This window comes from Acomys russatus, chromosome 18 (genome assembly GCF_903995435.1).
Source record: "Acomys russatus chromosome 18, mAcoRus1.1, whole genome shotgun sequence".
Taxonomy (NCBI): Eukaryota; Metazoa; Chordata; class Mammalia; order Rodentia; family Muridae; genus Acomys; species Acomys russatus.
In genome coordinates this window covers 40,487,552-40,548,499 of record NC_067154.1, presented here as the reverse complement: position 1 = coordinate 40,548,499, position 60,948 = coordinate 40,487,552, and the positions used below count along the sequence as shown (strand labels likewise).

The following is a 60,948-nucleotide window of genomic DNA, read 5'->3' as shown; positions in this document are numbered from 1 at the left end:
AGTCATAAGACACCTCTTATGAAGAAGGTAATAATTTATAGAAGCTTCTAAAAGCAACTTGGATATGAAAAGAGCTACTTGTTTTCAAACTCAGCCAAGTCTTTTCATTAATTAGAAGAGTTGCCTTCATAATGTGTTCAACACACTCTATTTTCCTTAGCTAATAAGAAAAAAACAAGTGTCACACTCTAAAATAGCGATGAAGTTCATGAAATTTAGAAAAGGTAATCTTCCTACAAATTAGGCAAGCTATGTTTTAGGATGCTGTTCTATCTGGACGTTTCTGTTCCTGTGGTCAAGAGTGGACAGAAGCTCTCTCTGTCATCCTCTTTGTGTGTTTCAGTCTCCAGCATACTATAGGCATGTCAGGGCAAGGGGGCACCACTCCAGGGGTCCAACCCTAACTGAATCACAACTAATCCCAGAACCTCTCTAGGAGTCAGGGAAAGCCCTGGGTAAAGGCCCAGAGATCCCCCAAATGACCATCAACCAACTCCTCCTGATAGCTTAGGCCAAACAATGTCCCACACCGACAAGAACTCAGTGACCTTGATGATGCTTCTGCCTCTGTTAAAGCTGATGTGGCTAACAGGGGGAGTGAGTATTCTTGTGTGATAAGCAGGATTCACATGAGCCTTAGCAGATGGTCTGATGCCTTTGTCTCCAAGAAAACCATAAAATACTAAGGAAATATCTGTTCTTATTCTAGACATTTCTTTTTCTTTTCTGTTTTTCCTTTTTTTTTTTCTTACTTTCTTTCTTTCTTTCTTTTTTTTAAGGTACAAGGAAGAGTTCCAATATTAGAGACAAAAATAGACAATGAAAACAATTCTCAACATGAAGGATGAAAACAATTAGCAGTGTGACACACACCTGTCATTCCAAGACTGGGAGGCAGAAGCATCCTGTCTTAAAAACAAAATAAAGGGCTGTAGGTAAGAGCACTTGCTCTGTAGACATGAAAATCTGAGTTTGAACCCAGCACCGATGTAAAACACCAGACATGACTGCATGTGCCTGTAACTCCAGCACTGGGTCAGATAGAAACAGGAATCTCACTGGAGCTTGGTGACTGCTGATGACCAACCTAGTTCTAGGCTGAGTGAGAAACTGTCCCAAGCGCATAAGGCAAGAAAGGGTAGTGCTGGGTGTCTGATATGTCCCTGTAGTCTATTGACAGACACAGGTATACCCACTAACACAAACATGTATGATTCCACCTTTTACACATACAACACACACACACACACACACACACACACACACACACACACATGCCTTACAGCCACACAAAAAAGTTTAACTGATAACTTTTGAGTAAGCAAACAGTCTTGATTTAACAAAGTATTTTTCAAAAATAGGACTTGAAGTAATAAAAAGATGAAAATAATAGAATGAAAATTAGCACAACTTGCCCATTAGGTTTTTATCTTGTTTCTGAAATTGTTCTATTTATTAAAATAATGTGTATGTTTCCAGTATCTGTAAAATTATTCCAGGGAGGAGCCTACAGGAAGAAGGAAACAGTGAAAAGCATACATACATATCTGTAGGACAGTGAAACTTTTATATATGATTTTAACAGTAAGCATAGGACAAACCTTTGTCAAACCCCACAGAAGCAGGCAACTTGGCGAGACATGATGTAAACACCAGACTCTAGTTAATAAGCTACCATTGTGCAACTGTACCAAACTATAAAACAATGTGAATTTAATGGGAGGAATTGTTGGACATGCTTATTTTTTATACTAAATAAAAAATGAGTTAATTAAAAATAAAATCATTATCTAGTCAAAAAAAAGGAAGAAATTTTTTCATGCTACTTACACACACATCCAATTTATGTGAAAGGAAGCTAAGGAGAGGATGTATTTTTAAAAGAAAATATACGTACTTCCCTTTACCACAGAAACAAAGTTAAAAATCAGGCCTGATTGTAACTACTTCTTTGCATACTAAAAAGCAAAAATCTCTTTGGTTTAGGCTAAACCACAAAAGAAATTATTGTTTTAAAGAAATATCAGAGATGGTCACCATTAAATTTCTATCTCTATGCCTCAACCCCAAGTACAGTGTAAAATATTTTCTGTCATACAAGACATCTATATTTTGGCCATTTATATAGTTATGAGGTTAGCTGGCATTTGGTAAGAGCCAATACCAGCTACAAACTAGAAATTGTGTCCACACGTTGACTGTGAGAGTCACAAACCTGAAAAGCTTGGACTGACTGTGTTCATTTGGAAAGAGTCACTTTCAAGGTCTTTTTCTAGGTGGAACTGGGTTGGGAGCTTGTGGCGTGACATTGCTGAGTCTCTCAAGTGTGATTAAGCCGCCAAAAAAATGAAACCATATCCTAAACAAAACTGACATCATGTCCAAAGATGACTTCCTTTTCCTCTGATAGTAGGGTCTGTTACCTCCTACCCTGACACTTCTTCCTGTGCCTCAGGCATATCTGCTCCATGCCCCATCTCTTGGCCGTGATTTGGACATCAAGTACCATTCATGCTGGTCTCTACACTCTACCCTTGACTTTTTTTTTTTTTTTTTTTTTTTTTCAGTTCCATCAATGATACCAGGGACCTACCCATTTTTTTTTTCTCATAAATAAAATTAAATGTTGTTTAATATAACCTCCAAAAGAACACATTTTGGAAAACGTTGTATAAACTGTCCATTTCATTTAGTCCTTATGCCCATTGACAACTAAGTTTCACAGTCCCTGTTCTCATTGTATAAAGCGGGTAAAACAGTGAATCAGAGTCAGGAACTGAGCTGATTAATCCTGCTAGGCTGCTGTGTCTAAAAAGCTTGCTCTATGTTGCTCTATAATGGTTTCCCACCGATACCCCACTTACCCTTGGTGTGACCTGCACTGAATCCAGTCATTGTTTATTCACTCCCTTTGTTCTTATCCTCACTCCCTCACTCCTTCAACAACAGAGTCAGCAAATAAATGTTGGACTTAATAATGTAAACTAGATTCCTAGCAAGGCTCTGAGATGATGCAAATAATAAAATGAGATGTGGTCCCTGGTCTCATGAGATTCACAGCTTATCCAGAAAAGCTACCAAATGCCAATTACAGGAATGACTGCCTGATTAAAACTGCCTAAGTATTACAAAGGAAAGCATAAGTGTTTGAGAAGGGATGAAATCACCTGATAATGCCACAATGCAAGGTGACCAACAGAAGTTCAAGTCTCTTATCTATCTATCTATCTATCTATCTATCTATCTATCTATCTATCTACGTATTTTAAGTGGGTGTAGTCTCTCGTCAGACAGCTGAAACCTGCCAGTCTTACATGTTGCCTCATGAGGACAATACTCCCTATTCTTTTTTGAAGATGCAGTAAGCTAAGCTAGGAAATTCATTGTAGTACTGATCTGCTACAAGCCAAGCATATCTGGTTACCTTCTGAAGACCTTCTGCTCGTGTCAAAGAAGACACCAAGCCCCCCAGCATCTGCACACCTTTGGCCCTTGCTGAGGAATTGTGAGGTGCCGTGATGTAGGAAAGCCCATGGACCAGTATTTCATGCCTCAGTCAGCTGCCTCCTTTATCTTTATTAGGGTCATTCCCCACTGTGATCTCTGTCTATGTTGCCAACACAAAGATGTGACATTATGGTACATTCCAGACTTTCCAACTAGCCCATACCTAGAAGAAAGTCCCAGAGGAAAATCACAGTGACTCACCTTAGTAGTGGTGACCTGAGGCTACTACCTTTTGCAAGAATTTCATGGAAGATCTTCAAAGTTATCTCTTGGCCTTGGGCCACCTAATGAGATAGTCTCCATTGAAGCCATAAAAGACAGATGTAACCAGAACGATATTGATCAACCAGCAAGCAAGGTGACCCCAGGCACACGTGGGAGGTAGCAGCAGTTTAATTCTAGTGTCCCTCCTTGGAGGCTCCATAATTATACCCATTTCACAGGAGTTACCTATGGGATACCTCTAAGTCGGTACTGTAACATTTCTGTAGTCACAACAATATCCTTGCTTCCTAATCAAAACTCACGTAGCCTTTGTAACCATCGGTCTAAAATGTATAACCATAGTCAAGTTAGATGTCACATCAACTAAAAAGTTCTGCAGTTCAAGTGTATTCAATGACTGGCACAGATGGATGCAGATATTCTCATATAAAATGCCCAGACTTATCTTCCAGTTTTTTTTCTGTACCTTGTTTGTCCTATGACTAACATGAAACACATGTTGACATACATGAATTGCCTTAGTTCCTATAATATGTTAATATAAATGGCTTGTAAAGGTTTAATCAAAGATTGTGACTCCCAACGGTGTGTTTCTCCCTCCAACTCCTCCCAAGGCAAGCAAGTCGGTGAGGTGTTTTATAAACATTTTTCCTTCGCCAACTCTCCATTTCCTTCCTGTACCCTTCCTCTTCACTCTCCTACTTTTCCCTCTATCCTTCGTTTGCACTAAAACATGCCTTTGTTGCTAGAACCTCCACCTCTTCTGTAGGTTACACAAACACGTCTCATACATATCAAAAATGTACATATTCTGTTAGTTTGACTGGAAGGAAGTTCTGATATACGTTGTTCACCGGGTTTTTATATTTTCTTTAATTAGGAAATAATTCAAGCACACATAAGCAATATGGAATAATATCTCCAGCATTCACTTGCCAATAGCTCAGACTTACCATGTGCTACCATGTCTTTCCATTTTCCACAAACCTCTTTTAAAGAGGAGACCTTTACAGACCCTGTTAAACACCCTACTTTTATCCTATCTTCTTCCCTAGGGAGAAAGAATTTCTCCCATTCACATTCTTTGGACGGCTTTAGTTTTGCTCTTAAGATTGTGTACATGTGTGTTTGATGGTGGGGCATATGCATGTGAGTGCAGGTGACCAAGGATGCTAGAACCACCTGATTCCCTGGCGTCAGGGAGTCATGGAGTAAGAGATAGTTGTGCTGGGTACTGAACTCTGATCCTCTCCTGAGCAGTACACAGTCATAACTGCTTGGTATACCCTTCAGCCCCTGTATCTTTCACTTCTATCTCATATGTACTTACTCATAAACATAAATTAAAATTTGATGACATCAAGTGCTGCGTGTTTTATTTTATCTATGCTTCTACCCAACTCTCTAATTTCTGGCACCAACTCTGTAGAGAACACGTAGAACCAGTTAGTTCATGTATGCCCTTATTTCCATTATGTGAACACACCATAATTTACTGACTCATTTAGGATTAGGCAAACTTGAGTAGACAATCATACATTTATGCACTTCCAATTGTGTACTCTTACAAACAGTACTCCCAAGAAATATCCTCTCAAATACTTCCTTGCACATCAGAGTTTCCCTCAAGGATGACTGCCTATGCATACACTGGGTTGGCTAAAAAGTTTAAGGGAAATTTACAAGTCCTATAAATGACTAAGAGTTAATATACACAACGTGTAAGCTATTCCTAAGCATGTAAGAGAGAAGCAGGTGATCCAATAAAATTTATAAAGATTGTAGTCATCTGAATAAAGGTAAATGTCAAAGGGCTGTTAAATATTAAAGTTTTGTTCAGCCCAGTAGTCATCTAAAGGAATTGAAATGATAACAAGCAAGTCCCTAAAGCAGACCAGTGTATCATACATATCAATGTGGCCAAACTTAAAAATCCCAAGGGCACAGGTTGTAGGGCAAGGGTTATGGAACTCTTCTACGGAAGGATGACGAAGTGACTTTTCCTGAACCTTGGTAACCTCACACATTAAATAAAGGTGATCTGTGAGAATCCTTCAAGTCTCTATATTTCCATGATCTCTTCCTATTTGACCAGACATGGTTTTGCCAGAACTACGTGTTGAGATATGGAAAGAAAAAAAGACGGATTATTTATCTCATTTACTGAATCAGGCTCTCCTAGGATGGGTATAACCTCTTTTGATGTCCGTGTGTGCGTGTTTCTTTCTCCTCAAATATTTATATATGACGAAGTAACTATCAAGTCACTGTCATCGAAGAATTTATGACTTATGGGAGAATGCTAATAAATACTCCTGAAGAGACAATCACTTCCACAGAAGTAAATGCTGCAGTATGGAAATGTAAGTGGGGGGGGGGAGGGTTGTAAGGCATGGTCACTGGCTTGACAAACAAAGGCTTCCTAAAGAAGCAGCCCCATCTAAAGGAGACTTGGGGGCACCTGCCAGGTATAAATATTAGCAATGATAAGCAGGTGAAAGCAACAAGGAGAGTTTGAAAGACCTAAAAGATGCTCAGCAGCTGAAACAGAAATGGAGAGAAGAAGAAACAGAGGGTAGAAGTAAAGAATCCAAGAACATACAGGCTTTGTAAGCAATCCTCAAGAGTTTAGATGTTATCCTGAGAACAAGGAGAAACCATAAATGGCTTGGAGGAGAATGGAGAGTTGAATCACAGCCCAGAACATTCACTCTCCAAGACTGAAAGCATCAGGCAGGAGATTGAGCTGACTTGTGTGCCCGGCATCCAAAGCAGGTGCAGTGAAAGCAGCAGATCCAGAGACATGGGAGAGAGACACGATAGCCCTGCTTTGACTAGATGCCTAAGGGAAAAGTCGAAATCAGGCATGCTTGTAGCTATACGGCTTAAACAATGTGGTAAAATGATGCACCTCACACAGCTGGTCACAGGTCACCGAGCAGAGAGAAGTGTGAATCTCATGACTCTGCTGTGCAGCTTGAGTGCGAGGTACCTGAGAGGCGGATGAGCGCAGATGCAGTTGGATAAAGGACACTGAAACCCCAAGAGCAATATTGCCTCAAGATTTCGACTTGAGAATAACCACGGTAGAGCAGGGAGTTGAAACTGCAGGAGTAAACAAGTTTATCTAGCTAGAACATCTAGAGTGAAACTGAAGGGAAGAGGAAACTGAGAAGTTATCAGAGCGGGAGGAGAAAACAGAGTGCAGTTGTATGCACTCACACACATGCACACACATGCACACCCGCATTGGGGGAGGGGCTACATGTATGTATAAGCATAAACGCAGTAAGCATGAAGTTTCTTCCCCTCAATACAGTTGCCTGTTTTTCTTTAAGTTTGATCTTAACACTGACAGCTTTTCAGGGAAGCCTCATGATGGCTTATGAAATTAGCTTCTCCTAGTATAGGATGGATATGTGGGTATATGATTATATGTGGGCACTGTGCTGGCCTCTGGAAAAAATCTGCCCATAATTTTGGCACTTATGAAACAGAAAGGTCACTTGTGGGTTCATCGTGCCTGTTCCTCACATCTGTAGCATCTTACCGCAGAGGGAGGCACCAACCAACCCACTGTGTACTACCAAGCAAAACCAGGCAAACGATGCCTTGTGAGAGTGGAAGAAAGCTGCCTTCTTAGCATCCTTGGAAACTCTGAAGATGCAGAATGCAACAGCACACATAGGGATTTAGCCAAACATAGGACCATCCCCCCAGTTGTAGAAGAAGAAAAAATAGTCAAGCAATTAGAAATTGTGTTGGGATCTGGCACAAGATCTGTCAGGTTCTATTGCCTTGTGCAGTGCACTCTTTCAAAGACTGTGTGACTGTGCACTGTTAGCGCTGAACTCCTCCAAAGAAAAGGGGGCCTGACAGAACTATTGCCTGCTTCCACCTCCTCCCTAACTCTCATGTACTCTCAAACTGGTAGTGTTTATACGCCAATAGTTTAATCATCTGCTTACTAACCAAGTCCATATGTCATTGCTCAATTAAAAATTAAGTATAAAAACAAAACAAAAATCTCCTGGTGTCCCATGTCACCTTGCAAGCACAGGTTGCACAGATTTCAGAAATGGTGACTAGGGACAACCCTCTAGTAAGGGCGACCTGGTGAGGTCAACAGAAAGAGAACAAGAGCAAAGCAAGTAGGGTTGGTGGTGAAAATAGAGTTCCCAGGGACAAGGGAATATATATATAGTCCTCTGTCTCTTGTGACTATTTCAGAGAGTAAGAGGAAAAGGGGACGAGAACAGCACGTATGTCAAAACATTAGCACTTGAAAGCTGTGCTTTAAAAGATTCAGAGGAAGAAACTTGCAAGCACTGTATGCAGAAAACTTCAGCCATGTTTTCAAATCACCCCGAGATGAGGTGCTGAAAGGTCCAGAGGCCGGGGATTTGTGCATAATCGGATCATTCACAAACACAGAAATGGCTGCCAGAGCAAAGTACAATGCTCACTTTTGAAATCACAGAAAAAGCTTTGTTTCCAGTAGGTTGGGCTGACTAACACCGAGTTTCAGCGGAGCATGGGTTTTGCTTTGGGTGTCATTATTTAGTTTGGCATCTACCGCCAAGGCAACCTTTTTCTTACTTCAGCTGTTGTTTTTCTTGTGCTGCTAACAACTCTGAAAGTCGAGGCAAGATCCTGATGCTGCGACTTCGAATGAGAGCTGGGCCCCTTGTTTGCCTTTGATTCTGATAAAGCCAGTGAGGGAGCATGGGGTCTGCATTACTTGCCAGGACTTGAAAAGCTGATAGTTGTCGGTCTTGTCTCTTCAGCAATCTGGAAAATCAAGTTTGGCTGGTTTGATCAAAGACCTTGGGAGTGAGTTGAGAACACTTGCATGCAATAACTATAGATACTGTATACATCTCGGCCAGCCAAAGGCCAAGAAGCTAATAGCTCTGGGAGAGAGAAAGGATTATGTATGTTGTGCTTGTGGAGTTAGCCATTTTAATATGACAGCTAAAGTTTGCACTGATTAGACAGTCAGACAAACAGATTACTTCAGATCTTAGAGACTTAAACCATGACAATGATTAAAAACAACAAAAACAAAAAAACATGCTTCTATCTGTCTGCCCACTGGAATCCAGCGTGGAGCCAATGAATAAACACCACTCTTCTATTGATGGTTAGCACAGAGAGGGAATAGTTTTAGAAAGTCATAGAGTAATGTTGCTTCTCTCTCTCTCTTTTTTTTTTCCTGGCATCTTTTTTTCATCCAAAATGTCTTGCTACAACACCTGTACAGACAAGATGATTTTCGTTGAGATTGATGTGGTAGGCCTGGCACACATTCTTTCTCAGACGTCCTCCTTTTGGGCAAGTCAGTCATGCAAGAAAAACTAGACTCTTTTGCCAAGACGAGATTCTCTTGGTCAGAACACTGTTCGTTTCAACATGAGGAATTAGAAAAACCAAACCTGAGAAAGATCGATCAGGTCATTTGTATTTGATCTTATGAAATAACCATCTAACTGGGTCTCACAAGCTAATTTGAAGTCCTGTGACTTTATTGTTTTTTTTTTTTTTTTTTAATTGATCTTGCTCAAAAGGCAGATGACTTTTATCTTGGAGTGGGGCAGTTAACCCAGTTGATAAACTGCTTGATATGCAAGCCTGAGGACCTGAGTTCAGATTCTTAGCATCCAGGTTAAAAACAAAACAAAACAAAAAAATGCTTATGGCAGCACCTGTCATCCCAGCAATAGGGAGGCAGAGAGAGGATGAGTTCCAGGTTCAGAGAGAGACTGCCTCAGAACAAGGTACAGCTGTAGAGGAAGACGAGAGACGACGGCGACTTCCGGCCTCCACGCGCATGCGTATCCACTTGCCCACGCATTAGCTTAGATGCGTGCATACAGCGCACAGAGAGAACCCAGTCTTCCTTAACACAGCTGCCCGCTGTGTTTTAGAACACAATATTAAATCACACCCTAGAAGGTGAACCATTTCTTGCCTGAATGTGTAAAAAAAAATATTGTGTCTAACTGCAAGGAAGATTGTGAAGTCTTAAAATGGACACTCGTTTGAATGACTACTTAAAACCCCTGTGAAACAAATTATAAGAGGAACTTTACACACAAACACACATACACACACACACACACACACACACACACACACACACACACATACACACATGAGACAGAAAGGGGGAGGGGGCGTCACAGTGACCTGGCATTAAGTTAAATTACAGGTACTGTGGCGACATCTGTAAATGAAGCTGCCAGTACATGTCACCGAATGCTGTGTGTGGTGCCCGATAACGGGCAACACGTTATTCAAGTTTTGTACTAATTAAAAACTACGTCGTTGCTAAGAATCAGTGTATTAAAAACATACGTTCTTATTAAGTACGCTCCTGAGAGAGTTAGAAAGAGGAGAGGCGGCTTCGGGTTTCAGGGGACTATTATTAGGTTCTCTAAGGATTTTCTTAATCACTTGCGTTTTTTAAGGGACGCTTAGAGTAAACAAGGTCAGGTTGTGTTCTCAAAGGCCGTCGTGGGTCTTTCTTCTTTCCGTGTTGGTTTTTTCTCCCCACTCTACCAAATGTCACTTCTCGGAATCGGGACCTGAACCAAAGTTAAACATCATAAAGAAATTGGCTCAATATAAACGAACTTTTATGGACTGAAAAGCTTTTTTTTTTTTTTTTTTTTTTTTTTTTTACAGTGTAATCTACATTTTTGTAAGGCCTTGTGGAAAATCCCCGATGATTGAATGGCACTTAAAGACTTAAGGTCATGCATTTGCCACCAAGCTTCAAAACTCCTAGGGGACAAAGGGGAAGGAAAGTGCGCGTTTCCCCCCCTTGCTGTCCCTAGAACAAAAGATTGCTTTTAGGGACCTTGTGATCCTGGGCCTCACTTACTGTTTTGGCTTCTCTGTTCATACCACCCAGTAACGAACAGTGACAGACCCCACGAGCCGGCTCTCTCAGACTCTGTCCTTGCCATTACATCCAATGTCTTGCCACGTCTCCAGTTTTCTAAATCCTCACTGAGTTTTGCCCCATGACCCAGATTTTTCTTTCCTTTTTCTTAAGATTTCTTTTCTTAATGTGTCTGTAGAGGACGAGTACATACAGGGATGCAGTTTTCAGAGGGTTCCAGAAGAGGGCGTCAGAGTTCGCAAAGTTGGGGTTTCAGGCAGTCTTGAGCCCGCTGTGTAGGGTCCTGGCAAGCAACTCAAGGCCCCCTGCAAGAAATGGAAGTGCTCTTTGCTAAAACGCCATCTCTCAAGCCCAGGTTTTTCTTTTAGCACATCATGTTTACTCCTTTGGTTTTGGTTGGTTAGTTGGTTGATTTTCTGTTGGTGGTGGTGTTGTTGGTGGTGGTGGTGGTTTGGTTTGGTTTGTTTGGGTTTTTGTTTTTGTTTGTTTTGTTTTGTTTTTGTTTCGGGGGTGGGGCGGGGAACTGTAGCCTCAGTTGTCCTGGACAAGCTAGCTTTGTAGACCAGGCTGTCCTCAAACTCAACAGCGATCCACCTGCCTCTGCCTCCCTGAGTACTGGGCATGCGCCACTCTGCCCGGCTTTATTTTCATTTCTCGAGCCTCATTTTTCTGAACAGTATCTTTATCGAACATTCTGAGGCCATTTTCCTTCCCTCGGCCTGAAATAGCTGAGACACAAAAAGGCCCTTGTCAGTGTCCCAACAGTGTATGGTCCTGACCCTCAACCTCAGAGCAATGCCTTCCCTGTTTCTAGCGCAAGAATTATGGGACCGAAAGAGCACTCGGTGCCAAGCTTTGTCGTTAGCATCTCGGTGACTTTTTCTGAGTGACTGAAAGTTATAGTTGACTTGCTACAATTTCAAGTTAGGACGTTGGAAAATTCTTGTTCATGTGCAGAGGGTGGGGATTTGAGAGCCCTAGGTGAGATCTGTTTTTCTGACCCTCTCTTCTTACTAATTCTGTCCTACACTGCATTGTCTTGGAGTTGGGGGGGGGGGGCGCTGCCTAACCACCCACCCCACCCTCCCTTCCTTAGCCAGAGGATCGCAACGCTTTCCACCCATCTTCTGTTCTGCAGAACCCAAATTGAAAAAAAAAAAAAAAAAGTCAATCGAACTTCAACTGTCACACTCGAGACAGCAAATGACAGTAGCACCGTTCTAACTTCTTTTTTCCTTTAGCAGAAAAAAAAAAAAATCCTTTTTAAATAGCTTGCTTAGTATAAGTGGCAGCAAATATCTCTCTGCTTTCTCTTAAGATTATAACTAAGTCCTGGGGCTTGACAGTTTTGTTGTTGTCTTTTCAGGGACCAACTGTCGTTTTCTGCTTCATTGTTTACAGATTAATGGATGGCCTATGCTAAGCTACACTAACTGACTCTTCTAACTGGATTTCTTCCCTCATGGATTGGCTTTCAGTTGGAAGCCATTTGTTCATTTTTACATAAGCAACCTCCCTCTATGAACATCTCTAGCCAGGACAACTTTTCACCTAGCACACGTACCAGTTAAACATGTGATTTTCTGACATACTAGGCATGATGGCCCTGGGGGTTGTTTTCAATCTTTCATGCCATATAGATTCATTTCTAATCATCCTGTACTAAGATTCCAAGCTGGCTGCGAATGTACTTCCTGATAGAGGCATGTCCACGTAGCGTGTGGGGGCTCTAGGCTAAATCCCTAGAACTGATGAAAAACTGCCATTGGGTCGGATGGTAAAGTGGTCGCCTTAAAAGCACTATGACCTCAGTTCAATCTTCAGAACCCAAGTTAACAAAATCCTGGGGGTAGAAACATGTGTTTGTGATCTCACCACATGAAGATAGGCAAGTCCATGGGCTCAGCTACCAGCCTGCTTGGCAATAATTAGCCAGTCTCGGGTCCTCTGGCCTCCAGACACACATGTACCACATATGTCAGTGTACACCCAGGCACATATGTGTATGTGCATGTGTATACACACAAACGCATACATGCACATGTACACACACACACACAGAGTATGCTTTACTAAAGTATTGCAATGAGATGTATTCCACCATCTTGTGACTCTACTTAGCCCCTTGTTTGTTCTCTGCCTATGTAAGCTCTACTCATCGCACACTCTGTGAAGCCTTCGTGATTCCTGTCTCAGGCAGACCTGTGCTGGGCTTAAATATCCTTATCCCTCCTCCCCCGTCAGTTCATGGGAACAATATTATTGCTGTGATCTTATGTACTATGGAAAAATTTAATCCATTCAAAATGCTATGACTGATAACTACTTCCAAGAATCAAGTTCTCCATTGCTCAGTAGACTGATTTGAACTGAGTAAGTGGTTACTGAATGAAAAAAAAAAAAAAAAAACTTTTATCTACATAATTATAGCTAAGCTGATACAGGTGGGTACTCTGCAATTCCTACTGTTTCCAAGTCTCAACTTGCTGTTGAATCATTGGTAGCTTTCCTGACAGACTCTTTTATATTACTAGGATTTAATAGTGGAAGAATACAGTCTAGCTACTTCCCTTACTGTCAACGTCATCCCTCACCTTGGTAGTATATTCTACATTGTTCTTCCTTTGCATGTAGAATAATTTCAGCTTTAGGATGAGAAGTTTCCTTTTGCCTCTTGTTGCTTTTAAGTTAAAAAAAAAATCATGGTCTTGTTCTCACACAAGGTAGAAAAAATTGTATTGTAAACGAGTGCATCCACCGTACATTACATTAATTGCCTCACCTAAAATAAAATTCTCATGATCTCTAACTATACACTGAGAAGTACAATACTAATGACTCTATGTACATAAATTTTGAATGGCTTAAACTTTTCTGCAATGCCTAAGAGCATGCCAATTGTAGTGTTGCTGTGAAGACATAGCTGATAGAAAATAAATGAAATAAATATTAAGGAAATTTTACTTATCTTGGCTTATTTCCTCAATGGAAGTGGAAGAAACTGGGCTTTCTCATTTATGTTTGTTGTTGTTGTTGTTGTTGTTTTGTTTTGTTTTGTTTTTAATAAATTGGTGACACTCGAACCAATGGGCCAGTTTCCATCACTAACTCTCTGCATCAGCTCTGGTCTAAATTCCTTGTTGTTCCCAACTCACTTACATAACGCATGATTCTCACAATTAATCCCAACTTCCCTTACATCAGCCCTGTGCCAGCGAGATGCTGATATTCATCTTTACAGGTGATTGTACTGGAGTTGTTTTTTTTTTTTTTTTAAGATGCAATGCAAAACGCATACATGACTAATTCCAAACAGAAATGAAACTTAGAAATTAATAAGCAAGTCTTCCTAAACTGCATTCTGATTAAAATATGGACTTTAGATTGGAAATACTCTCTCTGTTTCAAAAACTTTAAGAGCCTTCATTGAATTATGGTCCACCAAAAAACCTCATTGATTTTCATCTTTTTTTTTTTTTTCTTTTTTTTTTTCTGAAACAAGAGCTTGCTATATATAGCTCAGGCTGGCTTCAGACTTAAGAAGATCCTTTTGCCTTGGCCTCTCAAGAGCCAAGAGTATAGGGGTTGCCATCACATCCAGCATAGTTGACAGGATCCATGATCTAATTTGTTTTTAGATATTTGGTTGTTTGGTTTGTTTTCTTGGTTACTGATATAAGTAAGATTCTCATTAGAAGAAATATTTTGGGATGCTGGTGAGGCAGCTTGGTGGGTAAAGTGCTTGGCTGCCATACAAGTCTGAGTTCAGTGCACAGAACTAATAATGGTAAAAGGACAGAACTGACTCCACAAAGCTGTCCTCTGACCACCATATTTGTGTCGTGGTAACAAGTTGAAATTCTCTGTCTGTCTGTCTGTCTGTCTGTCTGTCCTGTTTGTTGAAGCAGGGTTTCACTGTGTGGCCATGGAAACTCAGAGATCTGCTTGCTTCACATCCCAAGTGCTGAGATTAAAAGTGTGTGCCACAATCATCTGGCTAGGAGTAAAAGTTATTTAAACCGTCTTCTATTGAACACAGGAAAATGTTTCTGTTTTCTGGAGCAATCTATCAAATTTGAAAAGCTCATGGGTTTTGATAATAGGCAAGGTCTCTCATGTCTTAGAAAATGGTTGCTTCAGTCACACTTAATACCCATAATACCTTCCAGTACATCAAGAGCAACTTTTAACAGAAATCTCAAAATGGTGTCTGCTGTTATTATTTTATTGGTGTCACTGCTAGTACATCAGTGTGGGGTTTCATAGCTCTGAATGAGAACAGGTTTGACCTTTGAGGCACTAGGATGCTGTGACCTATTCTACTCATAGCAATATTTATTAACAGAAGCATAAGACAGGCAAAGTCCTTGACCTCTGAGAAATGATTATAATCATATAAAATTAGGATCATTAGCTGAGTTACAGAAAAGGCATTTGCCCATTAGAATGCAAAAATGCACCCACCCACAAAAACTTCCATCCAAAATTTACCCTGCCTACAAGATGTGTTGGGATAAAGAAAGAGTAGAGATTGATAGAATGTCCAACTAATGCCCGGACACACTGTGCTACAGAGCCAACCTCTGACACTATTAACAACACTCTGCTATGTTTACAGATGGGAGCCTAGCATAGCTATCCCCTGAGAGACTCCACCCCAAAATGGATCAAAACAGATGCTGAGACTCACAGCCAAACATTGGGTGAAGCACAGAGAGCCTTCTGGAAGAGTGGGAGGAAGGATAGAGGGACCTAGAGGGAGGAGTTCCACAAGAAAACCAACATAGTCAGCTAACCTGCACCCAGGTGGGCTTGTGGAGACAGAAACACAAACCAAGGACCATGTGTGGACTGGACCTAGGCCCCCTACACATATGTACCAGATGGGCAGCTTGGTCTTCATGTGGGTTCCCTAGTAAGGGGACCAGGGGCTGTCTTTGACAAGGACTAGCTTGCATGCTTTTTGATTACTTCCCTCTGTCAGGGCTGCCCTCCCAGGCCACAGTGGTAGAAAATGCTCAGTTCTGATTCTGCTTGACCTGCTGGGATGGTTAGGGGGCTCCCCTTTTCTGAGGGGTAAGGAGGGATAGATGGAGGGAAGATAGAGGGAGGGTGGGATTGGGAGGAGAAGAGGGAGGGGAGCTACGATTGGGATGTAAAGTGAATAAATACATTAACTTTAAAAAAAAGAATGCAAACTTTTTTATATTGCTCCTTTGTGTTGTACAAACAAACAAAAGGACAACTGGGTAACAGTGGAAAGAACCTCCTGAGGGGCAGTAATGAGAGCACAAATTGAATGTGGGGAATATGAACAGAGCCTGAGAATAGCAGCCTGAGTTGGGGGTTGGGGAGGGGGAGAATGAAGCTGTCTTTGCACATGGTAAAACTAAGTCTGCATCCAATCTCTGTGCTCACCTCTGAGCTTGATGCCAGGGTTTGTTGTAAGAGCCTGGGCACAGAATTTGAAAAAGGAGAGCCTTCCATTGAAGAGATTAACCTTTGTAAACTATAGACTACATTGGAAATGCAAGGTGAAGCCAGGTAAATGTCTGTGATCCCAACACTGGGGAGACAGGAGCAGGAGGATTAGGAGTTCAAGAGTACCTTTGGCTACATAGAGACTTTGAGACCAGCCTACAAATGCAAATTGTTACAATTTTATTAGCAATATTATTAGAAATCATATGAAAGCTTTCTCCTGTTTAAAACATTGCAGGGAATTCTCCTTGCATTTATAAATAAATGAAATCTAAACTTTTCATGATCTATTCACAGTTTCCAGATCTGTCTTCTGTCTAGCTCCAGGTGCATCTGAAGAAGAGATAAACCTATTTTTGTTATGATCCCAAGTGTGGGATGGGGAATGGCCTTGTGAGAGAACAGGTGATGTTAATCCGCTAGAAGACAAGCCACCTCATGTGGGAGCTTGATTGTTGCCAGCTGAAAAGATCCATGAGGAGGAGGAGATATATAAATGAACTCAAAACTGGAGGTGGGGCTTTGGAGACTTGGGATAGTTTTGGCTGTTCATCGCCCCACTTCGAGACGCTCCTAGAGAGAACCACTCAAGGAAAGGCTTCAGGACTCCGGGCTCCAGCTGAGGTTCCGGGTTCTGGTTACTCCAGGTTCCAGCAGAAGAAATCCTGCTGACTATGCCAGGAGAATCGTTCCTCAGAACTGATATCCTTATGGTTTTGTTATTGTATTCTTTAGTCCTCTTCTCCTATTGTTTCGGTTAGTTGGGTTATACGTGATGTACGCTCGGTTAATAAGTTCATAATAAAATATATTTGTTAAGAAAATTGAGCCTACATGCATCTGTTGCTCTGGTCCTGGCGAGCACTGGCCTTGCTCCACACATACCTGCAGTCCTACATCTGCTAGGACCACTCCATCATTCCATCACTTCTCTGCCTCACCTTCACCCTCTTCTCTCTTCTCCTCTCTATCTCATTGAAAAGGTTTTTGAATTTCATCTTGAACGTGTCAAAAGGGACTCACTCACCTCACCCTCTCCCCTTTCACAACAGGACCCCACTGTTCCCCAGTCAGAGCATATGGGGTTTCCCTGCCAGCATCTGCCCTCATCTGAAATTATGTTTCTTATTGATTTGTCTCTAGCTCACGGATTGACTCCGGCATCAGTATTTCTCTCAATATCACTCTCATCCCATGGAGCAACAGAACAAGAGCATCTTGACCCTATGTATGGATCTCCAGCAGCTGTTGCCCTTACTGCAAAGGGCTTTGAGACAGTTTCTTTTCCTTCCAGCTCTACCTTCTGATTTACCGTTCTCTTTTGAACTTACTCCACTCAGGTCTGGGTTAGCTTTGTCTCACTGTGAAAACAACACCCAAAGCAAACAACTTAAAAGAAGAAAATAGTTGGTTTTGGTAGATGGTTGCAGAAACTTGGTCCATGATAAGTTGGCCCTACTGTTTTTAGGAAAGCAACACGGCAGAGAAGATCGTGGTCTGATCAAGGGAATAGAAAGAACCAGAAAGAAGACCTGGGTTCCAAGAACACAATCCCAATGACCTAACTTCCTTTCACTACATCTGACCTCCTGAAGTTACACCACCTCCAAACCAGTGGGGAATGCGGTCCTCAGCATATGAGGTTTAGGGGACACTTGAAATCTCTGTCCCTACTTCATGAAACTGCTTTAATCAGTGTCGTCAATGAGCACTTTACCAACTCCAATAGATAACTCTGAGCTGCCATTTGCCTTTGAAGTACCATTTGACAAACCGGACCATCTCACTCTCCTTAGGATGTTTATTATTTCTCTTGGTTCCTCTGGTCCTCTCATAACCTCATAGGCTGATTTCAGCTCCTTGGTTAGGTCATTGCTATTTTAAGATGAAGAGGCCAAGTTCAGTCTATATGTCTCTCCTAATCTGCACTTATCGAGTCACCTTATTTACCCCTATAGCTTTAATATCACCTACGTGCTAATAAACTCTCAGTTATTTTCAGCTCAAAGATAAATCTACTCTACTTGAATGTTTCAAGGCAATTCAAACTGCATAACAAACTACCGAAAATGTAATGGCTTACAATAGCAATTGTCTTATTATAGGCTGCAAATTTGAATAAACTAGATGGTCCACCAAGGGATGCTCACGATAGTTAATTGATGATGTATAGAGCATTTTAGAGAGCCAATATGGCTGCTTTCCTTTAAACATTGAAAGGCATGGTTACATAATAGCATAGCCCACTGGTGGTTAAAAAAAAAAAAAAAAAAAAAAAAAGAAAGAAAGAAAGAAAAATTAAGAAACTTCATGACTATCTAGTTTGGCCTGTAAGGTTGTCTATGGGAGATTGTCTCGATTATGTTAACTGATCTAAAAAGACTCAGCCCACCAAGCTGAAGATCTTGGACTATGTAAGGATAAAGAGTAAGCTGAACAGTAAGAAGTGTGCATTCACCAATTTCTGTTTGCTCTTGACTATATATGTGATGTGACTAGCTGTTTCAACTTCCTATAGCTTTGACTTACCTGCGATGATGGCTTAACTCTGACATTGTGAGCTATAATAAGCCTTTTGTTCTTTACATTGTTGTTGTTGTTGATAGTGTTTTTTTTTGGGGGGGGGGCATGTTTCAGAGTATTTTATCACAGCACCAGAAAGACAGTCAAAAGACTCTTGCTTAATAATCACTAAAAATTTCAAGAACTCAATATGGTGGACATTCTTTATGTAGCTGTATAGCTGTGATTCCTGGGTCATATTCTGTAGAATCATGGAATAGGCAGATTAAAAGACAAACTCTTAATCCCATTCCAGAATGACCAAATCCTGATTTAAGACTTGATGATCTGTTAGTGTCTATTAACACACTAGCTTTTCAGTAAGAGTCCCTAAAATAAACTAGGCGGTAGCCTGAAAACTGCCCAAGGATAATATTTTAAGAAAGAAGGTATGCCATTCTCACACTCATGTATTTGCTTCTTGTGAATCAAACAAATAATGAATACTTTTGATATTTCAAAATGTTACTTGCTGATTTATTTTATTAAAACATATACAGTAAATGCCTGCTATGAATGAAGAATAGAACTGTTTCCCTTTATGATAATAAACTAGGATGCACTGGTTATATAGTCCTAAGGATTTTTGCAGTTTGTTTTTTGTTGTGGTTGGTTGGTTGGTTGGTTGGTTTTGCGAGACAGGGTTTCTCTGTGTAACCTTGGTTGTCCTAGAACTCGCTCCATAGGCCAAGCTGGCCTCAAACTCAAAGATCTGCCTGCCTCTGCCTTCCAAGTGCTGTGACAAAAGCTGTATGCCACCACCACCTGGCTTAGTCCTGAAGATCTTGGGTACAGTAGGTACCAAGTAGGTGAAATTAATTACAAAAATTCTTCCAATTTTATTTACAATTGGACTCAGACATTTTGTAGATTTATATTCTGCATCATATGTATACTTCTAAAATTACGGAATAATATTTGAGTTATTGCATATTGATAGAATGCAGAAGGCTCCTCCCCAAACTTATTTTTTTTCTTTGTATGGTGCTAGTCAATGATTCATAAGAACCTGATAGAGTGTTTTCCAAACAATTTCTAGGCCCTTTCCATTTCAGTAGGTTTCACTCAAAACATTATTCCAACCTTGGAAGCCATATATCATCAATGAAAGAGCGACAACATAGAAGGAGCCTGGGTCCTTGGATGGTCACATGGAGGAAAGAGTATGTCAGTTTCTCTATTAATGAGATGAAACTTCTCTGTGACTATATCACTGTGTATTGTGGTATTTGTTACAACATCAGTCTTTACCTTAATATTATAAATATTTCACTCTTCCTCAAAATCCTTGATAAATCAGTGATTGGCCAAGGAAAATATAGATGTTCCATATAGTCGAGGCTTTGTACATATATACACTCTTTCTGAGAGGTATGTAGGCCACCATTATGCCTCTCTGATATGCATGAAAACACTGGCTGCTTAAGGTATCAACCATTTTCACACACACAACTACAGTGTTAGAGCAGTAATACCCATTGTGACCAAGTTTGGGAAACCATGAGGAAACAGCCTGGCAGCCATCCCAAGAGAGCCAACAACCACCCTTCCCTACAGTGTCCTGCCACTGTAGGCACTAGGTGCTGTGCTACTGTGCTAGATGTCAGATCACTTCTCATGCTTTTTTTTTTTTTTTTTTTTTTTTTTTTTTTTTTTTTTTTTCTAGAAGATAATCCAGGCTCTGTCCCCAACAAGAGTTGTTTGTATATCTGGAGGTTTTGTGTGTGTATGGGGGCGGGGTAGTGATTGCTTATATAGTTAATAGTGTGGTGGCCCGCCCACTCTGAAACATATAATTAAATGTACTAAAGATTTTAGGAGACAGTTGGCTTTTTTTTTTTTTTTACTATTTTATATTATGTTATATAAGAGACATGAGGTACTGAGGCAACAAGTGAGAGACTTGTCCCAAGCCACAGGGCTGCAAGCAGAATTAGCCCTGGAACTCAAGGGTTCCTATAGTAATCTCCTCTCTGATAATGAACAGGGTCTGAGTTTGTACATGCAAATATCTCCCTAAACATCAACTGTCACAGAAATGCAAGCCCAAAAATGACCTCTCCATCTTCTCATCCCAGGAGTTTTGGAAAAGAGAAAGATTCAGTCTGGGTCCTTACTGCCATTTGACGCCACGGGACCCTTCCAAACTGCTAGGTATGGTCTTAGAGCTTCTGGCGAAAGTGAATTAATGGCAAGTTTCCTGAGCTGCAATTTATGCCCCAAACCAATATAAGTTCTGCCTTCCTTTTTGTTGGTCTTTCTTAAACATCCCAGAGTTACTCTTCCTGTTCATTCCTAGTAAGGGTTTCTTTGTCTCCTAGTCTCCTGACGCCTTGTCTTTCTGAAATGTCGCATGTGACAGTATTTATTTTGGCTCGCCAACAGTTTCCTTTCACAGTGACCTGGCCAACATTTTGTTCAGTTGGTCAATTTGCTAACTGGGAATGTTTGAAGATAAAATGTTTACATATTGGACGTATTGCCTGTTTATGTGTTGCCATGTCCTGTTCTCATTGGGTGACTTAATTGGGTGAGTTCTTTAACCCTCCTAAATGTGCTTTCTGGCCAGTCCTGCTGGTTGTTGACTGACACCAAAACGTTCTCTAAGACATTGTGTCCTTCGATCTTTTGTTTCTTCTTAATCTTTTCATTCCACCTGATCAGGGAATACCTGGTTTTTTTTCTGCAGCCTCATGGGATAGTTTATCACTGAAAACAAGCCTTCTCTTTAGCCCCAATTACCTTGAATTTGTCAATGCTCTGTTAATGTGTTTCAAAACCTTGTGGTAGGATGCAATGCTTCTGCCCACTACCACAACATGTGTTCCAGTTGCCATGCCTTTTGTCTACCCCACAGTACTAGACATGAGGCTGGATGCTTTTTGTGATCCTAAAGCTAAAGATTGAGTCTTTCTAGAATTTCCTTCATGTTTCTTTTATTGGTTTTTGTTTTCTCCTTTCCCAACTTGGAGATCACTTCATTTTTTTTTTTATTCCTCCAAAGCCAATGAATGTCACAATTCAAACTAACATGGCTTTATTTATTTATATACTTTGTGTGGATTTGTACACATGCATGTGCTCACTGAACCTAGGCTTGCTGAGTTAGGAAGCTCCAGGGTTCAGCAAAAGATCTGTTTCTAAAAGTAAGGCGATATGCAAGTTCATACAGACCCATGCATACACACAAATCCAATCCAAGTGTGTGCATGTACACACACACACAGAGAGAGAGAGAGAGAGAGAGAGAGAGAGAGAGAGAGAGAGAGAGAGAGAGAGAGGTGAGCAAGAATATAAGACATGGAAATGTTCCTTTCAGCACACAGTGATCTATTAAATCACTTGGAAATTGGCCAAAAGACTAAACTGATCATGTCTTGTAATTATCATTATCAAATTACTACTGGGTCTTCATCTATTTACTCATTCACCCCAGACTGAGCTTAGTCTCTCCCTTGCTACTGTGGTGGCTTTTTAATTCATAATCTCTTTCTTCGCCTTGAGTCTTGCATAAAGCTTCCCTCAATCCCTTTAGACTGCACCCTTCAAATCAAACCTCCACTGAACCCCCATAGATCCCTTTCCAAATTAAATCTCTAAAATTAATCTCTCCCATCTGACCCTCCCCGCCCCCCATGGTTTCCTCATCCTCCAGAATACAGTTTAAGCCCTGGAGGCTGTCCCAGCCAGCCCTTTGACATTGGTCTCTTGCTTTTCTCTCCAGCGTCATTGCTTTGCCCACACATTTGCCTGCTCATGCCCACATTTTTAAAGCTTAGGAGAGTCTCAAGTCATCGCATGCTATTGCCATTTACGATGCCGTCATATGACTTGCAGTCAAAGATGCAAATACAAATGCTGGTCTTTCCGAGTTAGCAAACAAGTCTCCATATGCATTGCTGCTTGTTTCATCTCTCCTTACCTGAGTTTGAAATAATCCAATAACCTTTCCCCCTCTACAAATCATTTCCTTAGAGAACAAAGACCCCCTAGCTCACAGCAAGGTAGTGTTTGTTTGATCACCAAGCTCCTGGGGGATTTGCCCATCTCTGCAGTACCAAGAACGAATCCCTACTGCTTGTCAGATTTCTGTGAACCTACAAAAATGAGCTTCCCAGACATCAAGGCACAAAACTCTGGTGCAGAGACAGAAAAACGTCACAGCACAAAAGGGCATTCAGAGCACTTGGAAACAAGTGTGCTGTGTGAGAGGCAGGCTCACTAGGTACAGAAAGTTCAGCCCTCCTTTCCGAAGAGTGATCCTAGTTTTCACGTGACAAAAACAAATGATTGTTCTTCATTTGCTGGCTGAAAATAAAGTGGCAGGAAACAAAGTGTACCGGAGTCAAAGAATTGGCATCTAGAAGGAGAGCCCGTCCTCCCTTCGCTCGCCGCCCATTGTCCAAGCATACAACAGCACAGCCAGCCTTGGCTTTCTCACTTTCCCAGATCATATATCTTTACCATGAGTTGAGATTCTGACTGAATCACAGAAACCCATCAGTTCACTTAATCTTTGTCTGCTTTAGCTAGCTCACCATGTGCTGCAGGAAAGCCAGGACTCTGCTCTCAGTTCAGCGCCATGCTGAGCCTTTGCCTAGAACCCATGCGCCTCTGTTCTCATGACACAGGAATGCAGACAAGCAGTAAAATGATCCTGGACAGCTCCCCACATCTTTAGCAAAGGAAGTGGGGTGGCAGGGAGGGGGTAAAGAGCTTCCACTTTGCTGAGACTCACAGCCAAACGTTTGGGGTAGAGCACAGGGAGTCTTATGGAAGAATTGGGGAGTAGAAGGACCTGGAGGGGACAGGAGTTCCACAAGGAGAGCAATGGAGACAATAAATCTGAACAGGGAGGGGGGTGGAGTTGGGGGGGAGGTCCACAGAGACTGATGTGCCAACCAAGTGCCGTGCATGGCCAGAACCTACATCCTCCTGCTCAGATGTAGTAAGTAGGCACCTCATTCTCCTTGTGGGTCCCATAATACGGGGAATATGAACTACCTCTGACGTGGACTCTGGTGCCTGCTCTTTGATCACTTCCCCTGGCAAGGATGCCTTAACAGGCCACAGAGGATAGGATCCAGGTGGTCCAGATGAGACTTGATGGGCTAGGGTCAGATGATAGGGGAGGGGGGGGGGGTTCCTGCTTTCTGAGGACTAGGGGATGGGAGGAGAGGGGGATGAAGGAAGGAAGGTGGGACTGGGAGGAGATGAGGGAGGGGGCTACAATCGGGATATAATTACATTTTAAATAAAAAATTTTATAAAGGAGCTTGCACTTTCAGTTACCTTCTATAATCTCTCATACATCAAGAGTTTTAAAAGCAGTTTTGTTTTTGTTTTTTTGTTGTTGTTGTTGTGGTGGTGGTAGCGGTGGTGTTTTTTTGTTGTTGTTGTTGGTGGTGGTGGTTCTTTTTTTGGGGGGGGGTTTGTTTGGGTTTTTTGTTTGTTTGTTTTTTTGTTTTTTGTTGTTTTTTGGTAAACAATGTATTACCGCTGTCAAGGTGCAGCTGTGGACCCTGAATCCAGAAGGGTTTCACTCACGTGACAGAATCAGGATAGAAAATAACATTCAGAGGACAAGCTCTTTTCCTCCCATGTCAGCTGCTTCTCAGAAAAGAGGTATGGGGCTCTTGTGATAATGCCAACTTTCAGGAAACAAGACATCCAAATACGGAAACTGATTGTCTTTGACTCTGACACCCTCTTTGCACAGTACATGGTGAAATAGATTGTTCAGAGAATAGACAGGACTTCTTATAACTTCCATTTCTGTTCCCCGACTGAATATTAGTACAATGGGCATGTCTCTCTATGAGCAAGTTTTTTTGTGTTTGTTTGTTTGTCTTAAGAAAAGGTGTTTTAACTCAATGAACAGCACCAGGGTGAGGAGATACAGTAATAGGTGACAGGAAGATACAGAAGCCACACCATCGCCAAGTTACATAGCTCTGTAACCTCAGATGATGGCCTTTCTTTCGGCATTGCTTTATGATGACAAGTGACGTACAAAACCATCATTACCTTTGTATTATCTCGACCGATATCACATGCCCAGGCAACCCAGTGACATTCAACAGAACTCAACTATTGCAAAAATCTCTATCTCGTGGCACCAGAGATCAGTATTTCACTGGCTTTTTTGTTTTTGCTTAAGTATTTCATCCCAAACAGTCTTTTGCGAACACCTTTCAGCAAGACGTGTACTGTGTAAGCCATAGCGATGGGAAATAGAAAACATAACAGATATACACATTGGGTTATCCCTCCCAAATCAGGCATTCTGATATCTCAACTATCCTTACCATAATAAAAATCAAACACACACACACACACACACACACACACACACACATTTTGGAACATAGTAACAATGTTTTGAATGGTTTGTGGGTCTTTTTTTGAAACTAGAAGTGTAGCCATAGTATGCCTCTGTTTGATGTGTTCCAATGACTACCCATTGCAACCGTGACAATAAATTGCTTTGCTTCACTTTGAATCTTCACGTAAGGGTTTTCCCTGCCATCCAGGTTTGCCTGAAACAATCCCTTCTCAGAGACATTTCTCTGGTGACTTTCTTAGACAAAGACTACAATACTTTCCTCCTATACTTCTTAGCAGTGTTATTAATATGTTAAATATGTTTAAATGTATGTTATTTATCCCCATCACCATTACCAATGCCTTGCTCAGAACAGTGCTCTGTGACCTTGGTGAATGAGCCAAACAGAGGACATTTTGAAATTGTCACATGAAAAGTTAATAAGAACAGAAAGTATCACTCAAGATGGAGTCAGTCAACAGTCAACATTCTAGGATGGAGTGGGAAGAGGTTCACAAATCCCCCATCTCTGAGGAGTTATTGACAGTGACAGCTTCTGGGGAAGGCAGACTAGATTTTCTTTAAGGGTGTGGCCTCTAGTGAGTCAGCCTCACTCCACTGAGTGGCTCCATACCAGGAATATATGGACAGCACAAATCAGAGTCCATGGGTTATTAAGACAAACAAACAAAAAATGGGGGGGGCATGAAGTTGGGTGTCAGGGAGGTAGGCATGAATTGTAGAACTTAATAGGAGGAGTAGGGTGCCAGGACTTTGTATGGCCTCAGTGACGGATCTGATTGGGGTTTCCAGGGAAGGAATACATGGGTCTGAGGCATTAAGGTCCTTGATATGGCCACACACATGTTAAACAACATATTATTCACTCAGGACTTCACACACTGCCTGCAGTGGAGGGTGAATATGATCAAAATACTTTGCATGAAATTCTCAAAGCAATAATAAAACAGTAGAGAAAAAAAAAACTAGAAAGCACCAGCATCATTTATGCCACGACTTTATTTTTACATTCCATGTTTTTATGTCATTTTTTATCCCCTATTTTCATATTGTTACTTTAATAAGAAAAAAAAGTGCAGTTGCTGATACTTAAGTGACAGCCCTGTCACTGGAAACAGAGAGAAAGCTAAGACAATGTTTTCAGTGCATCTAACCAAACATTAACATAATTATTACTATTTGCCCAAACAATTTTTCTTTTAGGATTTCATAGTAGATAGATGTTTCTATATGCTTGCAAAAGAAGCATACAGGAGGAAAGATTTGAATAGCAGAATTGGTTTTTAGAGCTTCAAACTAAAATCCAAGTCTTCTTCAAAGGAGAATGGGTAGAGAAGCAGTGGAGGATTGATACAGCTTGGTGGTAGGTTGCTTATCCAGTGTACATGAGATCTTGGGATTGAGCCCCCAACACCAAAACATAGGAAAGAAGAAAAAAAGAATTATCCATACCATCAATTACAGCAAAGACATTAAAAGGAGCAGCCCAGTTTCAAGATGTATTTCTGCAAAGACAAAAAAGAGTAATAAGAACAAAGAGGCTGGTGGTTCAATTATTCACATAAGATTATTCTGTTTACTAAAAATGAAACAAGTACCTATGTGTGTTTGCATATTTGTTCATATGTATGCAGCAAAAGAGCTAGGAGGTTCCTCATTGAATTGCTAATACTGATTACTTCTGACAGGATGAGATGATAGAAGTGGAGAGGGTAGGAAATGGAACTTTGATATGTTAAATACTGTGATATTGGCTGAATCTGAACTTTGACTATCATAGCTCAGGAATGAATCTGTTTCTAATAATAAAGGACAGTTATCTCACTTGGTTAAAAATTAGCCATGTGACATGTTGAGTTTCTATTAGCATAGTCAGAAAAGTTCCAAAATGCATTTCTATGCAGTAGTTTTTACCTATACAGAAATGAATGTTGAATAGCTGGAGAAGTGGACTATAAAATATATCAAATGTTCTGTGAAGTGCTAGAATTTGAGCTGGACATCAAATTAATGTTAATATGCATGTCAGGTTCAATTCTTTTTTATTAGAGGCACTACATGTGAGACTGGAGAGGTAGCTTAGTGGTTAAGACCACTGGCTGCTCTTCCAGAAGACACGAGTTCAATTCCCAGCACCCACATGACAGCTCATAACTGTCTGTGATTCCTGCTCTAGGGGACCCAACACCCCCAGACAAACATATTTATTCAGGCAAAATACCAATGCACTTGAAATAAAATTTTTTTTAAATAATAATTTTTAAAATGAAAGCACTACATGTGTGCAAGTGTGAGGGAAAGTAACACTGAGGCTTTTCGATATTATATTTATAAAGTTTCATTTTATAGTGAAAGAAATTGTCAATTGAGTCAAGGAGTCAATGATAAAGTTGTTATAAAATGTTGGTATTATCCATGACATTTCTGCTTGAGGGACAATGCCCAAAAGTCACTGATACTTGCACTTGGGAATCATTAAGAGAAACAAAGGTGACTAGAATAGAAGCACTGTCATTGGCTACAATAAGTCTGCTAGTCTTCAAGCTACTGAAAGACAATGGGCAAGCATCACCTACGTAGAGAGAGGGGGATAATTGAACATGCACGTAGGTAGGGCTTAGGGATTCATCTGAAATCTCAGAACAGCACACAATTTACAATGTATGATTTGTATCTCTGGAATTTTCTCTTAATATTTTCGAACTTGGCCTGGTTGCAGGTACCCGAAATCACAGACAGACAGTTAAACCGCAGATAAGGGAGTGTTTGTTGTATTTCTACGTCACCACAATCAATTGCAGAACATTTTTTATCAATGAGAAAGAAACCTTGGTGCCATCTAACATTCATTGTCCTTCTCGCTCCAATGGTAAACTTTGCAAACAAAAGCAAAGTAGTAACTATGGAAAGTAAGATGGGAGGATGAACGACAGACGCTAAAGAAGCGTGAGCAATTGGCAGGAAGAGAAAGGAAAACACAAGCAAATTCCTACGAGCTTGGGGAGAGTATGAATCAGTGACACGCCCACTCTGCATCCCTATTTGAGCAGATCTCCCTGTGAACCAATATAGATGCGCTCCCCGAACTGCGAGAATCACCTCTTACAAGGCAGGAAATGGCGGATATCACTTCAAGAAGAGTATATCCCAACCTATGTAAGCATAACTTGTCAGAAAATTAAAAAGGAAGGAAGGAAGAAAGTAGCCTGCCAGACTACTGCCATGGCTTTGCTGATTAAAGCCAGAGACTGTTTCATTACTTAGGCACTGAGATTTCAGCTTCCAGCTAAGATTCTTTTACTCCATCCCAAAAGGGGTCTCCAGTCCTGAGGTGTTGATCAGATTTCCCCACTATGTTTCACAGCATTGTCAAGAGTAATGCTGCGTGTAGCTCAAGCTTTTAAAGGCAGGAAGATTTCTTATGTTTATACAACTCTCTCCTTCATCTGATCCAGTAACTCAGGAAAGATCAGTCCAGGACAAAGGGTCACAGAAACTGTTCCGGCGTCTTCGCCTTCCAACCTCACAGGCTGAGGGAGCACAGTGAAGTTAATGTCAGCCCTCCCAAGTTGAAAGATAGTACTCAAGCGTTGCCAGCTGCGATCGCGCTTCCTTCATCTAAACGTTTGCACCTTTCAAGGCAACAGAAGTTTAACTGGAGAGATAAGACAAGGAAAAACACTGAGCAGTAACTTTTCCACAGGCCTGATTTTCCCAGAGGCGAAAGCCAAGGTGATGGTTACTTTCTCAGCTTTTGCGATAATTGCTAGTGGATGGAAGGAGGGAGAGAGAGAGAGAGAGAGAGAGAGAGAGAGAGAGAGACAGAGACAGAGACAGAGAGACAGAGACAGAGAGAGACAGAGACAGAGAGAGACAGAGAGACAGAGAGACAGAGACCGAGACAGAGACAGACAGAGAGAGACAGAGACAGAGAGACGTTTGTATAGCTGGAAAAACCTTCACAACATGGTTGAAAGGCATGGAGGTAGCAATTGTTTGGGAGAGTTCCCTTAAGGACTATGTTGCTAGGCGGCTGATAAATACAAATAAACAAGATTGACTATAGGAGAACCGAGTCTGAACATGACTTTTGGGACAAGGAAATCAATAAAATGCCAGTCAGTGAGGTAAGAAGAATAAGCTGAAACATGCGGAGTTTACTTGCGTTCTTTTTTTTTTTTTTTAAGAAGTGATTACACAAAGACAGGTACAGTGAGAACTCACTGGCATAGAAAATGGGAGACCAGGAAGATGAGGGGAAGTTTGTTTTAAAGGTGAGGTTAAAAGAAAAGGGCTGAGCCAGCCTGTGAGCCAACTCACCACGTATTTGTTCCGCTGCAGTTTGTTCTGTGGGATAGCCTTGGGCCTTTGGTTACACAGATCGGCTGTTTGTAGAAAAACTGCACTTTGGGGACTGGATCAGATTCCTCGTGGCTTTGAATAAGACTCCAGGACAATAGTTTTGTGGACAACACTTGCTTGGGTGGCTACATTCTTCCTGCAAGATCCACGGCAGTATCCAATGATGAGGCCTTGGACAGCTCACCAGTGTCTGAGAGAGAGAGAGCAACGCACTTCCTAGGCAGCTTGGTCCTTACGACTTACCTCGGTCATCTCTCAACATCCTCCTACTCAGATGTGAACTAAGTGCTTCATCCTAACCTAGGATAAACTCACCATTACCTACTCCAGTATCAGACAAAACGTATGAAGGAACAACTGCTGTTCTTGCCTGCCTAAAACGATGCCCTTATATTTTTTCTTCTTTCTCAAGGCCCACTCCCTCATGAATCCTCTTTGCTCACATTAGCCCTAAAGGACTCTTTCTGCCCTGATATCTATTCTCTGTGGTTTGAGTGACAGCCTGGCCTTGTATGGTTCATTTTATGGCTATGTGCCTTATCGCTCCAATCTGACTATAAACTCCTTAAGGTCATGGACTGAGACACATTCACTCAAGTTTTTATGTCCCCAGGGCTTAACAAAATGTTCAATAGATGTTTGTTACTAGTTTTATATGGATGAAAAAAGGACAGACACTATATCAAAGAAATGGCAGTTGCTAAAACAAATGTAAAGCAATGGCTGACACTGTTCCAACTTCAACAATCCTCTTTCCTTTACTCAGGTGTTCAGAGGGCCAAGGCAACACAGATATGTGATACTCCACAAGTGGCTTCCAGTATCAAGGTAAGGACTTCCATAGCAGCCAAGTGGAAAGAGAGGGAAAAGCCAAATTCCAGTAGCAGTTATTTTTCCTTCGATATGTGAAGAAATTGTACACATCACTGTTGAGGACATTGTTTTCTCTAAGATCTACCTGCAATGGAATCTGAAAGCTATAGTCAAATAGGCACTCAATCACATCTCAGCTATGACTCTGTTACCAGGGCAAAGGGAAGGAAAGTGGCTTTAGTGGACAAGAGGCATCCTCACCACGGACATTCTTTACCTGCATCACTAGTCAACTCTTCAACTAGTGAGAATGTATGTTCCATGCTGAGCTAGGACCAGCCTTCTTGTATGATGTTGGCACAATCTGGAAACACCTTGCAATCTCAATAGGAATCTTAATTCTCCCAAGCACCACACTTTGTAGATGATTTCGCATCACTATCTCTTTCTCCCACCCTTCTCTGTCCTTTTAGTAGAAAGGGACACCCCTATCCTCTCCAGGGATGACCAAGTGGCATATTTTCCAGTCTGGGGCAGATGAGAACCAACTCTGTTGCTGTAGGTCAAAGAGACAGGGATGTGCCATCCTTTCAGTTTCCTGAACTATTATGTTTCCAAGGCTACGCTCACTATAGTCTATAATAGATGTACCCAGACAGTGGCCCCAGATCAGCCACCCATACTCAAAAGCAACCCATTTAGTACTCAATTTAATTCAATTCTAAAACATCTATTGATTGCATAAGACTAAGTGGCTACTGAATATTTTTAAGCAAGAATTCTTGGCCTAAACTTACTTAGAATCCCATGAATGGAGGTGGATACAAGCAACAAACTCTATTCCAAAGCACAGTCGAGTGAGTCTAACTTGAAGCACAAGCAAAGTACTGGAAAACTCGTGGCCAAATGAAATTCAGTCTATGTCGACAGACAGGAAAGACTTGAGAACATACTGCAGTGAAAACGTTTTCTGGAGGTGACGGTGTGTGATCAGGCCCTCGGTGGATGAGTGGCACTTAACAAGTGGCAGAGAAAGAACGCAAAGACATAGGGGTGGAAGCAACATGATGTGTGTCAGGGTGGAGGACAGAGTGCAGATACTTGGGATGAAGGACGTGTGACCAGAGGGACTTTGAATGGATGCAAAGGGCTCCACCAACAGGACCAGGCAGGATGGTGAGGAATGGCTGAAGAACGTAGGGGCTTGATGAGTTCCTAGTGGAAGGAAAATAGCCCCATGATTGTGAGAGGATAAGATGACGGAGAAGGAAGACTAATGGAAAGCCAAGACCCTGTACCTGCTAGCCACGCAGTGTGCACTTCAGCGTTTGGACTAGGAGAAAAGTCCTCTCATTATCACCGCATGACAGGGTAACGACAGAACTCACACTCTAAGTGCTAAGTCGGAAGGGATTTGATCCCCACTTGTGCTAGCGGCACAGGCAGAGCCCCCCTGCCAGAAGAACCTCTGCTCTACATGCTTGCCTACAGTGACAGTAATCCAATCGGGACATACAGAGGGCACTGCAGGAGGATCAAAGGAGACTCTACAGGCTGGGGAGGTCGCTCCATGGTAGACTATAATTTCGAGGAGTCTGAGATTGGAGGAGGGAAAAGGATGAGAATTCTGCTTAGTCACAGTGAATTTTGCGTGTGTGGAAGAGAAAACTATGAGAGTATCAAACCACCCCTGGGGGCCTGAAGTCTGAGCATTAGAGGAACGCATCGAGAGGTGAGTTATAGAGCGTTCACATTTGTGGATGCCATGCCTGTCAGCTAAGCATGGGAAAACCAAACAGCGTGTGAATGCATACAGCAGAGAAGCAGGTAGCTGCCTGAGCAAGCTCTCATCAACTGATTCAGAAGAAAAATTCAACTTGATTGACTAGCCCGTATTATACTGACAGCAATAAATCCTTCTGGCAAAGCCAAATTTGGTTCAGCTTTAAAGCTGCATGATGTGTTATCGCTTTGCATACCAAAGTATCCATATATCTTGGGAAAGTATCAAAAATTATGTTTTTCCTTTCGGAGACTGGAATGTAAAGTACCCACCGGATCTTCCTGGATGGCGCCTGGCTGAATACAGTCCTTGTTAGTCCACATAAGCTGCTAAATATCTAGTTGAGTCAAATTATGGGCTCTTTGCACATGGAGTTTTTTCCACTTGATTTCTGAGCACTGGGGCAATAAATGTGACTCAGAGCTTTCTGTTTAACAAGACAGGTATACTTCATGCAGTGGCAGAGAGGCCTGGCAAAAAACTGTTTCTTTGTGCACTAAACCGGAGGCCACAGAGAAACAGAAAGACAGCCTTGAGATTGGGGGTGGGGGGTTAGGGGTAGGGATATTGCTCAGCTGGCAGAGTGCTTGCCTGGATTTGATCCCCAGAACGGCATAAAGCAGATGCCTGTCATCTCAGCACTCAAGAATTGGCGGCAGGAGGACCAGAAATTCAAGAGAATGAGAAAGAAAGAAAAGACAAAGAAGAAGAAGAAGAAGAAGAAGGAGGAGGAGGAGAAGGAGGAGGAGGAGGAGGAGGAGGAGGAGAAGAAGAAAGGCTACTTATGTCTGGCCAGACAAAGCAAAGTCATCTGTAAATATTGGAACGGAAACTACCTGAGGGTGTCAGCCCACGACCTGCACTCTGATCCAGGGACTAGTTTCCCCAAAAGTGACCTGCCCGTTTTACAAAGGCAGAGAGTGACTTCTTTCTCTTTCAATTCTTTCCGCCTTCCTGGAGTGTGAATTTCGAGTTTTTCAGGGGAGCCACCCATGTCCCCTGCTCAGCAATGAGTGGAAACTAAAGGGTGTGGGTAAAGAAAAAGCAGAAACACACACACACACACACACACACACACACACACACACACACACACACAAAGAAAAGAAAAGCCCAAGTGTTCCTTTATTCAGTCTCACCAACCGTCTCACCACGTAGAACGAACAAACACCAGTAAAAGATTAAGGTCAACCAACTTCTTCAGCGCTCAGAGCTGCCAGGTTACTAGGGAGGCTAGGTGCCAAATCGGAATGCATGAACTTTCAGAGTATAGAAACTAGAACGTGAATTAAGCTCATATCACTCAAAAAGAGCTGAATGCATCTGAAACCAAAGTACACTGTCAGCCACCTCCACTCGCTCCAGGCACTGATACCTTGATTAGCTATGCAAGAAGCTACCTGCTATTTTAGAATTATATAAAGTCACCTCAGGGTATCTACAAGCTTCTCACGCACAGGGCCCTGCCTCCCTCCCCCCCCCTCCCCCCCCCCCCATCTCCCTTCTTCTTGGCTTACAGCACAGTCGTGGCCACATCCAGGTAAGTACTATATCACAGATTGTTGCATAAGCTGTCATTATAGCAGCTTGCCTGCTCACAAGAGAACCAGTCAGCAAACAATAATGGTTTGTTGCTACGTACCCCCAAGAAGAAAAGACACTGAGCACTCACAGGGAATAGGACGAGCATGCCCCTAAAAGGTTAGCTAAAAGGGGAGTTTTTTAAAAAGCAGAAAGGGTTTAAAAAATAATCAAGTACTTTTGCTGTACCCCATCTTTGAAAGAAAGAAAGAAAGAAAGAAAGAAAGAAAGAAATCACCTTATTTCTTAAAATAGTAACTAAAGTTATAGGAACAAAAGACTAGCTCACATGATAGACATCTACAGAAGGGAGCTGCCAGCACACATGGTATTACGGGCACTGTGCAGTGCAACATGTTTCTACCTGAGAGAGACACAGATTCTATTTCGATACTAGACTGCTCGAAAACATTTCTACATGAAAATGTGATCGGGATCATGAGGGACTGACAGCTCAGCCTTCAAACGCCAAGGTTAACGAGGGCTTTTGTATACTTTCCCAACTAAATAAGTTGCCACAGCTCACCTTTGACCTGTACTGTCCTTAATCTTTGCCCAGGGAAAGGTGGAATGGTTCTGGCTAATCGAGCTCTGCCAAAAGAAGTGCTGAGCACCCCCAACAGCTTCCACCGAAACCGCCTGCCTTAATCACTCACCTTTCATCTTCTCAGATTTCCAGTGTAACGATTCAAACTGTGTGGAGACTTCTCAGGCTTCTCCCCCTCCCCCCCACACACCAATACCCCCCTACCCAGCCCCCTACCCCCACCCTCTGCACACTTCCCCAAGACTTGACTGTTCACATGAGAAGAAAAAAAAAATGCCAGATTTCTGTTTCTGCTTATTCAGCCCTAGGTCCTAGTGGCAGCCACCAAAAGGATTTCTCGGAGCTCAGGGTTCCACCTGACCTCAACTCAGCTTGTAGCCCCTTACAACAGGCAGCTGCACCCACCGCTGTTAGCATGTAAAGTCCAATCTGCCTTGAGGCCTTAATAAAAAATAATAAAAAAAAAACTCTCTTTACTCCACATTCGATTATGAAGCATGCATTTATATTTCCAGCTGCAAGAAAATTCTCATGCAAATAAATCCCTTTGACCTGAGGTAACCACATGCAGGTTAGAAAAAGGAGTCTAGTGATGACTGAACGGGACCAACAGCACCTTCGACCATCTGCGGTTTACTACTGAGACATAGGTGAATCCGAGCAAGGCAACCTTCTCAGAGCCTGGCGTGGATGACTTGAGCGGGGACTACAGAATGAGATAGCCTTTCTCTTTGTGGCTCATGAAAGTAAAGAAGTCGACTAAAATCCCAGCTTTTACCACTGTGACAAGAAGATAGGCTGGCTGGTTAAAAATTCTGAAAGTGGAGGCTGTATAAGCTATTAAAAAAATGGATACAAAATTTCAGCCATTTTTGCTACCTTTCTTTCAAAATTTCAGCTACTCTGAAGTTCAAGTCTTAATTCAAAGGTTTTAGGGAGGGCAACTTGGAATTGGAGACTCCTTTCTGCTCAGAAGTTGATAAGTCACCAGGTAAGGTTCACAATTGAGAAAAACAATAAAGGTGGGGTAGCCCATAACGACAGCACCACCACCACCACCACCACCCCTACCCCCCACCGCGCAGCCCTTAGCTCCTTCCTCCAGTTGGACTGCGATTCGCCCTGCATAGTGTGCAGGGAGAGCCAGGGGCATTTTTCTAACACACTGGTGCTCGGGCTGCGAAGCCTCCATCAGTATCCCCTCCATCAGTATGGCCTCAGCTGTAGCTAGCAACAGGTAAATGTGCTAGAAAGGCTCCCCTTGTCCCTGGAATCCAAGAGAATGCATTGTCGTTGGATAATACCTTATGTACTTGTCCCATAGATATTTACTCATGGCATGCTCACTTCTTCAGGACATACGCCATCACAGTGAAAACACACTAAAAGAGGAAGTCAGGCACTCCCTACCCCTCCCCCCCTCCCCCCCTCTCTGAGTAAATACATTCTAATTACAATTAACTGGCAAGCTGTCATTTGAAGGCTGCCTTTGACTGTGGTCAAGCCACGACATACAGGGTTGCAGGAGGCTCCAAAAACCCTGATTCCTCTTCTTGTCTTTTTTTTTTTTTTTAGGTATGTATTTTTCTAGAGCCTGCGTGTGCCTATTCATAATGGGGGTCTCACGTGCCGCAGTGTGTTTGAGGCGGATAAATGTCACTTTGTGGAGTCAGTTCTCTCCTCCAGGGATGGGATTCCAGCCACCAGGCTTGTGCAGCGAGTATCGTTACCCACTGACTCACCTGCTGGACCCCTTTTTTTCCAGCTGCTTCATTTTCAAATGGGCACCGACAAATGAATCCGTGCAAGACACACTTCCAGGCTGGAGAAGTAAATAAAGCTCCCTACGTCATCTGTCTGGGTTCCTGATAGAACCGTCACTGCATTCCATTTACAAATGAATGATAACTTTAGGTATAACCAGGCAAATATATATTGCTCTCCCTTCACAAAGTACAGAGCAACATCGTAGATTTGATCAGCAGCGTTTTATTACAAAATCAGCAGGCATTAACTAGCTATGTGACTCAGGATGAGGTGTAGAGCTGCTGCTCTCAGGCTATCTAAAAAGGAAGAAAAGTTCATTAAAGTTCGGTCTCTGAGAACACACATCTAAAAACTCAGAATTTATTAAAAGATATTACTCAGTCTCTCTAACGGTATGTTCCTTAGACTCTGATTTTCGCCGAGACTTCAGGAACACTTGATCATATCAGTCTCGTCAAGGGGATCAGGCCGTTGTAATCGCGCCATTCTCTGCTCTCTGTTTATCACCACGCAGCAGGGGGATGGCTTGAAGTGTTTATTATTTCTGAAGATACAGTCTCATATAAACAGGAGGAAGAGAGCTTCTCCAAGGTGACACTGGTTAAGCACGGAGATCCGCAGGAGGTTCGCTGGGGAACAGTGGAGAACCCCCTGCACCAACTAGACGTTCTCTCGTATAAGATGTCACTTCTCCCCTTCACACTAATGAGAGAGGACTGGACCAGAGTCTGAAAGGAGAGGAAACTGCCGTTAGGTAAACATGCTAGCAGACATCTTTTCAAAAATGGATCGAGTGTCTCTAATCCTACATCCTGGCCTCCAGAGGATTTATGGCTCTTATTTTCTTTTCTCTCTTTCCTTGTGGGGCTTGCCAAAGTAGACTTCATCTCTGCCTTAAAGCATGCAAACACAGAGTTCTGTCTTCCCCGATGAAGCAAATCTGTGCCAAGAGCAAGCTGTAATGACAACGTTCTGTGCCAAGGAAAGGACAAGGTGATTGTCAGAAAGACCAACAGAACTGCCACTGTGTCCCCTCAACCATTGGAGCTTACAAAATTAAGAGGTAGGCCATTGTCCCCTTCCAGACCTCACTACTGGCACTCTCGGCCTTGCCCCAACTCCAGCTCTGGTATAATACAACAGTGTCGCCGACGGTAAGATGGCTTTGATTTGTCTGGAATGGGCATTCGAGGTTCGGATGCACCGCCCTTTGTTTCTGCTTCATGATGACATGTGCGTTCTCTAAACCTTCCCCTCCTTTTCCAAGAAGGCTGCTTGTGTTCTGTCAAATTTTGAAGGAGCCAAAGCTGTGTCTACCATATGGTGACCTTCACTTCGGAACTGTTCCCCATCACTCCTTAATCAACAGCCTCATTGACCCCCACTCCCTGCCTTCCAGGGGTCCACCCACCCACACTTGTACCTTTCATGGTATGGATATATAAATTGTAAGCCTTCTCACTCTTCTCCTGCCCACCATCCCAGAGAGACCTCCAAATGTCTCTTCGTGTCCCTGATATGTCCTCAGAGCTGCAGGCCTATGCAGTGAGCATACTATTGGACATCTCCACAGGAAGTGTCACCATCTCTCTTTCCTTATGCCTAGTCTTCCTGTGTGGTGTACGGCGTGGCCTTTGCTACTGAGACCACGTCTGTGGAGTCCACGTCTGAGGAGTCACGCTGTCTGCTTGACTTTTGTAACCAAGCTACTTTCCAGTTCTTATCTGTCCTACCTCTTGTTAAACACGTCAACAAATATTTGTAGAGTGTCTACTCTGTGTAAAAATTATCCCCAAGTTTTGGGGTACATAGAATACATTGCCAGAAAAAAAAGGTCCCTTACACCTTGAAGTTTGCATGAGTTTTAGCAGATCACGCATAATGGTGGTGGCGGTGGTGATGACGACGATGATAAATAAGAAAAGTAGACAGCTTCTTTAGAAACTAAAGAAAACAAAAGGGAAAATGTAACTATTGAAAAAAAAAAAAACATCATTGGGCATTTCCGTTGCAACTCGGGTGGCAGTGTCCCATGGCTCAGTCCTTCCTCCCTGTGTCTCCATGGCTCAGTCCTTCCTCCCTGTGTCTCTGTCATTGCTTCTCCCTTCATGTATATATTCAATCTTTGTTTAAAAAATCACACACATAGTGATAAATAATTCTCAAAGTTCTTTCTCTTGATAGACTCCAACTGTATATGTCCAGCTCTCTGCTGAAAAACTCCTCTTAGAGATCATGAAAATACTATGAATTTTGGCTTGTTGAATAGTGATTGGTGAAATTTTAAGCAAAAGGGGAAAATAAAATAGATAGAAAGAAGATGTTCAACCTTCAAATGGCTTCATGGATACTATAAGCATGATCCAGACTGGTCTACATAGAGATATAAGGGGTCTGATTTTATATAAACTGTGAAGAAGAACCCACTCACCAAGATTTCTTTTTGTTCAGAAATAGTTTTTGCTTTGTAGAAATGTTACAAACCAAATATAGAAAGGGTTGCCATAAGTCCTTCACACAATTTTCCCCAACATAACCTTATATGCCTATTATATAATGTTCATAAACATAAATCACAGATTTTATTCTGTTTTCCTATGGCTTTAATTCATATGTACATTACAGACTTTCTTCTCTTTGTTCTCCTGTTTTTCCTCAATGTCCTTCCTCAGTGCCTATTTCTCTTCCAGCTGCTCACATGGGCTTCAGGGGTTGTACTCCTTGGTTTCCTCTGATCTGTTTACACAGATACTCAGTGTTTCCTTGTCATATGATCCAGCACTTTTGATGAGTAACAGTTGGGTGTTTTGTAGAATGTTCTATAGTTTGGATTTATCTGATATTTCCTCATGATATTATATAGCATCTTTATAGAAATAATACAGGTCTTCAGTACAGCTCACCAGAATATGTCAGTTAATGTTATAAATATAACCAGTGTATTTGTTAACTGGTAGTGCTGGCTTTCAATACTCCTTGACAGATTAAAATGTGAGGAGCAAGGGAATCAATAAAGACTTCAAGGATTTTATTATGTGAAAGTGGAATTATGAATTTATCAATTGTGATAGATGCAGGGCTAGAGGAGGAGAGGAATTTACATTTGAACACATAGAAGTTGGATCAATAAGCTGCCCAGAGCAGTTTGCAGTTATGGAATTGAGTAAATGAGTTTTGGATTGAGGCGACAGGTCTTGCAAGCAAAGTAAATTTGGAAATAGTCAGCATGTATACCGTTGCCAAAACTGAGACTAAGTGTTTGTACCAAAGAGGAAAGAGAGAATAGAGAAGTGAAGCTAAGGACTGTGCCCTGAGTCCACTACAACAGCATACAATTGGAGAGAAGAGGAGAACTGAAAACAATATTATGAATAGCAAGCATGGCTGGTAAAAAGGCTCAGTGGGTGAAGACACTTGCTGCCAGCTCTAAGTTTGGTCTCTGGGACTCACACAGTAGAAGGACAGACTGATTCAGGCAAGCTGTCCTCTGGCTTCCATGTGCACCATAGCTTGCATGACCACACACACACACACAAATACATGCAGTTTAAAAACACAAGCAAAACCAAACAAATAGCAACCACTAAGGTAACAAAAACCCCTCTTACCTGACTTTTTTCTTCCATTGAAAATATTTTATTTTTATAAAATATGTTCTGATTATTTTCTCCCCTAACTCCTTCAAGATTCTCTCTACCTCCCCTCCCATCTGAATCCACATCTTTCTCGTCTCTCATTAGGAAATAAACAGGCATTTGGGGAATAATAATAAAATAAAATAACATACAACAAATCAGGATAGGCCAAACAAAAAAGCTAACAGAAAAGAATCAAAGAAAAGGCATAAGAAATGGACATGGATGTAGAAACACATGTTCACACACACACAGAGAGAGAGAGAGAGAGAGAGAGAGAGAGAGAGAGAGAGAGAGAGGGAGGGAGGGAGAGAGAGAGAGAAAAAAATCTTAAAAACTCAAAATCAGAAGCTATAGGACCTGTAAAGTGAAAAAAAGAAAAAACAATAGTTCTGGCAAACTTTATGGTACCAAGAACTTAGTATTCAAAGGTCTCTCTCTCTCTCTCCCTCTTCCTCTCCCTCTCCCTCTCTCTCTCTCTATGTCTCTACATAATATCTAGCTGTGGGGATGATGGCTGAGTAAGGCATTGGTCCATGAGTATAGCAGAATGTCATTAGAAATTATTTTATTGCCTTGTTCCTTTAGCAGAACAGTGGTATGTAGTTGCCCCCTAGGTTCTGGGCCTGTCTGGTCTCAGGTTCTTGGCCAGGTGAGCGGTGTTTGGGATGGGTTCCATATCATGCAGTAGGCCTTAAATCCAATAAGGTATTGACTGGAACCCTGATGAGGAGGAGGCAGAAGGATTGTAAGAGCCAGAGGAGATGGAGGGCATAAGGAAACCAGGCCTTCTAAACACAGCAGGACCGATGGTAACCATGGCAGCACACATATGTCTGAACCAGATGCAGTTCCAGCACCAAGAGGAGAAATGAGCACAAGCCTCAGTCCCAAACCCAGAAGCTATCTCCAATTGATAACCACTTACAATTAAAAAAAAAAAAAAAACAAAAAAACATAGTTTTGTCTAATGGAGTCTCACTGGGGATGCAAACCATTTTTAAGGGTAGGCCCAATGCCTCTTAGCTTATTTTTACAAAATCTTTTCCTCACCATCTTTACTCCATAGCCAAAAGTGCTCCCATGTCCTTAAATATTATGCACCTCTTTGGGATGAGACCTCTAGATGTAAAGTAGGGATTTTTTTTGTTCACTTTATTTTTAATTTGCCCCTGATTGCAGCCCCCTCATCGCCTCCTGATCCCACCTCCCTTCCCTCAGTCCCTCCCTCCCTTTGTCCTCAGAAAGGGGAGCCCTCCTCCCTTAACATCTGACCTCAGCCTATCAAGTCTCATCTGGACTGCCTGTATCCTTTTCCTCTGTGGGCTGGCAAGGCCATCCCGCCAGTGGAAAGAGACCAATGAGTGGGCACCAGAGTCCATGTCAGAAGTAGTCCCTATACTCCATATTGTGGGACCCAACGGGAGACGGTGCTGCCTGTCTACTGCATCTGAGCAGAGGGTCTAGGTCCTCACCATACATGGTCCTTGGTTGGTGCATCAGTCTCAGCAGCACGACTACCTCCTCTGCCTGGATTTGTTGGCTTCATTGGTCTCTTTGTGAAGCTCCTGACCCTTCCAGTTCCTTCTGTCTCCCATCTCTTCCATAAGACTCCCTGTGCTCCACCCTGGAGTTTGGCTGTGAGTCTCAGCATCTGCTTGGATCTCCTGCTGGGTGAAGTCTCTCAGAGGACCTCTATGGTAGGCTCCCTTCCTGTTCCTTCTCTTCAATTGTAAAGCAGGTTTTAAATGTTTCTGATTTATGCTAAGTAGGAAAGGAAATGCATATAAATGATTCTGCATGGTGTCTAAATTACGATGAGGGTCAGCTCTTGTTGTCTGTATTAGCTCCCATCTCGGGAAGACTAGCAAGGTATTAATAACTCAAGTAGTTTTATTTCAGAGGGTAGCACTGCGCTTGTGCATCACCGGTGCTTGATGGATGCTTTTGAGTGTGTGTATCTAAAGCAGGGTAAGATAGGGTCACATTCAACTCCAAAAACAGAATTCTCATGAAATCCTGAGTGCAGTGACACTTAGAAAGAGACAAGTTGTATCAAAGGACCCTTCAGAATCCTCTGAAACCGTGTTCCCCAGGTGACAATTTGGATGTGTTTTCTGTGTTTTGATCAAAGGCTGGCTCTTGTCTGAAACTTCCCCTCACTGAATATATTTTGTTGAAGAATATATTCATTCTTCAACACCAAACAGATATCTCCCATTAATAACAGTTCTCTCAAGATGGAAATCCAACTGCTGATGCTTCAACTACAAGGACACACAGGACCCTTTGCACAATTCTCTTTTTTCCCTACACAGTTATATTTCTAAAAATAGAGGCAAGTCCTCCCCTACTACAATGCAAAGGTGTAGCGAGGTCATCTTGTGAGGTCTGTTCTTAATAAAACAAGGGAAAATGTAAATGATGAAACCATGTTCTGATTAGTGTTCTGTAATTAGATGTGCATAGGAAGTAGGATGAGCCCATTCCAATAAGCACCCAATCTATGAAGATCTATCCAATGTGTGCTGTATTAAATCTACTGCAGTTTTGTGGGCATTAATATGAGCATCTCAAATGCTGATATTGCAAAGTATATAAGCAGTAGAGGAGGAGGGGAGCTGTGAAATGTTGTCTTCTGGACACACAACATGCACAGTGGACACATCAACTCACAACAGCTGTGCTCACTTGCCTAAGACCTGCACGAGATCAAGCTAGTTAAAATTCCAGCATGTGACTGGGAGGGTCTCCCCTACCCCCACCACTGAAACAGAAGTTAGTGGCAGTTGTTGGCTGATGAGGGAGAAAGCATCACTCTTTTAGGGGCATGCCTGCTGGTAGGCTGCTGATGCCCCTGTAGGTAGCCCCACACCCATGTGAAAGAGTTGGACTGAAGTTTATTATTAATAATAATTGATATTATTATTATTATTATTATTATTATTATTATTATTATTATTATTATTGAAGATGTAAAGTTGGAAGAGGGGCAGATTGGGGCATCCTGGAGATGGAGAAAGATAATGGAAAGTGGATATGATCAAAATGCATTGTATACATGCATAAAAATTTTTGTGAAAGAAGAAAAAAATACATTATATTTTAAATATTTTATAGAGCAAACAGGGACTGAGTTTGTCTGATTAGATAAATGCTCTCCCCATGGCACCATGCTGAAAAGAAAAAGTCAAAGTAAACTTTGACTAGAAGAGAGTGAGCTTTGTATTCCAAAATAACAACAAGAACATAAAGGCTGTGTGCTTGCCACATGAGCAGACTTCTGAAAGGATCTTTGGAATGTTTACTTTGATATGAATTTAAAGGAAACCTTCAATTAGATCATTAAACCAGACACTCATGACACATATATGTGTCATATATGACATATATGACCTTAGGTCAGTGTTGTAAATTTGCTGACTTCCAGTGTTTTGTCCTTGGCCAGCAATGCAGTTTTGACTCCCTTGAGTCAAAGAAGAAAAGCAAAGAACTTTATAATGCCAGTGCTGAGATCGCCTACAAGAGGAGCACTGGATCTAGAGTCCAGCAAATAAGGTCATTAATTAGCTTTGTTTTCTTCTGCCTTCAGTTCTTGTGCAGAGAGAGATGGTGGGGGTGGGGGGTGGGGGAACTAAAAATTAACATATATCACACATTTAATCTCTGCGTCAGAAAGGCAATTTCTGTAGTCACCTTCATCTGTAGGCATTCGGGGTTCAATTTGCTATAGCTTATCCATTAATGTTACTTGGCAACACCAGAATTCTTATCATTAATCATGACCTGGGGGCACTTTAATATAATCATTAAATATATTCACTAAACCATACTTACTAGGGCAGAAAATTGGAATAACATACTTCAGAAAGATTTTGCACAGGGGATGAAATAAAAAATTATTTTCTAGCTAATTAAATAGTTGTTATTTATCAAATCACTGCAGTTTGTTATGGAAGATACCAGAAAATGATACATATTTGCTTCTATGCATTCAATTTCATGAAGATTCATTTAATGCCAGTATGTTGGTAGTTCCCAGTGGGCCAGGAACTATGAATATGAAATAACCTTGTCATTTGGGAAAGGGATGAATAAAATATAGACTCTAGGACAAGGTCGTATTTGCATGATTCACAAACTAAGAATAGTTTTAAGGTTTTGAATGGCTGTACAAAGAGAAAAAGGAGAACTATTTCATGATATGAAAATTATATTGTATTCAAATATTTATATTTATATTCCACATTTTGTGGAAACAAGGATTTTTTTCATTTTTTTTTTATAAATTTTTACTTTTTTGTCTACAAATGCTTTCAGTATGATGGCTGAGTTGAAAGGTTGGTGTAAGAGGATCCTCTTGGCCTGCGAAGGCCTGTGCGGAGTTTACAGGCACTTGCTTCAGAAGCTCATAGCCGAATGTGGGATCCATGGGCACACGTATTCCATTCTCACAGGAATGACCAGTGCCCTGGTAGACATATGATGATAATGGCGAAAGATAGCCTTCTACTTGGAGAAATCTGAGCTGACTAGGCATTTTTAATAACAATGAAGACAAAGAAGGTGAGAGAAAGGATTGTAGGCAGGCCACGAAGAAGAGGCATAGAGCACGGGACGAGTTAACAGTGTCTCTTGAAGAAGTTCAGAAGGGAATGGAGAAAGAAGTGGAAAATGGGATTAGGAGAATACATGAAATCAGATTAGGGTTTCAGATCTACTCAAATATCAACGTATCGCCCAGAAACAATGGCAATTATGGGTTTAAAGTAGAAGTACCTGCTCAGATGGGAGCTTTATGAAGATAATGCTAGCTGGAGGGTGGAGGCCAGAGAAGGATGAAAGAAGAAAAGAAGCAGAGGAGGTAGGTAAGGAGTTAAAGACAGGCATCTATCTGCTCTGGGGCAATCAATCATAGGAGTGGGTGGAGGAGAGACATGTAAAAACAAAAACATCTGGGGGAGAGAGAGAGAGAGAGAGAGAGAGAGAGAGAGAGAGAGAGAGAGAGAGAGAGAGAGAAACATGATACCAAGCTTGGACTGAGTGATGGAGGAGGCATCTTCTCTACGAGCCTTGGTTTGCTGAATACTTAGCACCAGGCTTATGGAAGATCTTGACTTCAGTGCCTTTCACATTTGTACATGTCCTTTTTCCCAAACACAGCTTGAAAGTTGATGGCACTGCTGCTACTGGATTCTAAGATAACGGCAACTTCTCTTTCTCTGTTCTGCCCCAGGATGAGAAGCAATAACTGACTCTTCGAAGACATGAGTTAATAAAGAAATGCCAAGAGGCAAGACAGGAAACTAAGAGACATAGGTTTGGAATGATTCAGTGCTTCCATGTCCTCCCCAGTCAGTGAGCTTAAGAGAAGAAGCTTTAGGGTAAATGTGAGACTTGAACACATGGAGAGCAGGCATACCCTCAAGCGTACAGGCAGTGCTCACTTGTAAGACCTTGATGCCATTAAAGGTCAACATCACAATGCCAAGTGAGATGGTGAAACTACTAAACACGTTCTACTTAATCTGCCTTACCCCTGTACCCAGATGCTGCTTTTGCTAAGGTCAGAAACAAACCTGTTTAGTTGAGCAAATACTGCACACCTTCACAAGCTAGGTTCCCATGTCACTTAAAAAAATTTCGTGGCCACAGTCTTTCCAAATCTATAAAAGAAGGAAAGAAGGGACAGGAGATAGCTCAGAGCTTCACTACGTGACTTAACATCTTCTATCACATAACACTACGACAAAAGAAAATTGTCAATTATTTGTAAATTCAACAATAGCGCCACCAAACTTTAAATTGTGTTTAGGAAAGAAAACAAGTAAAAAAAAAAAAAAAATGCTAAGGCCATTGACCCTAGGATGCTCCTTAGATCTGATGTTAAGCAATTCAGCAAAGCAAAACTATTAGCTGTACCCTAAGTCTATGCATGGACTCATTGTATCCAGTGGGACCATTGGAAAATGGAGCAGAATATCTATTAGCCATGGCTAAGTTAGTTGAAACTGCATTGCAGAAGGCTGACGGGGCTTACTTCTTCTTTACTCTGCATGTGCCTAAGATACATGTGCCCTATTTTATGAAAAGTGTGTTTGTTTGACTTTTAAAATTATTACAATATTGGGGGAGAGTGAGTAATGTGCCACTGTGTTCATTTGGAGGTCAAACAGCCCATGGGAGTTCATTTCCTCCTTTTACTACATAGTTCCTGGGAATCGAACTCAGTTTGTCAAACTTGGCAGCAGGTACCTTGGCTCACTGAGCCATCTTGCCAGCATAAAATCAGATTTCAGTGAATACGGCAGTGGGCTGTTTGTGAAACTCTGCACTATGTGAATTGAACACACCTGGACCCTGGTGGACTTAATTTGCTCCTTTTTCCTAAACATTTTCAAGAGGAGCTGTTATTCAGTGCTTCTCTAAAGCATGCTTGACCGCGAAGCAATTTCACTCTAAGTAGTCCATAGAACAGGTCCTCGATGAAATTCTCTTCAGAAAACAATTTGTTAATTATCTCTAAAAGGTACCTGGTTCTGCAGGCCATTTCAAAAGCGATTTATTTGTGGATTATGATCAAATTTGGGCAACCAGTCAAGGGTCTTCTCTCCTGAGCCTCAGTGTGTGCTGCAGGATACTGCCATTGATAGCCAAAGGCCTTGCAAGCAACAGAGAACTCTGTTAAAGTTGCCCCAACATTTCATTTATGGTTCTTTCCACTGTACATACTTACACACGCATTGATGTGCTTCTCATAGGCGTTGCCCCAGTTGGAAAACAGTATCACCAGATGGCTGGTTGCTTAAACAGGCAACCTGTGAAGACCCTTTGAACTATTTTTCTCCCTCTTTGTCCATTACAAAGACATAATAGATTATTCCAGCCACATGAAGTCCATCAGGGTTTACCACATCCTGATATAACTACCTTTGAAATGTCTCCCGATTCCATCTCCTCTCCAGCTCTGACACTTTGATCCAAGCCATGGCCTCTATGACATCGCCATGGCTCCAGTCTTACTTCTTTCTAGCCCACAGCAGGGAAGAAATGTCTGCAAGTTTGGTTGTGTAACAGCACACCTGAAACCCTTCCGGGGCCTCTGGTGAGATCAGAGTGAACTGGAGACGTCTACCTGGCTGTAAGGTCTCTGCTACTTTTGCTTTTTTGTTTTGTTTTGACCACTTTGAGTCCTTCCTAAGCTTCCATCAGTTTCCGGAAGTACTGACAGTGGTACCTCCCTACGGCTGCCCATTCTGGTCTCTGGATCGTTCCTCCCTCTTCTTCTGTCCATTTTTCTGCTCAGTGTTTCTCACTGGCTTACTCCTGTTCATTCTTTCAAAGGAAACCATTGTTCAAGGCTACCTTCTGGGATGTTCTGACAAAGTCATATTAGCACATAGCTCATGACCGCCCGTGTCAGACAGCTTGTCACATGCTACCGCCATTATTGTCTGTGCTCTATCTCTCCTGCTCTGGATTTCTTCAGACAGCTTGTCCCCTGATTGCTGACTCCATTTTCAAAGTCCGTCTGGCACAGTGGCTGCTTGAGGGTGGATGCTCAGTGACAGTGGAGTAGTTAGTGAGCACCGGGCTCTAAAGTTTATGTCTTTGAGTTAACCAGCTCAGCTGAATGCTGCCGTGAGTTTAACAAAGACAGAAAAGGCTAAAACACTTCCTCACTTGGGATGGCAAAATGTAATATAATGTGTTTTGCCAATAAAACCTATACGATTACATGCATATCTCATGCTTTTATTTATTGTATATTTTGTCAATAAACAAAGTAAATACTCAATTCAATCCAAAGTGTTTGAGGATTGCCTTAACTTATTTAGAAACTAAATAAATGTCGGAGGCTAAGCACAAAGAAATAATGGATGATTCCCTCTACGTACAGTCCAAAAGAACTCAAAATCAGGCTGTCACAACAGAATTCAGAAAGTGGTTGCTTAAGTAAAGACTGGCTAGACAGGGCTACAAAGGGAAGCCGTGTTGTGTGTTGTGAATGGTATACGAATTTAGGCAATTGTCAAGCTCTATGACACCAAAGCACTTAGGTGTGCTTTATCTAAGCTTTGCTTCAATAGTGTGATGTGTGAGTGTGGCTTGACACTAGGAGCTGTGTTTGAACAGGAACTGTCCCCTATAGCCTCATGTGTTTGAATACTTGACCCCTATCTGCTGGCACCATTTGGGGGGAGGGGGGTGGGAATGAGATTTAATTGTCAGATTCCATTTCTTACCCAGTATTTTCCATACTGACAGTGGATATGATATGGCATTTGGCTCCTACCACCATGTGCTCCCCACTGTGATGACACTGTGATGAAACTCTCACTTTTACAACTCATTTTTAAAATTTTTATGCTCATTGGTGGTTTTGCCTGAATGTATGTCTGTATAAAGTTGTCAGATCTCAAGTTACATACGGGTGCTGAGGATTGAACCGGGTCCTCTAGAACAATCAGTGCTCATAACAGCTGAGCCATCTTTCCAGCCCCAAACCCTCTCTCTTTTAAGTTGCTTTTTGTCCAGTATTTGGTCACAGCGATGAGAAGAAGACCTAACACAGGATGTAACTCAGGTGCCTCTGCAGAAAAGAGTTTGCTTCTGAGTCTCCAGTGACCATCAACTGCCCAGCTAAACCTTTTGATTCATGAGGCCAATGAATCACCGGAAGTGCTGCTGGCATGGAGTCAGTGACTTCTCATGGCTGAAGGTGGTGGTGAGGCTCAAACAGGTCAGATCAGTGCATGCTGAACACGAAGGAAACACATCTGCAAATCTCCACACTGTTGCTTAAGATGGCACAGGGCAAATATTTCATCTCCAAAGCATAACCTAGGTGAGCTTGAAGACCACAGTGTAAGGCCACTTGTGCCTTTTTTTCCAAGTACCAGGAGGAAAGATTTATGCATTACAGAACAAATTTCACATTTTTATACCTTATGATCTTCAGTACATATTTGGCAAAATTTCCCAGTTGTGAGTTTTGTGACAGGCTTTTAATCAGGTCCACAGTTATACTTTTTGCCCTTTTGATTTTTAAATATAATGGCTTTGTTTAGAAGAATATAGGAAATATAGGAATATATTAGGAAATATAGGAATATATTGGAAATATTAAAGTTATTTCAGAAATGTTGCAGAGTTGCTTCTTACTTGCAAAACAGTACTGAGGTTGGAAAAGTAACCTCTAAAAGAGGGGAAATTAAAAGCCATGTTTGGTGGCACACCCCTATATGCCCAGCACACAAGAGGCTGAGATGACAGGACAGTGAGTTCTAGTCTAGGCTAGGTGGCGTGGTAAGACTTTTGAGGTGGGTTGGAGGTGGGGCATGGAAAAACAGGCTTCTATTTTCTCTGTGTCATTTAAGATATAAAGTGGTACATTCTTGATCATGCCTGAGAAAGCCCAGGAGGCAGAAGAAGGTACTTTACAGGAAGAAATGATAAAAATGTTGGCTGGCCACCCCCACTGAACTACATTCTTTCTTTCTTTTTCAGTAACATCCAGCACATAGAAGAGAATCTGAGTTGTTGTTAAATAAAAGTATAATAAATGGGTAAGCAGTAGGCATTAATAAATACATTTACAAGTACACTAGCAACTGCCTTTTAAACAGAATAAGGAAAATGCTTTATTATTTTAAAGACAAGGACAGTTGTACCTAAATTCTAATGAGATAAAATGATGAAAAGGTAAAAAGAAAAGAGAGAGAGAAGCAATGGTTGAGATAGCAAATAAAAAGAAATCTATAGTTTGATGCATCAGAATTAACCTATAGAATATATAGGACGGTAAAACCTTTGTTTTAACAACAAAAGAGTAAACACAAGAATCATTGCCTAAAAAAAAAAACAAAAAAACAAAAAAAAAAAAACCAGATGATAGCTGGTTTTGTTTTGTTTTTGTTTCTTCTCTTACCTACAGAAAGTGGCAATTACCATAACAGCTCACTTATCAAGGCAATCATGGAAGCAAGAAAACAGAGTGGTAGCTGAGACTAGAATTTCCACTGAGGCATTTAAGACATTTTAAGACACAGAGACTGTGTCTGTGATAACCCTACGATAGTGCAATTTGTGAAGGTGCTCCTTAAAGATAAAGACAAAAATTCCCAACAGGTCATGAGACACAATAAAAATGAGAGACAAAGGATTGTAAAAAGGGTGAATCTGATTTACTGTGTCAACGAAACGACTCCTTTTTGTTTGGCAGATTCAATGTATTGTTATTTCAATCACCAGTTTATTAATTTCTCCCCTGATATTTCTAATTTTTTGCCATCTATTGCTTTTGAGTTTGAATTGTTTCTTTCTTTTTCTTTTTTTTTTTTTTTCCACATAAGACATTGAGACGCATAATTCTGTTATTTATTTGGGATCTTCTGCTATAACAGCATTTCAAAGTTCCTAGTAGGCTGTGCTTTTTCATTGTTTGATTCTAAGAATTTTTAAAATTTCCTATTTTATTTCTGCAAAGACTGACTGGTCATTCAAAAGTGTATTTTCTTCAGTTTCCTTGCATTTGTGTAGTTGATGAAGTCTTTCTTGCTGTTTATTTCCAGTTTATTGCATTATAATCTGATGAGGGACAAGAAGCTATTTTAATCTTTTGTATTTGGTAAGAGTTAATTTGTGGCCTAGAGTGCGACATTTTAGATGAGGTACACAGGGTCCTAAGAAGAATGTATATTCTGTGCCTGTTGAATGAAATATTGCGTCAAGTCCATTTGATCTATAGTGTTGTTAAACTTTGTGATTTGTTGACTTTCAGATTGGATGACCTTTCTAATGATAAGAGTGAAGTATTCAAATCATGGTATTATTGTATCAGTATCTATCTGACCTTTATACTTCATAATGTTTATTGTATGAGCCAGGGGCCTCAGTGTGTATACACACACACACACACACACACACAAACACACACACACAATTACCGCATATTCTTGATGAATGAATATTTAGCAATATGCAATGGCTTTCTTTATCATTCCTCACTAATTTTGATTTAAAGCCTATTTTATCAGATATGAAAATAGCTATACCAACTTGTTTCTGGCTTCCATGTTTGACTGCTTTGCATCGTTCAGCTCTCAGAGTGTGAGTATCTTTACCAGTGGGGTGTGTTTCTTTTATGATCAGATAGTTGTATTTAGTCTTTTAATATAGTCAGTCAGTCCAAATCTCTTTATTGGTAAGCGAATACTGTTTACATTTAAGATTATTGTTGAGACAGTAGTTTTTTCATTCCTGTAATTTTGTTGCTGGCTTTTATGGAAGTTAGATTCTTTGCTCTTGTCTCCTTGTTAGTGTCAGTGGTTTGCTAGGTTACTATGTTTGGACAAGGTGGATTCATTCTTGGCCTTCCTTTGCTCATCTATTCCTCTCATGAGATCTCTTCTACTCTTTCTCATGATTAAGATATTCATTCTTCCTTTTCAGTGTATAGATTTATTTTCTGCAACGTTGTCTTGGTGTTATAACCACCTTAGTTTGTATTTATCTTGAAATCCTTTTTCCATCATTGAATGTGTGTGTGTGTGTGTGTGCCATGTATGTCAACACATATGTGGAAGTCAGAAGATAATTCTGCACCAAGGACAAGAGTCACCCTTGTAGAGTTACTTTCCACATCTACCTTTTCACATATTCTGGACATTTAACTTGACTTGTCAGACTTGTATGGCAACCACCCTTTCCCACAAAGCCATCTCTCTAGATCATATTTTCATTGCTTTAAAAAAAAATAGCTTTCCTGTATATAGCAATGTTGCTTGGCAGTTGTTTGTTTTAGGACTTGAAATATAGCATCCCTTGCCTTGCTGGCTGTGAGGATTACTAATAAGAGATCTGATGTCATTGAGATATCTCTGCCTTTTGAGAAGAGTTGGTATTTGTCCCTTATAAGTTTTAATATTATTTATTTTGCTGTGCTTTCTACATATTGACTATAACATGTTGTTAAGAAGTTTTCTGCTCATGTCTATTCAAGGCTCTAAATAACCTTTGCATTTTTTATTTAGCTTGTTGAGTTTTTCATTTCATATTGACCACCATGTTGGTGAGTAGTTCCTTTTTGGTAATGTTTATTTGGAATTTTAAATACCTCTTCTGCTTGATTGTTTCCTTCTTTGGAAGAATTGTCAACTGTAGTGTCATTGACTAAATTCTCTGTATCTTTAGTGTTTATCTCCAGTTCTTCTTGTATTCCATAAATTCTTGGGTTTTAACAATACTAATTATGCCAACCAATGAGCAAGGGAATCCCTCTATCTTTCAGTGTCATCTTCATTTCCTTTCTTCAGTGTCATAATGTCTGTGACCTTGCGAAAATACTATGTTACTAAAAGCAGTCTACAAACTGAGCAAAACCCCCATCAACCACAATGGCATTCTTCACCAAATTAAAAAATTGCTAATAGTTATATGGAAATGTAAAATAACCCAAATAGCTAAGACAGTACTTAGCAGAAAGACAATCCTTGAAGAATCATAAGGCTTTACCTTGGGTTATGTTATAGAACCAGAGTAACATGGTAGCATGATTAGTGGCAGAAAAACAGACATTAGATCCATGAAACTGAATAAAGAGCTCTAAATAAGTGCACATAGCTACTGCCAGTTTATTTCTCACAAGCACATTAAAAACATACATTAGAGAATCTTACCAAATAATGTTCAGAACCAGATTTCCACATATAATCTCAAACTTTGAAATTTCTAGGGAAATTCCTTCAAGAGTTAGGTACAGGCAAGGGTTTTCTAAAAAGTGCTCCAATAGCAAGGCAAATAAGGTCTGAAATCAACTAGAAGGATTACATGAAATCAAAAGGCTCCAATAGTGGCTAATGAGATAAATCAGTGGATAAAGGGGCTTACTATGTAGACTGATGACTTGAGATCATCCCTGCAGCCTACATGTTGAAAAAAAAGAACTGACTCACATAATTTGTTCTCTAACTTCTACAGGTCCACTTAAACACACAAACACACACATACACATACATAGGGTGTGTGTGTGTGTGTGTGTGTGTGTGTGTATACATAAAATGCAAATTAACTAAAGTTCTATTCATTAAAAAAAAAACACAAATGAACAAACACACAAAAAACAGTTACCAGAGTGAAGAAACAACCTATAGAATGAAATAATAAAATCTTTGCTGAGTGAACACCACACAGGTGATTAATATCTAGACTATGTAAAGAACTGCAAAAAATTAAACTTCAACAGAGTTAATTGTCCAATCAATATTTTGGACCAATGAACTAAATATCCAGTTCATATCCAAAGGCACCATACTATGTGTCTTTAAAATATACCATGAAACTATCAAACAACATAATCTTCTCATAAAAATAGATTCCTTGACCAGTAGAAGACAGTAAAGATCACATAAAAAAAACTATACATTTATAGCCAACAAATTTTCAACAAGGGCACCAAAACATGTGTGAGGGAAAGAGAATCTTTTCAATATATGATGGTGGGAAAATGGTATATACATATTTTTTTTTGAAAGTTGTGATTAATTATTTACTCATAATTACTATTGAGGTAGAAACAGAAACAGAACTTTTTCTCTACTCACAAAAAGAAAACCAATCTAAAATGAATTAAAAACTTAAATGTAATACCCAAGATTATAAAACTACTATAAGAAAACATAGAGGATATGCCCAGTAGTGTGAGTAAGAAGTTTTTGGTTCTGTTTGGGGTTTTGTTTTCGTTTTGTGGTAGTGGTAGTTTTTTCTCATAACAATTGCAAAAGCATGGGCAACTAAACAAAAAAAATAGATAAGTAGGAATCTAGACCTGTGATGTAGTGGGAAAGTGCTTGCCTACCATGCATATCTGTGTTTTATATATATGTAAAAATACACGCACTCACACAGTTAAACTTATGAGTCTCCTTCTTAAGTATTGTGAAGTTGCTTGGTTAAATTTTACTAGGTTTAAAACACACCATACGTTTAAAAAATAATACATGACTAAGTCTTCTGTAAAAATGCAAAGAAACTTTAAATATAAAAAAAAAACTGAGTGGTAGAAGTCAATGTATTTGCACACAGCTCTTTACCTCATGAACATTTTTTAGTTTACACATGTCTATAGCAAGGAGGCAACATGATCCTTCTTCCTCTCCTCTCACATGCCTGTATCCTGGGGCTTTATGGAAAGCACTGGTTTTGTTGTTGTTGTTGTTTTGTTTTTTAAGTCTGAGTTCATATGTAGGTTAAAGTAAATGCAGTGTACGATGAAGAGGAAAGAGAGGCAACAACTGAGTGGCTTTGAGAGAGTGTCATGCAGACTCATTCTAAAGGTGAGTTCAAAGCCCAGCTCCACTTCTCATCCAAAACTTGACAAGGAGCAAGTTCTTAAAAGTCACTACATTTCTGTGTCCTCTGTAAAACAGGGAGCATCGACATCTCCTACACAGTGACTGGAAGAACAGAGTGACATAGACATGTGACTTTTTGTAGGAGAGTTGATGGTTATGAGAAACATTCAACAAGTTATCATCATCATCACCATCACCACTATTTTCATCATCGTCATCATCATGGTCATCATCGTCATCCAAATCATCTTGTAAAGCAGTTGGGGCCTCACACATGGTCACATGGAAGCTACCACAGATGTAGTTCCCACAAGATTAGTTGTATTTTCCATCATTAAAGAAACACTATTTTGGAGTCATTAGCTATGATTTATCAAAATGTCCACACGGACATATCTAGAATTTGGTGGATTCAAATGACATGAGATTTTCATGTTATTATTTATCTAGTCATTTTTATATGGAGGTTACTCTTTTTATATATCCCATAAAGACAGAGTAATAAATGGACAGGCAGTCATTGTTTGACATCTGCCACTTCTAATTCAACAATCTTTTGTTGAGGCTATCACCTGAATTTCCATGGCTCAGCATCAACTGGAAACTCTTCATGAATATAGTATTATAAGAAATTAAATGCATCATATCCAACATCATTAACAGAGATGCAGTACAGATGTGTATATAATTCCAAAATAGGTCTTGGCAAGAATAAAATATAGTGGAAAATGGAGACAAGAAAGCTAACAAGCCCCTGAGGCAATTATAACTCAAGAAGTCCTTCCAACACTACAGAAAAAAAAATCTCAATGATGGGGTATCTTATCTTCTTCAAATTGTCAAAACACACACACACACACACCTCTGTAGGTGACAGACTGGCCCCCAAGGCTTTGGGATGAGTAGGGAGGGGGGACAGTGGTGGAGACCTCATCTTAAACACTGATGACAGAAATTCAGCCCACCCTTACTTCCTGTAAGAAACCAGGCCTCAGAGTAGACAATGAAAATATAGATTAAAAAAAAAAAAACATAAAATACATTAAAGGTTTCAAATATGCTCAAGCCTTCCCTCTCCCTCTAAACTACAATTTGAAAAGTGCTTGTTCTCACACATGGTTCCTTGAATTTCCATCCATGCCTTCTCAGGCATTTTAGCTACAGACTTTATCAAATCCTCCACACCACCCAGAAGAAACTGGTAGCTGCTTTGGTTTCATTGTTGGATGAGATGACTGTCGTCATAGTCTGTGACCATTCATGTAATCATGTCGGATCTGTTCTTAGATGTATTTAACTTGTCTACCCACCTCAACATGAGCCACTGTCCCTAACAAGGTTGCTGACTAGCCTAGTGCTATAGACCACTCAACAGAGAAACTGCTGTTCTGAGGGATTATCTTGGCCATCCCAGGAGCCTCCCCCATACAGGGATGTAGACTATGGGTCTACAAAGAGGGCACATGTGTGTATGCAGTTGAAGAGCCTAGCAGAGAAGTGCACACTTCAGCCTAGAAGAGGAACTTTGGGTACAAGGGGTGAGTCTAAGTTAAATAAGAGGAAGACAATCGTATAAAAACCAAACCTTGACCCCACAAACAACACCCATGAGGGCTTTTCCTTCTCTCCGGTCTAACACATTCCACATACTACCCTCTGTCTAACACTATACTGTGGATATTTTCAGCTTTCCTCCTCCTCTGGCTGTTCTTGGCTGACAACCTGAGAGACCTAGGAAGAAGGAGCCCCACCTAAAGGCTTGCCTCACTCATATTTGTTTGTGGGCACATCTAAGGGGCCTTGTTTTGATTCCTACATGATCTAGAAGTGCCTAGCCCACTATGGGTAGTACTGCCCCTTGGCATGTGGAACTGGACTGTATAAGAAAGGCGACAACGCATAAGCTGTAAACCCAAACCAATGTTTCCTTATGCTTTCTGCTTCACACCTTTGCTTCTGGCTTGACTTCCTGCCTTGGCTTTTCTTGGTGAGGAACTTTAACCTGTAACATGGAATAACTACCCCCCACCCACACCCAAGCTGATTTTGTTCAGGGTGCTTATCGCAGCAAATGGAAGCCAAGCTGGACCACATCTCTAAACTTCTGAGCCTAAATTAAGATGTTCCCTCTTCTTGTGCACATTGCTGTCTGCCAGGCTCTGGGTTAGCTGGCATGAGGGTATGTACACTGAATATAGCTGAGGTCAACCATACTAAGCCATGATATTCTGTAGCTTGAGTGTATTCAACTTATTTTTAGCTTCAAATGTTTTTGATTTAACATGGGCTTGGTTAAGATGTATCATCATGACCATGTGGTGGTGGTGCACGCCTTTGATCCCAGCACTTAGGAGGCAGAGGCAGGTGGATCTCTGAGTTAGAGGCCAGCCTGGTCTGCAGAGTGAGTTCCAGGGCAGCTGAGGCTACACAGAGAAACTCTGTCTCAAGGGGGAAAATACAACATCATTGTGAGACAGAGAAATGCTGCATGATGCCAAATCAAGATTTTAATTTCAATTAAAATACTTACAGGGCATTCAATTTATCTTCTAACATGAAGTTCCATTTCTAGAGAATAGTTAATGCTAAAATGGGAAAAATAACATTTCAAAAATATGAGTCATGAGATTAAATATTCTCTAATATAAACTCCCCTGCGTTCCCTCCTATTGGCACTTGGGCATCCTGGTCTGACTTAACGCTTGCCTCTGCCAGCAGCATGATGGTGGATGACACTCTTCACCTTATGTTTGTACGTAGTCATGATGGCTGCTGCTGCTGTTTCTAGAATCTTCCATGCCTGGTTTATGTTTTAAGCAGAAGGAAAGGGAGGTATGAGTCTCATGAAAAAAACAAAATCATCAACCCATGACTTTCTGATTACCTAGGAATCTTACATCACAAATGCAACTGCTATGTTTATTTCCCAGAATACACTGTAAGTACATAATCCAGAGTAAGAGTAGATGGTCATAAAATGTATACATTCTTCAGACTGCTAGAAGCTGTAGTTCACTGGAAGAAGTACCCCTAGTGAGAGGGCTCTGAGCTCCCAAGCAGGTACTCCTCCAGAAAGTTCTTTTCATAATGAACCCTTAGAACTGTGCTCAGAAATAGTGGAGCCATGTTATATTAAGATCATGGGTCTAGAAATACGTGCACAAGTTTTAATTATAGTTCATAAACTGTGATATTAATTTGTAGATATAGCCATTAGGAATACTATTACTTAAAGTCAAAAAACAAGCAGTAGAAAATCTGGGCTCCTTGCCCATTGAAAGTGAGGAGATGAGATGTGTAGTAGTTGCTGTGCAAAACACTCTAGCATTCCTCAAAATCTGAAATACAGACAGGCTGAGAGCCAGCCTTTCCACTTGTGATACCTTGGCCTACAGCAATCAAAGAGGCCCTCAAATGCAGCACTAGGGCTTAGGATCCCCCCAGGAAACTCTATCATAGAAGGAAGAGCAGCCACCACAAGACCCTGGCACCAGAAAGACTCATCTCCCAAGAGGAGAAGATGGACACGTTGCCTGGTGCTGTCTCACCTTCTCTGTGAGTTACAATGCTGTTATGATAAAAGACAACGATTAAGAATGCCAATGCAAAAAATAAATTAATTAATTAATTAATTAATTAATTAAAAAAAAAGAATGCCCAATGCCCCTCTCCCCTACGCAGTCTAAAACTGTTTGTTCCTTTCTCCATTTCTCTAGATGGTCTCTCAGTTGTCTCTCTGTCTCTCATCTGCCTCTCTCTCTCCCACTCTTCCCTCTCCACTCACGTGGCCTCTGGAAGCTTCTATCATTAAGTAGGTGTGGAGATTGACAAGACTGGGCCTGAAAGTAACTTCGAGTCTCAGGCACACTCTGTGTTGCACTTCTTCTAAAATAATCAAAGCAAAAGTAAACAGAATGACACCCATAAGATATACAGACAAGATGATACAGGACAAACCACATGGAACCGGATAGTCACCACAGCCAAGAGGACTGAGCAATTGCAAATCACAAAACACTTGTTCGCTATGGTCTCCTGTTCTTTTTCTCCCTTTCTTTCCTTCTGTCTTCTTCTTTTTTCTTTTCATGGATACAAAAAGTTTGTTTTTCTTCCACATAAAAACACTGGTTTGTGGGTTTGAATTAACTTTTTTTTTTTTTAATTCTTTGTGTAAGAAGGTCAGAGAGACTACCCACTCAAATATGAAACAGTAATAGTTTCCGGCATGGGAAATTTGATTAATTAAACAAAAGGAAAGAAATGAGACCACCTTGTATCGCTAAAGTGAAAACAAAGAAAGCAGCTCATGCTCCTAGCTTTGAAGACACAAGGAACTTTGATCCCTTTGGCATGGGCCTCGGAGGAAACGCTATGAGATGTTTGTTTTCCCCACGCTTTGAAAGTAATTTCTTATGCCTAAGTAAAAAGGAAGCAAAACAACACCCGACAAAAATTGTACACAGAAAGGTAGGCGGCACATGGGATTACCGTACAGCAACCTGACTGAGTTCTGCCGGATTTCTACCTCAGACTCTGATAATTAAGGTTACATAAGAGCAGTGCTAACAAGGAGTGGAGCCAAAGAAACAATATTTTGCTTGGATCCATGGCGACGTCACAGTTGACACGCATACTGAACAAGCTTCTAAAACATTAGGTCATTTTTACCTCATCAGGTAAAATACAGAAATTGTAGCTGCAGGTCATGATAGTCTAGGAGTTAATAAATTTATGTTAAACTCATTTCACATTTTTCAAAATAACAAATTCAGTCCTGACCTCTAAATTCCATTTTGTATTCAAGGTGTGTACATTTTTTCATTGTAATATATTTGCAGTAATAGAGCATGTCAGTTGTCCTGGACTGACAAAAGAGCTTGATTTTTCTTTGTGAACACATCTTCTGTCGAGTTCGAACTTCAGATATCTGAAGTCAGTTCACTCATATTTTAAAGATAAATATTGAAGGAGATGTCTCCCTGGATCAAAAAGTGTTTGTATGTGTCCTCAGAATCAACAAGCTTACCTAGGTGGCTAAACTTATAATTTTGTTGATCTATCTAAAAGTAAAGATAATTTTTTTTTTTTAGAGATCAGCTTTTAACAACAACAACAATTGTAAAAATAAAGTTTCGTTAAACTTAGTTTTTCTAAGTGTGAGGGTGGGGTGTTCTGTGTGTAAGAATGCTTGCTGCCCAAGCAAAAGGACTGAGTTCAGATCCCCAGCATACATGTAAGAAAGCTAGGAGTAGCCATGCACACACACTGGGAACCCCAGAGCTGTGGAGAATAACAGAAGCTTACTGGCCACTAACCAGCCTATCTGAAAAATGGGGAGTTGCAGGTTCAAGGAGATACTCTGTGCCAAGGAAGTGACACAAATTGAGATAGAGGACACCCCAATATGCTCCCTGGCCTACACACACATACACATGCATGAGTGCACATGTGTGCATGCTCACACACACACACACACACACACACACACGTATGCATGAACCCACGCACACTTCCACCCATACACCTAAAAGTTGAATGAGAATCAAATTGATATCATAGCAGAAACTGTTTTCCTCTTTGAAAGAAAACAGAGCACTTCCAAATGGTGGAAGAAATGCTTAAGGCATGAAGAAGTTATGGTCGCAGGCCCAGAGAACATCTACCTAGGTAGAATGGTGGTATTCAACCAAATATTTAGGAATAGCTAGAGGCCTTTTTTCTTGTGACCATGAAGGTAGGGGTGTGTCTTCTAATATCAGGTAGGTACCAGCATTTTACAATACAAAAGTCCCCAACACCAACAAAGATTACGCAACCCAAGATGCCAACAATGCTGAGGCTGAGAATTTGTGAATTAGAACACTGTAGGACAATGTTCAGTACACTTTTCCTTTAAAACCCAGGTGAGAATATTTTGAGTTTTGCTAGTAATATATGGTCTCTGTCACAATTACCCAAATCAGCCTGGGAAATACAAAGCCAGACACAAGAACACTAAGTGGCCGCATTTGAATTCTATTGCAATCCTATTTACACAATCAGATGGCTGGGCCCAGCTGATCCTCCTGGCTTGGTTTACTTCTCCATATAGAATCATTTCCATCTTAGAGATCCCTTAAATTCTTATTTCTAGAACTGGAAATTATTTTAATTATCATCATGTGACAATTGGAGAGAAGTCTAACCTTATGAGTCACATCTAAAGTGAGAAAAAAAAAATCACAAGTGCTAGCATGAACATTATATCTCCAGAGTGAAACTGGCAGTGTTTTTAATGTATCTTAAAAAGAAAATGCTTCTCTGACGTCATGTGAAATAGATTTAAATATTTAACTAAGTAAGTAAAATTAAATTAAGACAAATGACTACACCAGCAGAGATGTGCCCACTGATTCTCTAAGCCAGAGATTCTTGGGTTTTACTCTGGTTTTCTCCATGGTTCCTTGAAGTGTCAACAAAGAGCCATGGAGATATTACATAAGCTTGCTGAAATATATGCAAAATACTGTGGCTGCATATGTATCCCTTTGTCCTGTGTCCTTACATTCCAAGGAATGCAAAGTCCACTGCTCAACTACTCAAGGTCATTTATGTTTTGACGTGAGCTAGCCTGAGGGCCTGCATAATTGAACTCACTACATGTAACTAGGGTCGGTTGTGTCATAAGCTGAACAGCTGTCAGACTACAGCGTCATCTCTGATGAACCATGTGAAAACCCTCCCTGCAGTTCACAGGGTGTTCATTTTAAATGTATGGCAATGGCACAGCTGGCAATCTAAGGTTTCATTGTCTTCCTAGTGTTTAGTCCTCTTAACTGTGCCTGTTCCCAAAAGCCATCTGAGATGTCTTGTGAAGCTAAGTCTATGTAGTGACAGGTTGCAAAGTTTTTAAAGTAAGATTGTCTATAACACCAATACTCAGGAGGCTGGCAGCAGGGGGTGGGGGGGGAGCTGTGAGTTTGGGGCCAGCCTGTGCTATGTAAGGAGATTGTATCTCAAAGAAGAGAAAAATAAAGATGGAAGGACAAAGAAGACATGGAGGGGCACAAAGTAGAGCCATTAACAAGGATGGTTCCAC

The 60,948-nt window shown here is 41.0% G+C and overlaps 1 long non-coding RNA gene across 1 annotated transcript; it reads right to left on the bottom strand.

Annotated features, from left to right (window-relative positions):
- Nucleotides 1–1,332: 1,332 nt before the first annotated feature.
- LOC127202394 (uncharacterized) lies at nt 1,333–34,212 on the bottom strand. The gene is made up of 4 exons (XR_007832293.1): nt 34,094–34,212; nt 26,481–26,533; nt 8,332–8,523; nt 1,333–1,507 (listed from the first exon to the last, which is right to left on the bottom strand). It is a non-coding gene; the product is annotated as an uncharacterized LOC127202394 (long non-coding RNA).
- Between the last annotated feature and the right edge of the window lie 26,736 nt (nt 34,213–60,948).